At 44.6% G+C, this 71,608-nt stretch overlaps 1 protein-coding gene and 1 pseudogene across 8 annotated transcripts; both read right to left on the minus strand.

The window, feature by feature from the left end:
- Positions 1-8,967: 8,967 nt before the first annotated feature.
- Positions 8,968-10,149, minus strand: LOC308635543 (L-aminoadipate-semialdehyde dehydrogenase-phosphopantetheinyl transferase-like; annotated as a pseudogene). The gene is made up of 3 exons: positions 10,138-10,149; positions 9,736-9,944; positions 8,968-9,586 (listed from the first exon to the last, which is right to left on the minus strand). The product of its transcript is annotated as an L-aminoadipate-semialdehyde dehydrogenase-phosphopantetheinyl transferase-like (transcript).
- A 4,444-nt stretch (positions 10,150-14,593) lies between these two features.
- Positions 14,594-56,185, minus strand: NLRP1 (NLR family pyrin domain containing 1). Of its 7 annotated transcripts, none has more exons than XM_081270189.1 (17): positions 55,987-56,185; positions 55,259-55,562; positions 54,221-54,382; positions 52,464-52,664; positions 47,297-48,914; positions 43,132-43,302; positions 37,344-37,514; positions 34,478-34,648; positions 32,757-32,846; positions 30,002-30,093; positions 29,085-29,247; positions 27,472-27,695; positions 22,169-22,434; positions 21,550-21,675; positions 20,110-20,251; positions 16,881-16,925; positions 14,594-16,463 (listed from the first exon to the last, which is right to left on the minus strand). In XM_081270189.1, the coding sequence occupies exons 2-17, from the start codon at positions 55,539-55,541 to the stop codon at positions 16,171-16,173; spliced, it is 4,218 nt and encodes a 1,405-aa protein (XP_081126315.1). In that variant the 5' UTR covers positions 55,542-55,562; positions 55,987-56,185; the 3' UTR covers positions 14,594-16,170. The 7 variants fall into 7 exon arrangements, with proteins under 7 accessions (XP_081126315.1, XP_081126314.1, XP_081126312.1 ...); XM_081270188.1 differs by having other exon boundaries at positions 34,478-34,621; positions 55,259-55,758; XM_081270186.1 differs by having other exon boundaries at positions 55,259-55,758.
- Positions 56,186-71,608: the final 15,423 nt, after the last annotated feature.

A 71,608-nucleotide genomic window follows, 5' to 3' on the forward strand; every position in this document is an offset into this window, starting at 1 on the left:
GGGAGCCTAAGAGCAGAAAACCCCATTTTGGTGTGCCAGTTTAGGAGTTTACATATGGTTCTGGGCAGAGGTTGGAGCAAAAACTGTTAAACAGGCATGGAGAAGGTGTAAAGGTAAAATTTCTAAGCTGATTCTAAGCTGCAAAAGTCTGAGTTAAAGTGTAAAAGACCGGGCATTGTAAAGTCTCTAAATGGCGAGGCCTGGGCTAAAAAGTAAAAGACAAGGCATTGTTACAACTCCTCTGCTACCCCCGGAACCTGTAATCTCTGTAGCTGTCAGGACAATACCTGAACTGCCCAGTAAATATTTCTTCTGGTCCCCTGGTTGTTCAATAGCTAAGGGCTCCAAGTAGCACAGCATGTAAGCATCTAGGCTCCAAAACCAATCAGTTTAAATGTGTACCCCGCTTAGGAATGACCAATCACCCCTGCCCAGACTGTTCCCGCCAATGAATGGACTAATCATGTATCAGAGTTGTTGTTCAATTTTCCCGCGCCTCATGATGATTTGTTCTGATGCATGCAAAGCCCCCCCCCAAAAAAAAGTGTACTTAAGCTCTGCTTGACCTCTGCTCTGGGCTCTGGGCTGCTCTCCCTTCTTGAGTGAGCACGGAGCCCCAGTGTGCTGGAACGGATCCCTAATAAATCCCCCTTGCCATTGCATGAAGCTAGTCTCGTGTGGTCTCTTTCTCCGACAATTCTCCGGACCCTTACAGAGGTATCAGGGCCATCATTGTTCTTTCCATTCAGTTCACCCCCACCTTCCCTCCAATAACTTCATCTGGGTTCACCCCCACCTTCCATTTTCTACCTCTGAGACAAAGGAGTTGGCTGGAGGTATTCCCACAGGGGAATTTCAAAGCCTTTTACATTTGATTAGGCCTTGATGGCGCTCATTAATATGTCAACCAGTTAGACTCCAGTTGTAGAATGGAGGCTAACTGGTAGACCTATTAACTGCCTGGTCATTTTACCCCCTCATTCACCACCTCTATCTCCCTCCTCAATTTTTTTCCCTTTCTCTCTCTCTCTCTTTTTCTTTTTCCTTTGGCAGCACTGGGAACTGAATCCAGGGCCCTGTGCATGCTAGGCAAGTGCTTTACCACTCCACCACTGAGCAACACCCTTACCCCTACAATTTTATTTTCTTAAAGCACCTCCCAGTATCTGAAATGATCTTATCTATTTGTTTATTTACTATTTCTTATCTCCTTGACATTAAGAATGTACATTGCTAGAGGGCAGATACTTTGGCTTTGCCTGCTCACTGACACCTAGAGCAGCCCTGGGCACAAGGGAGCTAGGTTCATTTGCCTAATGATTGTTCTCTGAATGAGTAACTGTATAGGAACTTCACATCCATTAGTCCTCATAATCAAACAACCCTTTCACTCAAGTACGGAAAATTGAGGTTCAGAGAGGTTTATACCATTCCAGGATCACACAACTAGAGGACAGCAGAGCCAGGATCTGATTCTCAATTCTCTATCTGTTCCTTAAAAATCCCAGTTGTCGCTCTTCAAACTGGGATCCAAAGCAGACGTACATCTCTCTCTCTCTCCCACCCCCAAACACACTTGTTTGCTTCTGGCCTTTCTCCTACTCCTCAACTGGCCCCATTTCCGAGCTGGCTGCCGTGGAAACAGCTGCCAATTTGGGTGGGAGTAGTTTCTGCAGCATCAGACAACAAAAGTTCCAGACAGGCACAGGCGGAGGGAGGGGAAAGGAAGGGGGCTTCTCGGAAGGGGGCGGGGCTGGGTGGCCTGGGGCGGGGGGTGGAGCCGCAGCTGCGGTGCCCCTCCTCGCACCCCACCCTCCTCTTCTTCTCATTTCCCGCGCACAGGGGTGTGTCCCGAGGGCGGTCGGCTGCGCGCTAGGGCAGACCCCATCCCCAAGGCGCGCGCCAGAAAACCACCCTGCGTTCCCGAACTCGTCTACCAAGCCTGCTGCCCTGGTTTCCCCCTGATTTCCTCTTCAGAGGTCGGGGCGAGCCTCCCGTGTCCGCCACAAGACGTCCTCGCCTTCCCTACATAGGCATCTGGGTGGTCGCCCCAGGAGGTCGGGGCTGGATCTGCTCCGAGAGGACGCGGGAGGGCCCAGCGACCTGAAAGCCTCTCTGAACGCTGGCACCACCTGGTCCCCGGCGGTGCCCTCGACCACCATTTGAGTCTTTAAATTAAAACATTCAGGTCTCCGAGACTTCTATACAAAATAGGGCTGGGGATGTGGCTCAGTGGTTGAGTGGGGCAGGCTTGGAGGGATGGGTGGGAATGAAAATAGGTGAGACGCGTCATCTGGTGATTTGGGGAAGCATTCTCTAGTACGTGTCTAGATATCGGTCTCTGGACCTGTTTGTTCCTCGTCTCTTCTTCCAGTGAGTAAAGATAAACTGATGACCGATAAATGCAATCACCGGAATACGGAGAGCATTTTGTACCAGAATATCTTTTCTAACTTTACTGGGAGTCTGTTGCTGAATCCTACTTTGTGCGCTCAATTGTGGTGTCATTTGAGGAGCTATCCCTACCTAGAATTTGTTGGTCCACCTGGAAGATAATGTTCTTCCTTTGGGGAATAGTTGTTTCCGAGCCATGGGGGTTACCTCATCCTCTCTGGCCCCTTGGATGGATGGATGGGCTTAGGATAGTGGGCTTGGGGAGTCTGCAAAGTAGAGACCTCCTTGCCCCTCTCCCTCAGCCCAGGAATCTCTTTTCGCTTTCCGTTATAGCACTGTCTGCAAATCCATGGGTAGGCTCCAGGTCTTCCTGCAGAGCCAGATTTGGGTAGTGGCCCTCCGAAGAGGGTCTCCTGGGGAGAGTGAAGACACCAGCGCTCAGCAGATGTCCGGGCGTCTGTTGGGTTATATTGTTTCGCACCCAGGGACTCTGGCTGACCTGGACTTTGGGAGTTTTGTTTTTTGCTTTATTTTGCCTAAGGCTTTGTTGCTACTGCCGAGCTTGGAAGACACTCCTAAGCCTAAGGAACCGTCCTCTTTGGAGTCCCCCGCCGCACTTGTCCTGAACGAGGAGATTCCCCAGGTGCAGATCTTCCTGGACGCAGGCGCCTAGAACTCGCTTGCTGAGTAGAATGAGACCCTGGGAAGCCGTCTGGGATTAGATGGAGGGCTGTCTTTGGGTACTGTGGTGGCAAGCTTTTACAGGCATGGGAAGGATATTGAAATCTAAGAGACCTATTCAGTACTAAAATAGTTCAGGTGAAAAGTTATGGAATGAATGGCTCAAACATGCTTAAAGGGAGAAAGGCAGGCCCAATGGAAAAAACTAGTAGGTGGGTGGGAGGAATGGGGGGAAGGGATGACTTATACAACTTTTTAAAGTGTATCGCTGCTTGAAAATCCATTCATTGCTTGCCTGCAGCAAACTTGGACTAGCACATGCGCTGTAATAGATGCTAATGGAGCACTATGTATATTCTTGTTTGGCCGAGGAAGTAGTGAGGATGCAATCTTTGGATTTGCTTATGCGGGGGAGGGAGATATTACTAGCCAGTCACTCCATTGTGCTGGGGGAATCCTTAATGAATGCATGTGATGCTGCTCCAGTTAGAGGCCAGAGGCTTTGTGAATGTTGCTGTTTATATCCATATGGTGTAGAAATGGTCCTGTGGGGGAATAAGCAATAAAGCTTTGGTTCCCTGTGCATGGATCAGCTGAGCCCATTTGCACTCCTAAAGGCTAAGCCTTTGAGTAAAGAAAGGAATTCCTTCCCTGGTTGTAGTGGCACCTCCCTCCTCCACTGAAAATCTTAATTAAGCTTCTCCAGAAATCTTCACCATAATTGATCTCAGGACTATCAGCAAAAGGATCTCTGCAAAAGAGTTCAACTGTAGTTAAGCTTCCCATTTCCTGTTGCTCTATCTTAAAATAATTAAATTTGGCCAGGGGCCTGAAAGAGATTAGCACTCCAGGTGCTGAATGCCCTTTTACTAGTTTTTCCACAAACATTTATGGACTTTCTAGTATAGTAACAAAATACACATTAGTTTGTAAAAGATTTAAAGTGGGAAGTGTGTTTGCAAATGCAAAGTGTGATAAGGAAGACAGGTTTTTTAATGAGGCCTCTTGGGCCAGAGGCCTTAGGGCCTGGAGCTTCACAGAGATGTTTACATTTCAAAGATAAGAGAAGATGTTTCTAATTGGGCTCCTTGGTAACTGGCAGGAGGAGGGAAGAAAGGGGAGAAGAAGCTCTCCCTTGTCATTCTGACTGTCCTTGAAGGGTTAATTTGCCTAGAACAGTGAAAGAAAGAGCTGCTTTTGTGTGAACTTCTGAGCCCCTCCCCTTACACACTGGGTATAAAGTTCTGAAACTGCCTGAACTCAGGGTTCAGGGGGATTGCTTGATTGCAGCGAAAACTTTGCCTTCTGAACCTGGTTGCAATCAAATAAGCCTGCTTTCTGTTTCTTTTTCTTTGTTTTCTTTTTTTTTAAATATATTTTTTTAGTTGTCAATAGATCTTTATTTTTTTTTAAATTTATTTATATGTGGTGCTGAGAATCATGTGCCTCACACATGCTAGGCAAGCGCTCTGCCACTGAGCCCCAGCCCCAGCCCTGCTTCCTGTCTGGTGTCCTGAATAGTCTGTCCCTACAACAAGTCATACTGTGACTTTCAAGGAACTGCCTCTTCTCAAGGGGACAAGGTACCTCTTGGACCAAAGGCAACAGGGAAAATCTAGGGCAACGAAGGGGCTGGCCTCTCAGGACCGGTTCTGCTTTTTTTTTAAATTTTTTTAAAGAGAGAGTGAGAGAGGAGAGAGAGAGAGAGAGAGAGAGAGAGAGAGGGAGAATTTTTAATATTTATTTTTTAGTTCTCGGCGGACACAACATCTTTGTTGGTATGTGGTGCTGAGGATCGAACACGGGCTGCACGCATGCCAGGCGAGCGCGCTACCGCTTGAGCCACATCCCCAGCCCCGGTTCTGCTTTTTAATGAATGACCCATCAGTATTTGGGCTCATCCTTTCTTGCGACATTCCTGCTTCTTTTCTCCTAATAATAGGCCTTCTCCTGCCTTCCCTTGTCTTGCCATGAGAGCTTGGCACCTCCCTGTACTGTTCCTCTGTATTGTCTCCTAGTAATCAGTCTGAAGTCTAACATCTTCCATATATTCCTCAATTGAAGTGCCCTGTCTACTCAATATGCTGCTTTGCCATTTCCTCACTTGAGGAATGCAGTTCAGAATAGGGTTGGGGCAGGGGAGTTCATACCCTATAGTACCTGTCGGGCCCCATTTGAACCTTAGATTGACAGGGGATGATAGACACAAATTTAATGTTCTAATAAGTAGTATATATGAAAAATGACAACCCCCCCCCCCAAATAGTGAGACCTGGGAAAAGGGGAGTGAGAAGGAAAGCCATACATTGAGAGCATTGATCCTTTCCCAATTCATTCGTTCCTGGTGATAAAACAAACCCTGGGGAAGAGGTGTCCGTCAAACCCAGAAAGGCAGTCTCTGGGAAGAGGACAAAGCATTAATCCTTCCGTAAACAAATCCTTTTCAGATACCAACCACTGACCCCAGGGCCTCCATCAGGTCCAGTAAGATAAGTCCCAGAGACTGACTGCTGACCCTAGACTCCCTCCCATTTTGCCCAATAAAACAGATCCCAAATTCCTGAGTGCCCAAGCTGACATACTCATTAATTAATTCACCTCTCAGTATAACCTACATAAGCCCAGTCCCTTCCTTTGTTCTGGGGCTCATTTTCCACCAGGAAAGTGGGCCCATTCCTGTAGGTGTAGTCCCGTTCCTGAATAAAGGCTGACATGATCTGTGAAGTTTGCATCCAACCTAGACTCTTTGTTCTAACAATAAGGAGCTGAATATATTGTATTAGTAGGAACACAATAATGATTTTTTTAAAATTTTTAATATTTATTTTTTAGTTCTTGGCGGACACAACATCTTTGTTGGTATGTGGTGCTGAGGATCGAACCCAGGCCGCATGCATGCCAGGCGAGCGTGCGACCGCTTGAGCCACATCCCCAGCCCACAATAATGATTTTTTAAAAAGTATTAATCATTTCATTACCATAGTGACAAGACAAATGGTTTTTCATATCATCATTACACTCATGCTAGAGATAACAATACTTTCTGTTTTACAGATGCTACTTGATCTTTTTTTTTTTAATATTTATTTTTTAGGTGTAGATGAACACAACACAATGCCTTTATTTTTATGTGGTGCTGAGGATCGAACCTGGGTCCTGCCCGTGCTAGGCGAGCGCTTTACGGCTGAGCCACAATCCCAGCCCCTACTTGATCTTTTTTAAACACATTACTTATTATGCTTGGAATAAATGAGCATGCTTAATAAAATTTTAAAAATTATAAAACATTCCAAGATTTTTAATTAACAAAAATACCTACTCTTATACAGTTTACATACCACTTTCAATGTTAGTAATAGAAACAATGAAATTATTTCTTGATATTTAACAATAACAACACTAACTTCCCAAGACATGCACTACAACCATATGATAGATTCTGTCATTGATATGATGGTCTTGGCATCTTAATATATTATGTTTACTTTTTAAATTAAGTCCTGTTTACTAAAATAAAAACAGATGAAGGCTCAGTTGGTAAGAGTGCTTGCCTTACATACACAAGGCCCTGGGTTCAATCCCCAGCATCAACCAATCAAACAAACAGATGAAGACAATGAACAAGATGATCATTTAAAAAAAAAGGAATACAAATAACCAGTAATGTTTTTTATCAAGCCCATTTGTAATGAAAGAAATACAAATTTTAAAAAATAATACAACATTCTTCGGTTATACTGACAAAGATTAAATATGGAGTGCTGCAGTCTGGCTGGGCACAGAATAACCGAGCCGCCACAAAGCCTTGTAGGTTCAAACAGCAGCTCTTTATTCCCGAACTCTCAAGGGCACTCTACACACACTTCCCGGGAACACACTCCCTCCTCCGGGCTCCACTCGCCAAATCTCCCGGAACCCCTTGAGAACTCAACGGGGAACTCCAAAGTAGCGGGTGTCTGAGGCAGCAGGATCCACCCTAATCCCAGCAGGAGCCACCCTAATCCCAGAGCAGGGTCACCTTTCAACCATTCCCTCTAGCAAAATGCCAGGCATCATTCCGACTAAACTGTGGCTCTCAACAATGGAGGAAAAAAATAAAAGATAATACCTACAGTTGACCAGGGAGTGTACAGATAGGCATGGTCACACATACTGTACTAAATGGAAGTGTAAATTGGACAGCTTTTTTTTTAGAACAATATGGTAATACTCACCAAAACTCTAAAAATGTTTAAACCCTTTGGATCAGTCACTGCACTTCTGAAAACTTTAAAAAAAATTTTAACAATTTTTAGTTGTAGTTGTATACAATACCTTTATTTTATTTATTTATTTTCATGTGGTGCTGAGGATCGAACCCAGGGCCCTACATGTGCTACCAAGCACTGTACCACTGAGCCACAACCCCAGCCCCTCTAAAGAGTTTCTTAAAGACATAATTAAGCATGTGCCTCAAAATGTACTGGGAGATTCACTGCACCACTTACAGTAACATAATGCAGACAATCAAAAATGCTTAACAACAGAAAATAAGTTCATTATGGCACATCTTTCTTATGCCAAGCAGTGGGCTTCATCTCAATGCCATAATCCCAAACCTCCTTTAGCTTTTTCCTTTCCAACAGAGTCTACTTCTAACAGAGGCCAAAAGAATGTCAGATGCTAGCTTTCTCTATGACCAAATCTGAGTTGATGGAAAATGAGGGGAAATCGTTTGGAGGCTAAGAGGAGAAAACTTCCACACCCATAAAATGAATGTTACAGGAAAAATGGTCTTTCCGTGACTTGTAGATGCAATTTTAGGAAGATATAAGACTAGAAGTTATAGGATTATGCTGGAGAGTGGGATGAGCCTAAGGCAAAATCAATAAATTGAGACCAAAAATAAAAAAACCTTAGAACCACTAAAAGTTTATATAACAGAGGTATTATGAACAGTTTTAAAAATGTACAAAACAGTATGTTCCCATTAAAAAAAAAAGTTTAACATGGATTCAATGGCCAAAAAAGTCTGGAAAGATAACTGAGAGTTAAAGAGTAATTTATCTCTGAAAGATGGGATCCAAATGTTTCCTTATTCCATATTTGCACTATTTTTTTTCTATAATGAACATGTAAAATTCTGCCAGCCTTTTTCCATCAATTCAATGCAGTTTCTGACTAGAAGAGGTAAATGTATTGTACCAGAAGTCTTTTTTTTTTTTTTTTAAATATTTATTTCCTTTAGTTTTTGGCAGACACAACATCTTTGTTTGTATGTAGTGCTGAGGATCAAACCCGGGCCGCACGCATGCCAGGCGAGCTTGCTACGGCTTGAGCCACACCCCCAGCCCCCAGAAGTCTGTTTTTTTAGTAGTAAAAGTTTTCAGTTTTTAAAAAATTGTTTTGTGAAATAAAATTTGATACCATCAGGCATTGATATTTTTTTCTGTGAATGTGGAAGATTACAATTTTCAGTTCCCTTTATTATGTAGGGAATCTTGTCATGACTTTGTGCCATTTTGGATTGGAATTTCTTCTGTGAAGCAAAAACTCTACCACGCAGCCTGCGCAGTGGTTTCATTAATGAGGTTCTAGGCATAAAGTTAGTTAGAAGAGATCGAAATAAACACACAGACAGTTACCTTATTTCTATTGCTAGGTCCGAGACGGCTCACCTCTCTGGTTCCCACCTCTAGCCGCCCAGCAGGGCAGCGAGGATTACTCAGGGCTAGCAGGAGAGAGAGAGAGAGCGAACACGCCTGGGAGTAGCCCTTTATTGGGGAACAAGAGATTCAGGGGAGAATTCCATCCAATGAAGGTTGAGGGGGGGCTGCACTCCAAGGTCAGGGTCAGTGATTGGGTCCCCGGGGTCAGTGGTCAGGCACACCCCCACACGGATGGGCTCTCTCATCAGGAAAGGGTCGGGAAAGCTTTGACAGAGCCAAAGAGCCTCAGGCCCTTAACGGGAGTCACCCAATCACGTGTCAGAATGGCTTCCCACAAAAAACAGTCCCTAAATAAAGGATTTTTCATGGGAACAGCAGATGATATTAAATAATTAAATCTGGGAATAGTAAACTGCCTCTGGGTTGGTATAAAATCATATTGGGATGAAACATCCTTGTGTCTAGATCCACTGGATTTCCTAAGAACTGCAAAAAAAATGGGGTTCATATATTTTGCTTTCCTCAGATGCCCATTATTTTTCTTCCTCTCCATCCAGGAACAAACGTGTTTCTTTATAAACTTGGCCTATATCCAAGTTTAATGGAGATATATCAAATTCAAGCCGCTGCAATTCAAATCTCAGTCCAACACCAATAGCTTTCATGAAGATTTCCTTCAGCACCCAATTCCTATAAAACACATCTAGCTGAGTCCATTCAGCCTTAAAGCTTCTGATTGTTTCCCATTCTTTGTTGGTAAACTTCCTTTTCATAATATGAAAGAACTCTGGAATTGAACCTCAGCCTGGAAAACTAGTCTTCATTATATCAATTCCAACTTGTAGCTCAGGTTCCCTAGTAAGCTCTGCATAATCCTCTGTTTTTTTTAAATTTTAATATTTATTTTTTAGTTCTCGGCGGACACAACATCTTTGTTGGTATGTGGTGCTGAGGATCGAACCCGGGCTGCACGCATGCCAGGCGAGCGCATTACCGCCTGAACCACATCCCCAGCCCCATAATCCTCTTGATGAGAGGTGTTAAAGTTGAAATTAGGGTAAGTCCTTTGTAAGGACTGGATTTCCTTTTGAAGTTCTTTGCAAGCGGACATGGTGCTTGAGGGATATTCAATTTCTCTGCAGCTAATTTCCTTATCATCAGAACACCAGCCATAGCTGTCTTAGTGTCCAGGGCAAAGACAAACTGGCCGATGTGCTCCTTCTTGGGCCAGAGAATTGCCTTTCACTCAGGGAGGTCAGTTGTTAGTTCTTTTCAGGCCTACGACTGATTGGATGAGGCCTCCCCACACTGTGGAAGGCAATTTGCTTTATTCAAAGTCCTCCAAGTTAAACATTAGTCTCCTCCAAAATCACCTTCACAGAAACATCCAGAGGAATATTTGATCGACACCTACATCTGAAGACATACCCTCGCAAACCCTATGATCACAAGTACTATTCTCATCTTCATCCTTGATTTACAAGGAAACCAAGGCAGAGAGAGATGTTAGATAACTTCCCTAGAGTCCCACAGGAAGTTTACCAACAAAGAATGGGAAACAATCACAACCTAGAGGCAGTTTACTATTCTCAGCTTTAATGATTTAATATCATTAAACAAACAAACAAAAAAAAAATGGTGGAGATGGGACTCAGCCCCTTGCAAACTCTGCTGGACAAATAGCTCAGTTGGACAAATAGCCTGCTGTCATTGAAGACCTGGAAATGCATCCAATGTAGAGATTCCTGGAACTTGTCATTGCCCACTAAGGGGCCAAGAAGATAAATTTGTCAAAAACCATAGGTTTCTACTCCTTTTGTGACCTGAAATATATTGTTTTTAATTTCCTGTGGCACCCACCAAATTCCAAGAAGCTCTAATTTTCTTTAACCAGTGGTATATAGCCAACTGGTAAAACAGCTATTTTCAGAATCTGTATTTTGCCCTACATATAATTGTCTGCTCTCATCTATTTTACCCATCTGACAAAAATGACTTTGATGTGGGAAATGGGTCCATGTTTCCTGTAGGAAATACTTGGGGTGATCCTAGTACTCCTGCCTTGAGGTTAACCACTCCCCTGGAAAACTAATAGAACCCCCAGTCCCTCCAGAGGAACTGTCAGTCTCCACCATTACACCCCTGCTTGCAGAAACATGGACTTTTAGAGGATGTCTTCATTGCAGAGGGCAGTCACTATTTGCTATTTTGTATAACAAAAGGGGATTAAGGGCTGGGACTGTTTTGCGTGCAGCCCGGGTTCCATCCTCAGCACCACATACCAACAAAGATGTTGTGTCCGCCGAGAACTGAAAATAAATATTAAAAATTCTCTCTCTCTCTCTCTCTCTCTCTCTCTCTCTCTCCTCTCTCTCAAAAAAAATTCTCTCTCTCTCTCTCTCTCTCTCTCTCTCTCTCTCTCTCTCTCCCCCCCTCTCTCACTCTCTTTAAAAGAAAAAAAAAGGGGGATTAAATTGGCCAGGGCATCTTTGAAATAGTGTGGATGAAGGAAAGCTTGGCTGTGTGGGTGGTATATGTAATGTTTGTATGTTCTGATGAGTGTGTGTGTCCTCATGTGAGGGGCAGTCAAGTGGCAGAATATAATGGACATGTCCCGATTGCCCCATTCCCCAGCACGCTAAATGGTAGCAGAAATAGCCATGTTTGTAACTGACCTTTTCTCCCTAGCCCTAGCAGACAGGTCATGGAGGAGATGTTAGCAGGGACCATTTCCTGGGAATAACAGAGGAAGGCCGGCTGCAGGATTACAAGGGACAGGTGAGTGTAATTCAATCCAAAGGGTGACACCCACATCTGAAGACACGCCCTCGACTTTCTGAGCCGGGACAATGCCCAAGTCACTACGAAATGTAGTGATCCATCGATCGGTCAGAGCCTCTTGCTTCAAGATGGAAGGCGTGGGTCATTCAGAGTGGCTCCCCACACTAGCCTACCCTGCGAATTTTGGATTTGCCAGCCTCCATAATAATGTGAGCCAATTCCTTAAAATCTCTCTCTCTCTCTCTCTCTCTCTCTCTCTCTCTCTGTACATCATATTGATACTGTTTCTCTGGAGAATCCTGAGAGATACAGGGTTGTCATTAGAATTAGATGAGCTCCTGGACATAACACTTTTCAAACAGGGCAGGGTTGGGGGCCATGCTAAGAGACTTCAGTATTCACACATCTGGTTGAACTTCAAAGATACCTGTGCTCTCTTGCTCTTTGAACATATCCCAAAGCTATTGAAAATGCCCTTCTACCTTCAGCAAGGCAGCAAGAGACACTTGGGTCTCCCTGCAAGTCAGACATTCAGAGGTGGCACAGCAGGAAGTTGGAGGCTGCCTTCAATGACTCTTGGTGTTGCAGTCCCAACAACTGTGGCACCTCCATCTGGGAGCTACAACTTGAAGGACAGCTCCTTGGACAGATCCTGAGCTAGTAGTCTCCACCTGCAGCTTCCTGGTGGTGTGGCTCAGAGCTTCTTCTAGATTATAACTGTGATGTGCAGTGCAAGGCAAAAGAAGCAAATAGTTTGATCTCTCTATGCTTCTGAGAGACTTCTGTGAGGCCTTCAGTCATGTAGAGAAGAAACAAAGTCTAAGATAAATATGGCCTCTTGTCCTTAAGATAGCTGAGGAATCAAATTCAGATGCAGGTTTTGAATCTGCCACATTTAGCAGAAAACATAGAACACTGTGTGGACACAGGAAACTGATCTGGAATCCATCTAAAGCAGCAAGTTCATTATGTATAGCTTTCTTGTCTTTGGAAGTGAACAGAGTCTTGGCTGTAGGGTCCTGAGAGGCCTTAGGGTCTTATACAGTTAGCAGCAGAAAGTAGCCACAGTGATCTGGATCTTAAATAAAAACATCCTTTTCAAAGTATGAGTCTCCTTTTCCATTATGGGGCAAGAGCTGGCATACAAAAATTCGGGGACATTCTCATCCTCTTAGGAGGATCCTGATAGAATCAACCAAATTTATGGAACTTGTTAACAGTGTGGCCTGAGCATGGAGATCAGTGGGTCCAGAAAGTGGCATCTCTCTGGCTCATGCTTGTGAGGCAGCTGGGACTAATGTCACATGTGTGAACCCCTCCCTTTCCGATTTGTTTTATGCACTAACCTTATTAAATTCTCTGTAGGGATAGTTGTGGGTGGTTGAGCTGTGCTGACCTCTCTCACCCATCCAGTGAGCAGGGAAGCCAAGAGATTGTACCTACCCTTTATTGCTGCTGTAGTCCCTCCCAGCCACCCCAACATGGTTTCAATTTGTGCAGTTTGTTACCCAAGGTCAAATGTATCCCAAGAATATTAAGTGGAAAATTCCATAAGTAAACAATTCCTAGTTTTAAATTGTGTGTCATTCTGAGTAGCATGATGCAACCTCTCGCCGTCCTGCTCTGTACAGTCTGGGAAGTGAATCATCCCTGTTTTGTGTGCGCACATGATGCTGCATATGCTGTTGCCTGTTAGTCACTCAGTAGCTGTCTGGGTTATCAGACCAACTGTCATAGTTCTTGGGTTCAAGTAACTCCTTTTCCTTAATGGCTCCAATGTGCAAGAGTAGTGATGCTAAGAATTCAGATATGCCCTAGAGAAGCCACAAAGAGCTTCCTTTAAGAAAAAGGCCAAGTACAATAAGATATTTTGAGAATGAGGGACACATTCATTTAACTATCTACACACACATATATTTTATTTTATTATTGATCATTGTTGTTCCCCCTGCCTGCTTTGTGCTAGGGATTGGACTTAGGAGGCTTAACTACTGAGCAATATCCTTAGTTCTTTTTATTTTTCATTTTGAGACAGGGTCTTGCTAAGTTGTTTAGGGCCTCAGTAAATTATGGAGGCTGGTTTTGAACTTGGGATCCTCCTGACTCAGCCTCCTGAGCCACTAGGATTACAGGTGTGCACCACTGTACCCAGCTATTGTTAATCTCTCATTGTACCTAATTTATAAATTAACTGTATTTATAGGTAGGTATGTATAGGAAAAGTATAATTATAAGCTTCAGTACTATCCACAGATTCAGGCTTCTACTTGGGGGTCTTGGAATGTATGCCCTGCAGAAAAGGGGGGACTACTGTACAAACTATATGCTTGACACTGATCTGAGCACCTACATGTATTATCTCCTGACACTCTTAGAACAACCTCAAGTCAGGGACACCATGGAAGAGATCCCTCTACCCAGAGGGACCCACCCCCCCACTGTGCAGTGGTTGGGAAGGGCACAGGATGGGGCTCAAGTGTGTTGGCAATAAGATCAACTTGTGGTTCTGAATCTTGGGCAGGGGTAATGCGAGTGAAGTCTTGCTCTCATGAGTCAAAGGCAACATTTGTATAAATGTCATAATACCAATGGGTTCAATTCTTTTTTTCCCCCTTGCTTCATGAACTTTATTATTTTTCAAAAATTTTTTTTTAAAGAGAGAGTGAGAGAGGAGAGAGAGGGGAGAGAGAGAGAATTTTTAATATTTATTTTTTAGTTTTCGGCGGACACAACATCTTTGTTTGTATGTGGTGCTGAGGATCGAACCCGGGCCCCACGCATGCGAGGCGAGCGCGCTACCACTTGAGCCACATCCCCAGCCCTATTTTTCAAATTTTTAAATTTGTCCTTTTTAGTTACACATGAGTCTCTCAGTAGAATCTATTTTGACATATCAAATATATGGAGTATACTTCCCATTTTTGTGGTTGCACATGATGTGGAATTTCACTGGTCATGTACTCATATATGAACATAGGAAAGTTGGGTCTGATTCATTCTTCCATTCTACTGTGTTTCCCATTCCCACTACCCCTCCATTCTATTCCCCACCCCAGACCGCCCCACATTCCAATCCAGTGAACCTCTACTCCTTTGATTTTTTTGGGGATTGTCTTATTTCACTTATCATGATAATCTCCCGTTCCATTCATTTACTGGCAAATTCCATAATTTCATTCTTCTTTATGGCTGAGTAATATTCCAGTGGATTCAATTCTAAGATGACCATTCACTGGAGTCATGGGTGGTCTATTAACTTGGAGATGATTAGTAAGGTGGACCCTGGCATCACATGGATAATGTGATGGTCAGGGAAGGAACTAAGGGAGATATCTAGAGAAAGTTCCTTTACCATTTACCTATTAATAAGTTCCCCATGTGCCAGGCAGTATACTAGGCACTGGGAAGGAATTGATGAGCACATTAGACATGGCTCCTTCCCTCAGGAAGCTTACTGTTTAATGGAAGGAGATGAGCAATGAAGCAGCAGGGATGATGCCATGTCTGATGGGCAAGAGGGAAACAGGGTGCTTCAGGAGCACAGGGCAGTGTGGTAGCTAAACCCAGTGGAAGGGCATGGCATCACTTTCTACAGGAGGACATCTCTCAGCTAAAACCTAGACTCCACCCGCCCCCAGGCTGCCTTCTTTATCTTTCCTGGCTCTAGGAATACATCTAGACTTCAGAAACAACATTTGAACCAAGATCAAAGCCAAGTCTAACATGACAATGGGAGGTGCCCACAGTCTTGCCCCCCTTTCTTTATTTTTCTTACTAAGTCACAACAGATAACCTTGACTGCTCTGTTACCTGGCCAGCTGCATGTTTTCCTCTGAAGGATGGAACCCAAGCTGTGGCCTTGGGCCATTCCTAGGTACTGATAAAGTTGTCTAGATTAAACAATGAGAGAGCAATCACGTAGAAACTATCCCTGCTCCTGAATTTCCATGAACTCTATGACCCAACCCTCTTTCATGGATCTGTCTGCATAGAACATGTCCTTTCTTGATATTCATCTAGAGGATGCTGATACCCTCTATAATAAATGCTTTAGATAAGATCACCCTGGCGTTTAGTGCTTTTATTTTTCCCTTTGGAACCCCAACCGGCTCTATCTTGGGATGATTTGGGATGGTCCCTGGCAGCAATTCCCCTGTCATTACTTTAGGTGAAACTCCAGCTCTGAGTTTGGCTGGATAGAATAACTGAGAAACAAATATTTCCCTCTCCTATTCACAGGTCATTCACACTCTCCAAGTACACATGTCCATTTTTCCATTGTCTCAAGTCAGAGGCCAACAGCCCCATGACCTCCCTACTCCTGTGTGCATCTGGATGGGACAAGGAGTGCTCTGGGCTTGGGTGCTGGGGCCCCAAGACCAAGCTCTTCAAGATCTGCAGGAAACTCGCCAGCTTCAGAGGAACATTCCCTGAGATGCTGTTATCCCACCTGGACAGTAGGCTGTGAAAGTTAAAGGAGGTAGTCTGGGGGCCTGTGAGGCATCTCAGGGCAGGAATGTCCATCAGGGGGCATCATCCATCCCTTTATAGCTGGATGGCAACTCAAACGATAACTTATTAATGATGAAGAAACTGAGACCCAAAGAAGGATCAGGCAGAGCCAGGACTCAATTGCGAACTCTCAAGACTTCAGTTGTTGAGCTTGTCAGAGACTCCCTAAGTCTCCCCCCCACTTTTCCCAGAGTTCCACAATCAGATGAGGATGAATCTCCTTCAAGGCTCGGTAGAGCTGGTCTTTGCAGGCCCAGTCCCAGGACCGGCTGAAGCTAAAGAGCTTGCGCATCTGGCCCGGCTTGGTGGTCTCTGCCCGTACCTTCTCATACTGTTCTTCGCTCAGCACCTGTCCATGCAGCTTGTCTAAGACAGGGTCCACAGATGTCACTCGGGCCACCAGCTGTTCCCGATGCCGGTCCACAAAGTGCAGTGAGCCCAAGGCATCTGGGGAGTAAAGGTGAGGCTGGCAATGAGCAAGGAAAGGCTCCTACCATAAGCTCTACTCCTGATCCCACAGTTCTGGCTCTTGTCACTTATCTCATCTGCATCTCTGGCTTCATATTCCCTCTGGAAAGGCATTGGACACCAGCAAGGCACCTCAGCCCTTCCTCATGACAGCATCTAGCCTGGCATTCTGATGGAGTGGGGAGGAAGGATTCATGATGGGTCATTGTGACAGAGGGGGTGCGAGGGCCTCCATGGGCAGGAGCAAGGCAGATGGGGAGGAACTCTGCCCTGGGCATGCACCACTCTTCAATCAGATCCCTGGTGAGGCTTGCAATGAGAAGTTCCCCTCCTTTCTCTTGTCCCTTCCCTCCAAGACAAGACAGTACACCCTAGGACTATACCTGGCTTACTGACCTTTGGTGACTGGAGGGATCGGAGTGGCTGCAGGTCTGAGGTCTCCTGGAGGAAAAGAGAGATGTAGAAGCATTCGTAATGGTTATAAATATGTATGACACACCTTAAGACTCCCACCCACTTCTGTGATTCTTTGATTCTGAGAACAAGCTTCAGACCAATTGGGGTAGAATCTGGAATAAGTCCTGGAGGGCTTTTAGGGATTATTTAGATGAATCCCTTCCTTAGGCAGATAGGGAAACTGACTCAGAGGGGGATAATCGTGGACTAATAAAGAGAGAAATTATCTGAATGAGCAATAGCAATTTCTCCCTCAATATCTCAGACTCAAGGTTTTATCCTGTCTTGGCCGGCATGAATCTATGATGGAGAACTAGCCAAGTCCCTTGCCAGATAGCTTAAACTATTTGACATCTTATTCTGAGCAAAAACACTCTTTGTACTTGTTTGATCTTCCATGCACACAGACCAAATATGTGTGTTCTGAATTAAGATGTCAGAATCAAGAACAAGCAAAAGTTTTGCACATGGGAATAATGAGTGAATTTTAATAGGAAAGTCAGCAGCAGAGGCAGCAGCAAAACAGCAGCAAATGAAGCAGCTTAAATAATTAATTCCATAGAGGGGAAGGGGCAGTTCTCGGCAGTTTTTGTGAATGAGGTCTGAGAGTTTGAGCAGACCCTAAATTCAGGGGACCCAAAGGGTAGGGAAGTGAGCACAAGGACCCAGGCTGTGGTACTGGAGGCACTGGGTCCATTGGTATGCTGTGGTGGGTTTCAGGATATGGTGTTCCTCATACTCAATTTTGACTCAGAAATCTTGGAGTCAATCCTGACTCATGCACAAACTGGAGCATCTATTGAGAAAGGTGACAGGGAGGCCCAGGATTAAAAAACATTGTATAACAAGAATGATAGAGGGAACTGGAGATGTTTAGCTTGCATAAGGATAGACATAAGGAGGCCGTAGATTCAGTCTTCCAGTATCTAAAGACATTTCCCTGGGGAGGGAAGTAGACTTCTGTGAGCTTCAAGGGACGGAATTAAGATAGGAGAAAGAGGTTGGCTTAACATGAGTAAGAAGAAGAATATTGCTACTATTTATTAAGGATCACTGCTTGAGGCATGGGCAGACATCATTTTATTTAGTCTTTCCAACAATCCTACCAGTTGGTCATTTTGATCCTCATTTTACAGATGAGGATCCCCAGACTCAAACAAGTTCAGTAACTTTCCCAAGGTTATCCAGCAAGTAAATGCTGGGGTGGGATTCAAACCAGGTCTGAGGCTGGGGCTGGTTGTTTCTCCCGCTGTGGTTGTACCCAAGCCAAGGCTGAGTCCAGCCCATCCCCTTTCCACCATGCTGTGGAGCCTGTGTGTCAGTCCAGGTGGTGCCATCACCATTGTTTGACAGCTGACAAGGGCTGGTTGTCCCGAAAAGTACTGATTATGGGATTTTGGTTTTGGGGGGTGTTGGTGCTGGGCTAAGAAACTATAAGTTTTCTTTACTCCTGAAAGTTCATTATTTGATTTTCTCTTGTCTATTTTGAAAATACTGACTGATCTTGGTCTATATAATGTTGGTGCAAGGTTGGCAAAAGTGGTTTAATCCATCAATGGCAGAACCGTCTAGTGCTTTCTCTCTCATTTCATATCCAAGCTATCATGAGGAACTCTGTCATAAGCCCAATGGATGTCAAAATCTACTGTTTCAAAAGCAGTGTGGAGCCCAGTGTGGTGGCATATGACTGCAATCCCAGTGACTCCTGAGGCTGAGAAAGGAGGGTTGCAAGTAGAAGGCTAGCCTCAGCAATTTAGGCAGATCCTAACCAACTTAGCAAGACCCTGTCTCAAAATAAAAAATAAAAAAGGACTGGGAATGTGGCTTAGTAGTATATCGCCTCTGGGTTCAATCCCAGTATCAAAATCAAACAAACAAACATAGAAATAAACACTGCCCCCCCAGTGTGGAGATAAAACAGTACACTGGAGAGAAAATGGGGCTTAACTAATCTCCAGGATATAAAAATAACTCAAAAAACCCCTCCAAAACAACCAATCAATAAATGAGCTAAGGAGCTGAAAAGACATTTCTCAGAAGAAGATATACAATTGATCAATAAATATATGAAAAAATGTTTAACATCTCTAGTAATTAGAGAAATAAAAATTAAAACTACTCTAAGATTTCATTTCCCACCAATCAGAATAGCAGTTATCAAGAATACAAACAACAGTAAGAGTTGGTGACGATGTGGGGGAAAGGCACACTCATGCATTGCTGATGGGAATGCAAATTGCTGTAACCAATATGGAAAGCATTATGGAGATTCCTTGGAAAAGAGAAGTTATGTAACAGATGATATAACTGGAATTTAAGTTATGTAACAGGTGATATAACTGGAATTTAAGTCCTTTGGGTATAAACCAAGGAGTGAGATAGCTGGATCCAGCTATCTCACTCCTTGGTTTATACCCAAAGGACTTAAAAACCAGCATACTATAGTAACACAGCCACATCAATGTTTATAGCAGCTCAATTCACAAAAGCTAAACTGTGGAACCAACCTAGATGCCCTTCAGTAGATGAATGGGTTAAGAAACTATGGTGTATATACACAATGGAATATTATTCAGCATTGAAAAAGAATAAAATCATGGCATTTGCAGGTAAATGGATGAAGTTGAAGAATATCGTGCTAAGCAAAGAAAGCCAATCCCCCAAAACCAAGGCTGAATATTCTCTCTGATAAGTGGAAGCTGATACATAATGTGGGGGGGCATGAAAAAAATGGAGGAACTTTAGATAGGGCAAAGGGGAGGGAGAGAAGGGGAGGTGGCATGGGAGCAGTAAAGATGGTGGAATGAGATGGACATCATTACCCTAGGTACATGTGTGACTGCACATACCGTGTGATGCTACATTGTGTACAACCAGAGAATGAAAAGCTGTGCTGCAATTGCATACAATGAATCAAAATGCATTCTGCTGTCATATATACCTAATTAGAATAAATAAATCAATTAATTAAAAAAAAAGAGAAAATGGGTGCTTAAAAGTTATATGGACTTGAGTTTAAATTCCAGTTATATCATCTGTTACATAACTTGAAAAAGCCACATAACTTCTCTGGGCTATTCTCCTTAATGAATTATGAACTCCCCCTTTCCCCAACACACTGATCTTCTTTCCCCCACTTCTGAGCTGTCTAGACTTGTCCTAGTTTTACCTGGTTTCAGCAGGGCCTTCCATACTACAGTTCCACCTTTCTTGTTTTTGATTTGCAGCCTGATCCCTGACCCCAAGTGGCCAATGTAGAACTCAGAGAAGAGCTGAGGTTCTCTGGGGCTCCGATAGCAGAGCTCCAATTCCTGAGGAGACAAAGAGTTGCCATGTGAGAAGCCACTGTTCATCCTGCAAGTGAGGTCTTTCCTTACCTGATACCTTCCTGGCCCCGCCCAACCCCATTAAGGATACTGATTATCTCTTTTACTGCAATCATTGTCGGTGGGGGATCACTCTGAATGACCCACACCTTCCTTCCTGAAGCAAGAGGCTCTGATGGATCACTACATTTCATAGTGACTTGGGCGTTGTCCCAGTTCAGGAAGTTGAGGGTGTGTCTTCGGATGCGGGTGTGTCACCGATGTGGTTGACTTACACTCATCTATTCCTTTGTGATACTACCCCTTTGCCCTGTTTGGGATAGAATGTTCCATGAAACGCCCTTTGTGTGTCTCCTTCTCTTGCTTTGTCCTTCTTTCCTCCCTCCCTCCCTCCCTCCTTCCTTCCTTCCTTCCTTCCTTCCTTCCTTCCTTCCTTCCTTCCTTCCTTCCTTCCTTTTCTTCCTTCAGTACTGGGGATTAAACCCAGGGGCACTCTATCAATGATCTACACCCCCAGCCCTTTTTAAAAACCATTTTATTGTGAACTTGCAATCCTCCTGGATTATAAGCATGTACCACTATGCCTGGATATAACTGCTTACTTTAGATTGCCCTCCTAGAGATAAGATTTATTGAGATGCTCAATCATAGAATTCTCCTGCTTCCTGACAATATCCGATCTAAAGTAAATCTGTTTCCTTAGAAATTTTCTCAAATTATTCAACTGAGGCCCAGATGCTATGTTAGTTTCTTTCTTTCTTTTCTTTTTTTTTTTTAAGTTGTCAATGGACCTTTTATTTTATTTATTTATATGTGGTGCTGAGGATTGAACCCAGTGCCTCACACATGCCAGGCAAGCGCTCTACCACTGAGCCACAACCCCAGCCCATATGGTAGTTTCTTTTCAACATTCTTTTACTGAAATGCCCTATGATTTCCCATGGTGTGTATTCTCCTGCTGTAATAAGTAATAAACCCAGAGTGTTTGATTACAGGTGTGTTCCTGGTGCATTTTGGCTGGAAGGCATTGATACCCTATAGTCCAAATACTTCCCAGTGCCCTCAAGTTGAACCCCATCATCCTCCCCATCCTGAATGTGATCCTTCCTCCCTTAATTTCCTTTCTTTCAATCTTTGAAGCATTCTTACTCACCCTGAATCCCACTTGTTTTCTGCCCAATCTCAATTTACCTAGTCCCTGGGAGAGCCCTGAGACCTGCCCCTATACACTCTCCTAAACATGACTTCTGACTCACTGAAGGGCAAACATCCGGATTGCTCACCTTGGGGATGATTTCCAGCTTCCTTGAAGCAGACACAGTATAGCGGGATCCCAGGTAAAGGGGGGTCACTGGGGGTGGCTTATGTATTCGCACAAATTGGAACTTCTTTTCTTCATCATCTATGGCCTGAGGGATATACAGAAAATTGGGTAAGGGAGATCTGCCCTACAGAATCTGGTCTGAATACGGTGAGAATGGTGTGTGGGTATGTCAGTGGGTTTGTGTTGGGGACCACACCACCTCTGCTTCCCTCTTCTGCAGAGTACTGTCACGTAGATAGCTCCAAGCTTGGCCTCTGCTCTGTTCAGGGTAGAAAAGAGGTCATCGTGAGAGAAGAAGGGAGAATAGAGAAAGGAGACAGTTTGGCTATCCTTTTGACTCTTAGAAACAGGTTGCAAAAGGTCATCTAGAGGTGAGTAGTGGAGCAGTGAACCCAGTTTGGGGGGACTTGAGTGTCAGAAGACTAGTCCACCCTGAGTAGAGGGTAAGATTATTCCCCATCAAGGTTCCTTCAAGAGTCCCATCCTTATTCCCAGTTGAGGATCCCTCTAGGAGTCTCTCTGGCTGCATCTCATGGTCAAGGTCAGCCCACCCCTATCTTTTTGGTTCTTAGCCTCACCTTCTGAATGGAGCAGTCACTAGGGATCAGGTAGAGGTGGAAGGAGGTGATCCCCTTGGGATGGAGTTGATGGTACAGCAATGTGGTGGAGGTGATGGGGATGAAGCACAGGGCGGTGGGGATCATTCTCAGCAAGATTCCCATCGGGGAGAAGCTGGGGTCCTCCAGGACTGCATAGTGTGGCTCCACCCTGCTTGGCTTCTCCAGGAGCATCCCTTCCTCTTTAAAGTGGGCCACACGGAACAGGGAGATGTCCACAGGCCCCTCTGTCAAAGAACGGATTTGAGAGGTGTGGATTCGGTGTCCTCACAAGGTCAGGCTTGGCTGGGGTAGAAGGATATCGGGGTTTTGGCTCAGAGATCATCCTCGGGAAGACCTAAAGCCATGGCCTGAATGTTTGGGTCCTCCCAAATTCACACGTTTAGATCCTAACCCCCAAGGTGACGGCACCAGAAGTATTTGGGAGGTGAGGAGGTCACGACAGTAGAACCTTCATGAATAGAATTAGCGAGACCCCAGGGACCCCTCTATCCTGGGAAGACACAACTAGAAGATGCTATCCAATGAAGAAGAGGGTCCTTGGTAGACACTGAATCTAAGTGCACCTTGATCTTGGACTTCTTAGCCTCCAGATCTGTGAGAAACAAATTTGTTTTTTATACACTATTGAGTGTATGATATTTTACTAGAGCAGCCCAAATGGACCAAGACACCCAGAAAAGGGAAGAGGGAGCGTGTCTGGGCAGTGGGGGGGCGGGAGGTGGCTTCAGTGGCCACGGGCAATACTGTCTCTAGGGTGAGAGTACCACAGGAACCCCAACCGCTGAGCTTCTAAACTCAGACACAGGTCCAGCCCCTGTCCCTGGAGATGGAACGGATACTGAAACTATGGTTTCCTGTGCTGGTGTGGATTCTGTAACTCTGAATGTTGAGTGTTTTTGTTGTTGTTGTTGATGATGATGATGATGATGAGGACCTAGAACCACTCCTAACAGCCTGCGACTCAGAAGACAACAGGCATTTCAAATAAGGTGGAAGTGATCTGTTCCATACAAACAGCTCTTTGCCATTTAATTCCTGACTTGAGTTTAACCTGTAATGAATTAACCCACAACTTAAGTGCGTATTTCAAAGAAGAAATTTACATAATATATCATTCTTCTGTGGAGTGATGCTGGCAGGTTTGACTCCAGGCAGGTAGAGAGCAAAAAGGAGGATGTGGTGGTGGGGAAATGGAGTGACCAAGGGCAGCCTATATTGTTTATCTGTTTGGCTACCATTCAGACTATTATTTGGGGGCCGGGTGTAGAAGTGCCTGCCTGTAATCCCAGGGGCTCAGAAGGCAGAGACAAAGGATCATGAGTTTAAAGCCAGCCTCAGAAATGGCGAGGTGCTAAGCAACTCAGACCCTGTCTCTAAATAAAAATACAAAATAGGGTTTGGGATGTGGCTCTGTGGTTGAGGGTCCCTGAGTTCAATCCCTGGTTACCCCTCCCCCCAAACACACACACACACACACACACACACACACACACACACACACAACCAACAAAAAAACCCTACTATTTTGGGAAGAACCCCTTTCTCTACTGTTGGGTGGGTATTGGCAGGAGATAAACTGAGACTCCCACCCAGGAAGCAGCTACTCCCTGGCAGCTATGACACAAGTATGTGATCAAGACTTAAGTGGGTGATCCTAATCAGGACCTAGAGTCTAGAGGGGTAAATTTCAGATGAAGAGATGGCTGAAAATAATTTTGGCAGTTGCAGTGGGGTCAAGAAACCAAATGGTCCCATGGCAGGAGGATCCCACAGGGACTGTGACTGCAATAGATATTGCTTTATATTTTCTTGGCGTGACCTTGGCTGTGTCCTTGGTTTCTTACCATCATTGGTTCACTGACTTTTCCCACCTCTTAGACTTGTTGCATAACCTTTTGTTAAGAATATGGCTACTCAAGAATATTCTAATATATTCCTTTACTTCCTAAACAAATCAGAATTTGTTTCTTTGATTGATTGTAACCTCTGACCACTTTCCCAGGTAGGGATGTGGAAGCCATAAGAGACAGCTCAAGTGATGAAGGCTGGGCATGGGAGAGACACTGGCTTAGAGATCAAGAGTTCGGGCTCCATCCCTATGTTGTCCAGCAACCACTGCAGTGCAGGTGGCATCTGGGCAGCAAGCCATCCATCTAGCTGGACAAGGTCCTTAGTGTGGCAACAATCAGAACATTACCGAGTGATATTAATTCTGGAAAGGGCCATGAGGACCATTACTTAGGACCATGCACTTATTAATTGCATTTTTGGATGAAAAATAATGTCATAGTGGTGGACCTCTTAAAAAATTCAAGAATTCACCTACGAATTTCAGCAATCAAGCAACACAGTTATTATGATCATTGTTGCCTTTTCTGTTACAGCTGTTCCTTGCAGCAACACTTTTTCCACATAGCTATCCTAGTCCAGGTAGCTTTTTCTCCTGCTTTTTCTCACTCTGGTTTAAATTGTTGCAAGCATCTGTGGATCTTTCTCATAACCACAGCATGAGATCCCTGCCAGTGGATGCCTCTCTCTGTAATTCTCCATCTGCATCTGGTTGCAGTGTTGAGTTTGCTTCCAAGTTTTCACCATGATGAATAGTACTGCAGTGCACACATTTCTACAGAGAGCTTTTCTATTTCCTTTGGGTAATTGACTTGGAATCAATCAGTACCAAAGGATGAGAAAAGGATATGAAAGCATATGGCCTTCCCCTGGTCTCCCAAATTGCTTTTCTAAGGGGTGGTACTGCTTGCTTGGCACTGTCATCAGTGACACTAGGTGAATGGGTTCACCTGGACCTCCACAGTACCAAAATGTCTGTAATCCTGGGAAGGAAGCCCTTTTCCCAAGGTCCCACAGCCAGCCACAACCCTAGTGACAAATTCTGACATTCTGACCATAGTTTGTGGCACTTACAGATGCTCTAATTTTGACTGAATTCTGGAAGGTGCTCTGATTCTCCGGCTTACTTTCTTGCTATGGTATCCTGAGAAGTTTTCTGGAATGCATAATTTTCAGTGCTAAGATCAAGAAGGTCCTGGGCCATCTAAGATGATTTGGTCAATTCTCTTTAATACATATTTTGTCCCTTCCACAGACTGTAGCAGAATTACCTTCTCCCAACTTCCTGACCAACAGTGTATTTGTCTGATAGACTGGAGGGAGAAGATTGTGGTTTGAAGGGGAAGAAGCTTGAGGGATGACTGGGACAAGTATCATTGGCAGGAAGACCAAGGCCTTCATCCTGGAGCTGCCTTTGGCTGGTCTCATTAGACATATTCAGAATAAGCCATCAGAGGTAAGAGTGTTTCTGTGGCAGGGCCTGGGACCCAGGCCTTCTATTTACTTATGGATACTCCATGGAAATAGTTGGGAACTTGGACACATAAACACTGCACTGCTGCAGCTTGTGGTCCAATAAGGAAGATAGACAGTGACTAGATCACTGTCTAAAGGATCCCAAGTGCTCTGTCAGGCGAAGCACCATGGCAGCCTCCTTTTCCCCAGCCTCATGCCCAGCAATTGTCTTGGTCACTGCTGCTCCCATTCTCTAGGTGGATCTTACTTCTTTGGGACCTGCCCTTGGGTCTGTGACCTGATGCCACCCTGGCCTTGTCCTTCTGCTGAGAGTTGTCCACACCTTCCAGGCTCAGGTGAGCTGTTGACTTTTCTGCTCAAAGAGGGACGATGGGATTCATATATAAAGACTGTCCATCAGAGCGGTTAAATGATAAGGACTACCTGAACTTGACTCCTAGCAATGTAGCTCAGAGCAAATTATAAAACATCCCCATACGTCATCTGAAAAGCGCAACCAAGAACGGTCCACCTCCTATTGTGGTTATGAAGATTGAGTGAGTTTGTGTCTTAGGGTAGCAGGGGCTTCCTCATTATCATGGAAATGCAGCTTGACCAACTATATCATCACTCGACTCTTGTGGTTCTTTCTTTAAACAACTTGGCTCAGTCCTCCTGGGAACCCTTAGGGTCTGGGAAGGAAAAAGTAGTAAGATCTTTTGAAGATGCATTTTGCTGAACCTGAGTAGATCAGGGGCTCTCTACTGCTGTACAATCAGAAGGTATTGGTCCCAGAGAGCCAATATGGGTCCCAGCAATCGAGTCTGGGTGAGCTCCTTGGATGGGTGGATAAAAGGAGTGAGTACAGTAAAAATGAGGGAATTCGCCTTGCCAGAGGGCAGGCCATGTGGAGAACAGGGGTCTGTGTGCCCTGTTTATTTCATTTATTTATTTTGTTGGTACAAGGGATGGAACCCAGGGATGCTTTACCACTGAGGCGCATCCCTAGCATTTTTATTTTTTGAGACATGGCTTTGTTAAGTTGCTGAGGGTGGCTTTGAACTCGTAATCCTCCTACCTCAGCCTCCTGAGCTGCTGAGATTACAGGCATGCACTGCCGTGCTTGGCTTCATATCTTAAAGACTACTTATCTCTTGGAGTATGTTACATATACTTTTTCTCTGTTCTATTTCTGATAATTTCAGTAACTGAAGCATTTAAAGGGCTGACTCTGGTACCTGGGGGTTCCTCTGGCTCTCACTTGTGGTAGTAGTTAATGATAGTGACATTTTTTTTTTTTTTTTTTTTTTTTTACCATGAGGCTATAGTATTTGGCACTTTATTTGTAGGAAGTCTTTGGAAGTGACTGAGTTCAGAAGACTTTATAACTACTTCTCCTATTAGGAAGTCCCTCTTCCATGACTCCAGCTCTCCAGTGGAACTGGGCAACTCTGTCTTCTCCCTGCCTACGGATGTTGTAATGGCTTACCATTGTTGATAGGCCCTGGCTACTAAATATTCCCTGGCTACTAAATATTCACTTCGCCTTACTTTGACATAATCCTGTCTTTAAAAATCTCCTTGAAAATCTCAACTGAGCATCTCACGTGTTTCCTGCTGGGACTCTTGAGTGGTATAATCTCTGTAAAGTGGTACAATCTCTGTAAAGAACACTTAACGTTAATATACTAGTTAATATTGTGATTGAGGGTTGATCATTTTCTATTTAGGAAAACTTTTAGGTAAGCTTAGGTAAAAATAATTTTAAGGCGGAGAGACATATACTTCAAAAAAATATATGTCCAGTCAAGAATGGAATGAGGGAAAACCTCAGTCTCTGCGTCTGTAACCTTACTCTCTGCCTTAGTTAGGAAGACACAGCTCCTTTCTCATCATCCATGATTCTATATTCTCAGGCCCATTGTTACCACCCTCCTCCTTAACCTGCCCTCATTTACCTTGGAGGGCCACAAAGTGAGGCAGGTACACAGCGGCCACAGCTCCCTGTTCAGCTTTGATGTCAAACAGAGGCCCTGCCACCATCCAGCTCTGCGGTGGGATAGTGTTGCCCAGGAACTGGTCCCACACACAGAACTCAATCTCAATGGTCACTGCCCTTCTCACCACAAAGGTGAGACTCGTGTTGGACCAACAGTAGGAGCCAGCCATGGGGAAATGAACTCTAGGAAGAAGAGGGAGATGATATTAAATGACACAAACTCCTCAAACACCTACTGGGGCAGGGGCTTCTGTACACAGCGGAGCAGCTATAACCTCAGACTGTAAATAGGAATAATAGCAAGACCCATCTCCTAGGGCTGTGAGTGATGAGTCATCTAATATACGTCAGCATAGAGGCCTGGGAGCCCTTAGCTATTTCTATTACCATGACAACCATGATGAAATGAGCAAGTGTTCTTATTATTAAGGGACCTACCCACCAGTAGTTAATAGCAATCTATATACTGATATTAACCATAACCCTTGGAGCTAAAAACAATGGTTTTTTAGAGATCTTAAGTGACTTTCTCTTGGTTCTCCAGGTGGCACATGGTCGGGTAGACAGATGCCACTTTGTGTAAATGCAAGTTGGGAGTGACACTATCTCCCATCAGCTGAGAGACATATACTTTGACAGTGTTTGGTGAGTGGTGATGTGTTATATTAGAGATCATGATTTTGAATATAGGCATTTATGACTCATGAGACTACAAATGCTTGGAGGGCAGGGTTACCATATTCATCTTAGGGTTCCCCCCTACCAGTAGGTAATTATCATATAGTATAGCTATTAATACAATGGAAGCACATAGATTAAAAGAGAGTTAAGGGACATAACCAAATATAATGAGCAGATCTTGTTTGGATCACCAGCAAGCATGCATTTTAGATAACCAAGCCAATTAGAATACGGTCTGGGTGTTAGATGATATAAACTCATGTCAGCTTTGTTAGATGTCATTATGGCATGGTGGTTATAGAAGAAAAAGTATTTTTATTTTCTGGGTATGTCAAATGAAATACTTAAGGATAAAATAACCCAATGTCTTGAATTTAAAATATTGTAACAGGGGGCTGTGGTTGTAGCTCAGTGGTAGGTAGAGTGCTTGCCTGGCATGTGTGAGGCCCTGGGTTTGATTCTCAGCACCAGATATAAATAAATAAATAAAGGTCCATTAACAACTAATAAGATTGCTTTGCATGCACAAGGCCCTGGGTTCAATCCCCAGCACCACCAAAAAAAAAATAAAAAAATAAAAAAATAAAAAGCAACTAATAAGAATATTAAAAAATAAAATATTGTAACAATAATGAAAAAGGATAAAAGAGAATAATTGAATTTGGCAAAATGGCAGCTGAAATTGGGTAATGGGATGTGGAAGTTCCTTGTACTATTTTTGTGTATGGTTGAAACTTTTCATAATAAAACATCTTTTTTTTTTCCCATAATAAAAAGCACAAAACCAGGATCTTAGTCCTGTCCCTTCCTGCTGATTTGGTAAGGGGAGAGTTCCCAGGGGAAATGGGGAAGAGGAGGCCAGCCTGAGACAGGCAGAGACCCCTCACTCACCGGTACAAGCTCTTCTCTTTGTCTACCATCTCAGTAGCCACAGGCCCTGTGGGGCCCCAGAAGTTATCTTCAGTCCCCAGAGGCTCCATGTGCAAGTCCTCAGCAGAGGAATGAGAAGACAGATGGAAGGGTTCCACTTGTGTTTCTTGTGGGGAGCTTTCCTCTGGAATAGGCAGGACAGTGGTCAGCTGTATGTTCTCTTGTCTGTTCTCCCCAGCGCCCTACAGCAGGCTTTCCTGGGGCTGTCCACTATCTGAGAATATCCCCCCACTGACCCTTGACCCAGCCTCTGTCCATCTCCCCTTTCCCACTGGATCAGATGTGTCACTCTGCTGGGCGCGGTGGGGCACACCTGTAATCCCAGCAGCTCGGGAGGCTGAGATAGGAGGATCACAAGTTCAAAACCAGCCTCAGCAACCATGAGGTGCTAAGCAACTCAGTGAGACCCTGTCTCTAAATAAAATACAAAATTGGGCTGGGAATGTGGCTCAGTGGCTGAGTGCCCCCTAGGTTCAATCTTTGGTACCAAAACAACAGCAACAACAACAACAACAACAACAACAAAAATCCCAGAGGTATCACTGTTTTCAGCATGCCCTAGGTAGACAGATCAAAAGATGGATGGGCAGTGATGGAGAGGTGATTCTTTGAACTCAGGAGCCCAGAATGGGGGACAAGGCCCTGCTTTAGAGTCTGATGCATGCCATAGACATTGGAGAGGGGCAGCAGCAGCCCCCAAATCTGGGAGAGAGGGAAACAGAAATTCGTCCAGGTTCTTGCAAGAATATCTTGCATGAGGCAGGACCCTTCTAGATGGGGAACCCCATCCTACTCCAGAGTTAGGGAGATGGAGACCATCCCATATCTTACAGGTACCCCCTCCATCATGATGCTCCCAGTCCAGTCCCTTCAAATACCTGATTGTGGTCTCTGCCGCTTGAGTGAGGACATGTTCTCACCCATCTGTCCTTCATCCAGGTCCCCAATAGGGATCATCACACTTGGCTTCCTGCCAGAGATGTCCATTCTCCCTCAGATCTTGGGGAAAGCTAGGGTTGTCTACATGACATCCCCACTTGAAATTCAACTTATCTAAATTCAAATCCAGTCCCATACTGCTTCTATAGTCCCTGTCTCAGTGAATGGTCTCCATCCACACAGGCATCCATGCTAGAACTGGGGCATCATCCTGACTCCTTCCTCCCTGCTGTGGTTTGATGTGTCCCCAAAAGATCATGCACAAGAAAGTTAATCCCCTATGCAATGGTATTGGGAGGTGGGAGCTTTTTAAGCATGATGAGGTCAGGAGGGTAGTGGTCTCATCAGTAGATTCATGTCATCATCACAGGGGGTGGATTTGTTGAGGCCGAAGTGGGTTTGTTATAAAAGCAAGTTCAGCCTCATTTTTCTCTCTCACATGTAGTCTCTGGCCCTTCTGCCTTCTGCCATGGATGATGCAGAGAGAAGGGCCTTTCCAGATGCAAGTTTCTCCACCTTGGACTTCCCAGCCTTGAGAACTGTAAGAAACAATCTCTGTTCTTTATAAAGCACCAAGTCTCAGATATCCTGTTATGGCAGCACAAAAGAAAGTAAGACATTTGCCCACAGCTGACCACCTTGATAATACCTCCCAGTAGCTCTCCTTTCTCTTCTCTATACTCTGCCTCCAGCGCCTCCATCCTAGTCCCAGGGCCTTGCATCTGTGGCCTGAACCACTACAGCATCCCACCAAAGGTTTCCCTGCTTTTGCTCTGGGTCTCTCTCCAGCACATTTTCTGCACAGTAGCTGATATTATTAAAATATGAATTTGATATATCATTTTACTGTGAAAGTCCTGTAATGTCTCTTTATTGCTTCTGGGGGAGTGGGCAGGGGAACGAGAAGTTCCTAAAATGGTCCAAAGGGCCTTGCTATGGCCCCTTGTCTCTCTCCAACCCCATCTGGGCCATTTTCTCCCTACTCACTGATCTCTAGACAGGTGGCACTCAGACTCTGTGTGCTTAAAAATGGAATGGAGTGTTTGTTCAAACAGATTCCATTGAGGGAAATTGGCTCCACCCCAGAGATTCCAATTCAGTATGTCTGGAGAGGGGCCTGAATATTTGCGTTCCTGAGAAGTTCCTCTGTGATGGGGAGGCTGCTGCTGCTGGTCTGTGGACAACACTTTGAGTGGTATTGTCCATATACCTGGCCTCCTGCTACTCCTCAAAGGAGCCAAGCTATATTCTGCTTCAGAGCCTCTGTCTGGAATCCTCTCCCTTCTCAGTTCAGCTGACCTTGCCCCATCTTTCAGAACTCCCCTCAGCTCCTTGGACAAGATCAAACAAGCCCATTAGTGTGCTCACACCAACTCCAGGTGCAATTACACAGGCCTGTGGTAGGACTTGTACTTGGACTTGAGATAGAATAGAAGACATAAGAGATAGAAAAGAGTCGAAAGAAAGCAAAAGGGGACTGTCACTTTAATCTGAAAGCCTTGTGCTAAAGTTCCTCACACTTTCACATCCTAGGCCAGGATCCCTCCCAGGCCTGTTACTTCCCAAGCCAATTTTTTTTTTCCCCCTGAGGCCTGTCACTCCCAAATTTCTGAGAAGTCTCCAAATCTTTATTCACAATCTTAGTGTTACTGGAAATTCACTCAGGAAAATGTGCCATGTACTTTTAGAACAGATGGAGCAAAGGGAGATGTGATATTTTAAGTAACCTGTAACATAGGGAACGTTCCAAACATTATCTATTGATCAGATAATGCAGACAATGTCAAAGATCCTGAGAACAGCCAGACTACCATAAAAAATGTCATCTCCCCATACCTTCCCAAGTCCATCCCTTACAAAGTTTGCTTTTTTTTTTTTTAAAAAAAAAAAGAACACAAGATCCCCAAAGTGCTTTCTCACTTAAGATAACCCACATTCTGTCTTGAATATGTACTCCTTGCTTTCGTGAACAAATCTCTTCTTGTGCCTCTCTGACACATTAAAATTCTTTTTTTCTGATGTATGTCAAGGACCTCAGTATTCTGAGTTGAGGTCCAGGACCTCCTGTCCAGGACCTCCCTCACCCCTTCCAGTGACAGACTGATCTCCTGGGGGTTGGACTGTGTCTTGCTTACTTTTGTGTCCTCAGATCCCCAAATAGTGCCTTATGTTCTTCTGATGAATGGATGACTCTGTGGCTTAAGCCTAGGAACCCTTTTCTTTCCATTAATGGTGAGGCACACAGCCCCCAGGAACTTGAGGACAGAAGGATTTCACAGTAGGTGCTGAAATGTGCCAAACTAAGAGAACATGGGGGCTACAGAGCATTCCCTGGGGGTGGAGGATGGACTCTCTTGCTCTGAGGTGCTCGCTCAAATCCAGGGGATGGGTACAGTGTGGGTGGGTGGTGGGGTGGTGGTGGGGAGGGAGTGGGTGGGGGTGGGGATGGTGTTGGTGATAGGGGAGATGTGATGGTGGTCTTTCCTCCAAAGGTTTCTTGGTGTCTTTGTCTTTGTCTCCCCCTTATGGTCATTGTTTTCACTGATCCAAATCTCCAGTCCCGGTGGCCATTCCTTATCTGTTTGTCTTTCCCACCATCCCAAGACCCTTTGTCCACCTCTTAGTTCTGGACTAGGGGCAAGGGCTCAGCCCTGGGCCTGGGTGGGTCAGAGGGAGACCTGGTCCACCCCTTACCATCTGCTGGAGATGAGCAGCCTGGGTATCTCTTCTTCCAGGGCCTTCAGCTCTTCCCTCACCTGGTCACTCAAAGGGGTATAGTCCAGCCTGCAAGCACAGGGGCGGGGTCTGGTTCTCCTGGGATTCTCATGTGATCCTAAGTTCCTCAAGGACCCAGCTCCTGGGTTCCACCACCTGCTAAAGGAATCTGCCACAGGTTCCCTGGAAATCAGGCTCTGAGTTGGAGGTAGAGTGAGGAGGTTTATTAGGGAGTGTTCTTGGGCCAACACCAGGACAAGGGGAGGGAGGGCAGCAGAACTGGGCAGGGGTGGAAACTGCTGTGATATAGTCTAAATGGCAGCCTTGGCTAACTCACGGGGGTTTCTGAAGCCGGGATGAAATGATACTTTGGAACTGGGATGAGGGACTGGGAGTTTATACTCCAACATGGGTCAGTCATTGGATGCAGGCTATCCCAGGAAGGGGATGTCCTTGGGTGAGGTGGCGCTCATTGGCACAGGACATCCCTGTGGCCAGCTGCCATCCGCATCTCCAGTGGTGGAGGGATACGTCTTCATTCCTGAAGAGACTCTGGGCTACATTTCACAGTGTCCACCACAGAATAGCTATTCAGAGTGACCACCTAGGGCCTAGTCTGGGGTTTCCTTCCCAGAGGCTGGAAGAACAGAGTCCTGGGGTTTCTGTTGTATTTGAGGTAGTTATTCTCTTCTCTGGGCCCCTGTGTCCTCAATCTACAACCTGGGATTGGTCACTCCTGCTTTGGTCATCGTGAGGCAGGGTGAAAAGAGCCTACATCTGCAAAAGACTGTGCATTGTCACCGTTACTGCTGTTGAGCTGTTCTTTGGGGGAAGAAGATGGAGCTCTTGAAGTGAAGCTTGTCCCTGTTTACCATGCCCTGGGCTCCAAGAAGGAGGATGCAGAAGCCATCTCAGAATTTCAGGGAGCAAGATCTGAATCCAGATCTACCCACAGCATCAGCTCTGGAGAGACTTCTGAAAGAGCTCTGTGGGGGAACCAAGGCACTAGCACCCAGGGTAGAGTTCCCCTGGTTGTAAATGGCCAGTTTTAACCACGGGAGAACCTGAATATAAGTTCTTCATTCCCATTATCTTGCCCAACTACTCCTTTAGGTTTGGGAGTCAAGGCAGAAGGCCTGGCTGAAGAGAGCCTGAAGGTACAGGCTTTCTGGACCCCTCCTGAGAGCCAGATAGAACCAGACACTCAATGACACTCTCTTTCCCATTGGAGTGTACGCTTTGGGAGGACAGGGCCCATTTCTGTTTGCTCATTATTGTATCCCTAGGGCCTGGGCAGTGCCTGACACATGGGAAGCCTGCCAGGCATTGGTGTATAAGTAAATAATGGATGAAGTACTACCCTGGAATGAGGTGAACATGGGAGAGTCCCTTAGAACATGCAGTCTCCCCAATAATTATCATGTGATCATGTTCAATTCTCTTCCTGGTACCATCTTTGTTTTTATATGCAGTTCATTATAACCCAAAAGGTGGGCATGATATTTCCATTACATAGATGAAGAAACCAAGTTTTAGGCGAGATAATGATTTGTCCAACTCACACAGTATGAGTGGCACAGATGACAAGGGGCCCAGGCCACCTGGGCTATGCATTTATCCATTTTCCTTCCCTTGTCCCATCTCTTAGCACCCCACCTCTACCCCTGTCCCTGACCTGAAAGGACCCACAGGGCTCTTACCACAGGAGTGTGAGTTGGCAGGCTGGATGCTTGAGCCCCTTGTAGAGCAGCCTCACTCCATGGTCGCCCAGGTCATTCTGTTGCAGGTCTAGCTCCAACAGTCTGGGGCTGACGCTGAGTGCAGAGGCCAGGTCCTGGCAGCAGCTGGAAGTGAGGCCACAGCTGACCAGTCTGCCGGAGAGATGCACACGGACCACTGGTCATTGTCCTGAGGACTCATTCCTTTGGGTAACTGGGGTCTGGTCTCTTTTTCTAATTATTGTGGCCCTTTGGTGTTCCCAAGTGATGTTAAAGGAACATAAAGACCTTCCTGACTTGTGCTAATCTGGGAGGTTTTAATTTTCCTTTCAGGAAAACTAATCATTAAATTATTAAATTTAATTTGCAACCCAGGAGCCATTCAGGATGCAGGCCACCTCCCTTTTATGCTCCTGTGGGAGTCACATGAAATCTGCCCATGCACTGTATCCACCTTGTATGAACAATTTACTCAACCTCCCATTGGTGTGTCTGGGTTTAGTTGTTAACCACATTGGCTTGGCCAAATACTCAAAGTCAGTGGACACAGGATGCTCTGGTGGGTTTCAATATTAAGGGGATCTACAGTCTAGGAGAAAAACTACTGAGTTTCTAATATATGAACAGAAGTTGAGGTGGATATGATAGGTTCTATTGGAATTGAGGGCCTTTCCTGTGTTCTCCAGTACATATGGGTAAATATTGGGTACATATGCTGGCCCAAGCCAGAGCCATGTCTGACATGCTGCATGCTGCTCTGAGCAGTGCTAAGCTCTAATGCCTTGTCTTATCTGTTGGATAACTCTGTATCTCTTATAGTCGAGCTGCAGGTCAAATGGAACGGACATAGAGATCCATTGGTCTGCTGCTTGAAGAAGGGCTCATATTCCATGATGTCTGGGAAAACCTGATTCTTACTGATCATGGCCATCTTCTCCATAGGGAGAGGATGGGATGGCTCATCTGGGAGAAGCAAGGATGGAGTGGAAGGATGGTTTTACTCTGTTTTTCCAAATAAAGTCCTCTTTCCCCCTTGTAGAAGTGGGGTAGCTATAGACATTCACTGAGAAGGGGCTGGTGCTAGGTGCTTGGGATTGAGGCTTATGTCTCCTATTTAATTTTGGTAAAAAATACCCATCCCCAGCTATTTGATACCAGGGATTGAACCCAGGGGTGCATAATTGCTGAGCCACATTCCCAGACCTTTTTCATTTTTTATTTAGAGACAAGGTCTCACTATGTTGATTAGGGTCTTGCTAAGTTGTTGAGGCTGGCTTTGAACTTGTGATCCTCCTGCTTCAGCCTCCTGAGTCGCTGGGATTACAGGTGTGTGCCACTGTGCCCAGCTTCAACAATGTTCCCCTTAATTAGTACATCCTTTGTAGAAGGCAAAATTAGCAGTACATATAGTCTTTACCCAGAAATTCTCAGAGTTTAGTCTACAGATAATACACTGTGTCTCAGGATACATAGAGGAGGATATTAATCGCAGCTCTGTTTATGGTGATAAAGATTAGCGATAACCCAGATGCCTAAGGAAGTGATTAAAAAACTAATGGTGAATTCGGGTAGTGAAATTCTGTGCTGCCATTAAAAAGAATGAAGCAACTGTATGTATTGATGTGGGACCATCTCTAAGATCTGCTTTTAATGATGAGTCAAGGTTCAGAAGAGCATTTGGGACCTTTTCTACAGGAAGAGGCTGTGCATGTGCAATATGTATATATAGGCTTTCTTTAGGTAATTGCTGTCTAGAGCTCCTCTGCTCTTGGTGTCTTAGTTCAACTTCTGCCGCCCTCGGCTTCCACAACTTGATCTGCTCTGCTCACAGCAGAACACTCAGGACTTATTTGCAAACCAACCTGGTAGCATGTCACTTAGTCCTTAAAGGGTCTTGGTGAAGAGGGGGTGCTTGGAAAGTGGACCACCAGGCTTTGATGTCAGACCCGGATTCAAAACCCAGTGCTACTGCTTCCCACTTATGCAGCCTTATAAAAATAATTTAACCTTTGACCCATTTTGTCTTTTGTAGATGTAGAAAGGATAAAATATTACCCTAGCCTTCTAGGGATGGGTGATCCCTGGTGTTAGAAGGAGACCCCAGTGGTTCCCCTTTCCATCCTCCCATCCCATCTACCTCTTTGCTCAGGATTATTGAGTAGCAGAACAGGCAACGGCACCGTGAAGCAGAAGATTTGACCTTGGGAAGGTCAAATGCAAGTAGGACCAGAGATGTGAACAAACATCTCTTGGGGCTCAGGCAGAAGCCAAAAGGAGACCTGATGGCAACTGTGAGACCTGAGTGCATGTGTGTGTGTGATTTTGTGCATGGGCGGGGGGCTCCAGAGAGACTAGGGAGACATGAGCAATCCACTCTTGTGCTATTACCATCATCCTCTGTAGTAGATTGTGAACTGGCCACATAAGTTCTCTCCTGGTGCCCACCTTGCACCTGTGCCCCATGGTAGTGTCCTTCCATCAAGAACTAGAGTCTATTTTTTCCTCCCCTAGAATCTGGGCTTGGATATCAGGAGATTTTCTTTTACCAATGGGACAATAGCAAAGGTGACTAAGATAGGTGTTTGAGAAGGGCTTGTATACTGGGACTTGGCTTCTCTTGTTGCATGTGGAGCCCTGAGGTCACCCTCCGCCCCACCTCAGCCCAGGTGTAGGTGAGCATCCTCCTGAGCCTCCACAGAACATTGAGTTTCTGCAAGCTCCTCCGCATCCCACAAAGCAGGCCCCCCCTTTCTCTGCCATTTTTCTTAATCTGCCACATGGTCAGCTTCTTTCTCCACTGTCCATGTCCACCCTCACCAGGCAATATCTCTCAAAGAGGAAAACTTACCGCAATCGCTGTAGCTTGCAATACCTCTGACTCAACCTCTGGAAAAGATGCTGGGCTCCAGCATCTGTTAGCAAGTTGAAGTTCAGCTCCAGTTCAGTCAGGGTCTCGCTGGTGCTCAGCCCTATGGCAAGGTCTTTGCAGCTTTCAGCGGTGAGACCACAGCTGGCCAACCTGTAGGAGACACACACATCCATGACCTCAAGTTTATCATCTTGTGGTTCAATGTATAACCACAAACAACCATGGAGCACCTACTGGGGCCACACTTGTGGTCCAGGTGGAGGTTGATAAGACCTCTTATCTCAGGTCCCCAGAAATGCACCTGCTATGGTGGGGATGGACTTAGAAACAAATAGCAATAGGTCAGTTTTTGATCAAAACTCTACAGTGCTTTTATTCAGAGTAAAATTCAAGGTTCTTATCCTGGTCACCAGGATCCATCCTGATGATCTGGATCTTTGTCATCTCTGTCCCCATCTCTTTTAGCTCCATTGTTACTAAACTTCTCCCTGTTTCTTAAATACACCAGAGCCTTTGCACCTGCTCCTTCTTCTGCCTGGAGCAATCTGGAACAAACCAGTACCTCATGATTCATTCCTTTACAAACTTCAGGTCTTTGCTCAATGGTAAGTCACCTTGATGAAGTCTTGCTCACTACTCTGCCTATTCAAGATTATACATGCACCCCCAGACTCCCCACAACTTTATTCTGCTTTGCTTTTTCTACAGCCTTTATCACACACAATGCATTTTACTTGCTATTTGACTTTGTGTTCCTTCCTCTTCATAATATAAAATCCATGTGCTTTGTCCATTTTTGTTATTAGCCACACTCCCACCCCTGGGTTAGTGCATTTCTTAAGGCTGTAGATGAATGCTCAGAATAGCATAAAAAAAGGGGTAAGTCAAGGTCACTGAAGGCAGAGGAATGAGTGATTGAGAAAAGAAGGAGGAATGGGTGGCTCCCTAAGGTGAGGGTGGTTGTGGGGGGCACTCCTGGATGGCAGGGTGGATGTGAAATCACAGTACATTTGTTGTTTAATCTCGTTGGCATACAGATTAAATTTGAGGATACCAAGATAGTGGTAAGTCTCGACTGTCATTATAAGATGTTTGGACTTTATTCAGTGGGCACTGATGAGCCTGTGAAAGTTCTTAAGGACATTTGTGATTTTTGTATTACTTTGGAAAGATCCCTGACAGCCAGTGGAGGGTGATAGGTGGGGCAATGCAAGAAGCAGGTGGTATGGTGGGAGAATGAACACCTGGGTCAGAGTCATGGCTATGGGGAGATGTTTCTGGGAGACTAGATGACACTCAGTGACTCTTTAGATTTTGGGACCAGGGTTGGATATGGAGTTGAAGCTACTGCCACTTACTGAGAAAGCAGATGAGAGAGGAGACAGGGTCAGCTTCTCAGGTCCACAACTAAGTGTATTTGCCACATAGTGCCAAGTGCTTAGGAGGGCCCATGATTGGGGTTTAATTCTTGGTGGCTGCCATCTTGGATTTTTAAATATGCTTATCTTTGAATTTATGTTTTGGAAGCAAAGCTTGATGGAATAACAGAATCTTGGCTTATATATGCTCTTATCTCAAGTCAGTTCTCTCCTTCCCTGAGCTAGAAGAGTTCTTGGCTTCCTACTTCCTTGCCTCCTGGTGTCACAGGGTATCAGCTAGCCTTTTCCTCAACCCAGTGACCACTGTTGTCCACTGTCTCCAGTGTGGGACTGGATCAGGAATGGGGAGGATAAGGGTGGTGCACTTAGAACCATGGCTCATTTGGTAATTTGGTGAGAACAAGACTCACCCGCTAATGATCTGGATACTGCATGCATCCTGGTAATACCCTGGTGGTGGTGGTGGGGTTCTCCCATCTGCCATGGATTGGGTAGTAGAACCATGGGCACATACATGCTCTCTGGCTTGAGTTTTGCGCCCACTCTAGGACAAGGTGCATGGGTCTGGTGACTGCTGGGAGGGGAAACCTGGCATTTGGTGGGCTGTGTGCACATAAGTTGTGGGTGGGATCTCAAGGAGCCACTTTTGTGGCCCTCTTCATCTGCAGGGATTCTCCTTCTTCAAATCTCAACCTCTCCCCAGACCACCAAGGACATCAGGCCTCAGGCTTCATTGAAGAGGCTGAGGTTATCTGGCTAGGGGTGAAAGAGTAGACTGTATAAGGGCTCTGGAGCCAGAGAGACATTGGTTTAGGTCTCACTTTGTCAGTCACCAGTAGAAGACTATGGGCAGATTTTATTCTCTTTGAGTTTCACTTACTTACCTATAACATGGATTTGCTAACTCTACTGTGCAAGGTGGTTGTAAAGATCTGAGAAGATAGTGTGTGCTGTGTGTTTAGGACAGTGCCTGGCAGTGTTTAAAGGATGCTGCTGTGGGACCTGAAACCCTCAGTGTCCCTCAACCTCTCTTCCTCAGCTGCCATGTTTCCACACAGTCTGTCTCTGTCCCTTTGTTCCAGAGAAGCCCAAGGCTCCTCCTTCAGGTGTCTTTGATCCTATGTCCTTCTGCTCTCCTTCTGGCTTTGCTCTTTCTAGATCTCTGAGTTCTCCATCCTCTTCTCTTACAACTCCTCCTATGTTTATGTAATATGATCTTATGTAATGCACTTTACATGAAAGTGCATTAAAGAAAAATCCCAGAATTCTTGATTCTAGCCCATTCAATGTATTTCAAGAAAAATCCAAAAGTGACATAAATGACATAAATCCTATATTTAGAAGAACCAAAAAAGGCTGTGTGCAGTGGCACACACCTGTAATTTCAGTGGCTCAGGAAGCTGAGGCAGGAGGATCATGAGTTCAAAGCTAGCCTCAGCAACTTAGTGAGTCCTTAAGCAACCCAGTGAGACACTTTTTATTTAATGAAAATATAAAAAGAGCTGGGGTTGTGACTCAATGGTTAAACACCTCTGGGTTCAATCCCTCGTTCCAAAAAGCAAACAAAAACCCTCAAAAAATTCCGCCAGAAGGCTTGTAGAGTTGATAAACAAATTTAGCAAAGCAGCAGATACAAGATCAACATACATAAATATATTGCTTTCCTGAACTTCGATAATGAATCAGCTGAAAAAAATTAGGAAAACTATATCCCATTCCCAATAATCTTAGAAAATACCTGGGAATAAATCTAACCAAGAAGGTCAAAGACCTCTATAATGAAAACTACAGAATATGAAGAAAGAAGCTGAAGAGTACCTTAGAATATGAAAAGAACTCCCATGTTCTTCTTGGATGGGCAGAATTAATATTATCAAAATTGTCATACTAAAAGACTAATACTTTTGTCAACAAAAGCATTATCAGATTCAATGCAAATCCTATTAAGATACCAATGACATTCTTTACAAAACTAGAAAAAAAATTCATCTGGAAGAATAGCTAAAGCAGTTAGACCCAGAATAGCTAAAGCAATTCTGAGCAAGGATAGTGATGCTGGAGGCATCACAATATTGAACCTCAAATTATACCAGAGAGCTATAGTAACCAAAACAGCATGGTATTGGTGCCAAAAAAGACATGAAGACCAACGGAATAGAGTAGAAAACACACAGAGAGAAATCCATATACATATAGTCATCTGACACTCGACAAAGGTGTGGAAAACATATGTTGGAGAAAAGATAGCCTTTTAATAAATGATGCTGGGAAAACTGGATATCCATATGTAGAAGAATGAAACTTGATCCCTATCTCTCATGTTTCACAAAAGCCAACTCAAAGTGAACTCAAAGGCTGAGGAATTAGACAAGAAACTGCAACTGGTAGAAAAAAAATGTAGGCTTAACACTCCAACGTATTGGCACAGGCATTGACTTCCGTAACATAACTTCTAAAGTGCAAGAAAGAAAACCAAGAATCAAGTGGGATGGCATCAAATTAACCAGCTTCTGCATAGCAGAGGAAACAAGAGGGTGCAGAGAGAACCTCCAAGAATGGGAGAAGATCTTTGCTACCTGCTCCTCAGCTAGGGGATTAATATCCAGAATATATGAAGAACTCAAAAACCTTTATACTAAACAACAACACCAACCCCAACAACCACCATAAAAACCCCCACCAAATCATTCAGTTAATAAATGGGCTAAAGAACTAAATAGATAACTTTTTAAAAGAAGAAACACAAATGGCCAACAAATATATGAAAAAAATGTACAACATCTCTAGAAATCAGGGAAATGCAAATAAAAAGTGCATTGATATTTCATCTCACTCCAGTCAGAATGGCAATTATCAAGAATACAGATAATAATAAATGTTGGCTAAGATGTATGTGTGGGGGGAAGGTACACTTATGTATTGTTGGTTGGACTGAGTATTAGTATAAATACTCTGGAAAGCAGTATAGATTTCTCAAAAAAAAAAAAAAAACAAAACTGCAAATGAAACCACAATATGACTCAGCTATCCCATCCCTTGGTATATATCCAAAAGATCTAAAGTCAGCATATTATAGGGATGTAGCCACATCAGTGTTTATGACAGTGCAATTCATAATAGTCAAGCTATGGAACCAGCCTAGGTGCCCATCAAGAGATGAATGGATAAAGAAAATATGGTACATATACATAATGGAGTTTTACTCAGCCATAAAGAAGAACGAAATTATGTCATTTGCTGGTGAATGGATGGAACTGGAGAACATCATGCTAAGCGAAACAAGCCAGACCCAGAAAGTTAAGGGTCGAATGTTTTCTCTCATTCGTGGCAGTTAGATTAAAGTAAGGGGGAATAAAGGAGGGGAGAATGCCATGAAAATAGGAAGAGAAATTTGTGAGGTAGAGGACAGGGATTGATGAGGAGGGAAGAGGGACAGGAAAAGGGAGGAGTGGTGGAATGAATCTGACCAAACATTCCTAAATACATATATGAATATACCCTAGTGAACTTCACCTTTATGTATATCTATAATGCACTTATTTAAAATAGACCATAAATAGCTGGGCATGGTGGTGCATGCCTATAATCTCAGGGGCTTGGGAGGCTGAAGCAGGAGGATCACAAGTTCAAAGCTAGCCTCAACAACTTAGCAAGGCCCTAAGCAACTCAGTGAGACCCTGTCTCTAAATAGAATACAAAATAGGGCTGGGGATGTGGCTCAGCGGTTGAGCGCCCCTGAGTTCAATCTCTGGTACTCCCCCAAACAGATTATAAATAGATAGAATAAAGATCAATAGTATAGAGGAAAGGGAGGAGGGGGAGGAAGGAAAGAAGTCAAAGAGAAAGGTAAATGAGAAACACTGGGGACTGATTTGGAGCAAATTACATTCCATGCTTATATAATGATGTCAAAATGAACCCCAAGAGTGACATAAGCCAGAATAGAAGAACACTGCATGACCTCACTTGTTGGTTAAAAAGAAAAAAAAAGTAGAATGGAGGTTCCATGGAGAGGTGGGAGAGGGATACTATTCCCTCTGCCTGGGATATTTTCCCCCCGGTTTCACTTAGTCAAATCCTCTGTGTTTTTTTAGATTTTCTTCCAGTTACTTCCTCAAGGAAGTTTTCTCCACTAGAGCCTTTATCTGGGCCTGTTGTCACTTGTTTGTTAGCTGTGGTCCTTAACACCAGTCTCTCACAAACTGCGGGAAAAGATTTTGTGTGCATGCGTTTACCATAGTAGCACAGGCATTCGCCACAGTGCACGGTCAGAGGGGATTAATGGGTATGTGATAAATACAAAGACTAGTCTTTCATCCCAAGACTCAGCCTTTGCCTCCCATCTCGCACCCCTTACTGCTTCATTGGACACCCCAGGCCAGACTTACCTCAAGGTCTCCAGGTAGCACAGAGGTTGTCTCAGGGTCTTACGAAGATTCTGCACTGCAGAGTGACTTAGCGAATTTCCACTAAGGTCCAGCTCCCTCAGGCCTCCACTGACCTTGAGAGTAGAGAAGAGAACCTGCCAGCTGTTGTCGGTGATGGGGACCCATCTGGACCTGAGGGAGACAGAGAGGAACAGGAGAGATGTGACCCAGATGTGCAGAGTCTGTGTGCACAGCACTGCACAACAGGGAGGGGTTCTGTCCTCCTGAGCACCAGGCCTCAATGGGGAGTGCCATTGCCAGGACTGACCCACGTTTCCACCTGCTCCTGCCAACCTGGTTAGGTGCCCTCCTCTGTGTGGTACCTCATTCTACAACCCTTACCAATAGTATACCGATGTGCTCATCCTCTCCTCTGTTTCTGTCTGAGCCTGGGAGTTCCCTGAATGCAGGGGCAGATAGTTGGTATCTCTTTTTATCTGTAGTACTCAGCATAGCCCCTGGCATAGAGGAGGAGCTTGGAAATTTGGACAGCCTTCCTCCCATCAATGAAGACATACCTGTCTTTGGCACAGAATTTTGGAGTCCCAGTGGCTAGAAAGGAGATGGGAACAGAGTCCAGGAGAGACGGTTTGAGGATGATTTTGTGATGGGATGTTGGATATGATTAGATATACTACTCTTCATGTTGGTTTTCGTGGGCCCCTGTACTTTCTAAGGACAGCAAGACCTTAGTGAATGTCCACAGGAAAGAGATGGCAAAGGGAATGTCCTAGGAGAGAATATTTGCAACCCAGATGGGAGAGGATGATGAGTTTCACATGAGTGTTAGAGTAGACTCTGCCTTATATGACTTCCACCCATGTACTTTCTCCATTTTCACCCAATACTTTAATGATCTCACTTGCTTCTGGGGTGTTTTGGTTGGATATGAGGTGTCCCTCCAAAACTCCTGTTAATGCAGGAATATTCAGAGGTGAAATGATTGAATTGTGAGAGCTGTAGTCTTATCAGTCCATTCTAGTTTGAATGAATGGGGTGGTAACCATAGGCAGGTGGGGCATGACTGCAGGAGGTAGGTCACTGGGGTTGTGCCCTGGAAAGGTCCACCTTCCCTGTGGCCTCTTTCCCCTCCCTCTCTTTGCTTCCTGACCTTGTCTTGAGTTCAGAAGCTTTCCTCCACTTCACCTTAAGCCCCAGAGCTTGCTTGGTTTTGTAGAGCTTGAATAACACATCTTTAAATTTTTGCTTCACCTTAAGCCCAGAGGAATGGAGTTGGCCATCTATGGACTGAGACCTCTGAAATCAAATAAACTTTTCCTCCTCTAATTTGTACTTGTTGGGTATTTGGGTCACAGAGATGCAAAAGCTTACTGAAGCACAGGGCTTCAACTGCTCAAGCTCGATTCCATGTTTCAGAGTGACATTTCTGTTTTCTTGCCAGATGTCTCTATCACCACACTCCAGTAACTCTTCCACCCACTACAGTCCAGTCTTAACTCATCTTTCCCCTAAAGCCTCCAGAGCAGTACAGAGGTGTGGAGCAGAGGCTCTGGAACCAGCTGCCTGCTTGCAAGTCCACCTCCCTGTGCCTCATTCAGTCTCCTTAGCTGCAAAATTAGGACAGCAATAGCACTTGATGGTGCACAGGGTTTGTGATGATTATAAGATACTGCAGAATCTCTCCCAAATCCTAGCGCAGTTTTAAACATTAATGACTTCAAAAATATAAATGCTATGCATGCATCAAAAAAAAAAAAAAAAAGATTCTCCAGGTGGCCAGTGTTGACTGAAACAAAAATTTAAACATGTGTTATTCAAGCTCTACAAAACTAAATAAATATAAAATAAATCAAATAATTAAAGTTCCAAAGGATGGATTTTGTTGATTCATACATAGCATTTTATACTACCTGAAGGGCAAAATTCAAAACTGATTCTTCAAAATGCTTGATGCTTGATTATAAGACAAATAGATACCTGAGGCCTCTCATCCTGCCTTGATGTATTTGGTGGTGCTGGGGATTGAACCCAGGGCCTTGTACATGCAAGGCAAGCACTCTACTGACCAAGCTATATTCCTAGCCCCTTTTCCTGGAATTTTTTTGTTGGTGGACTCTAGTCTCCTGGCTGTTCTCCCTGCCTGGCCTGGCTGACTTGGAGCCTCTCAAATCTCCCTCTCCACTTGTATACCTCCCACTTTCCCATGGGATGCTGCTACCATTCATTCCAAACTCTCTTTCTCTGGCCTTGGTGTCCCTGGTTCCTCTTGTCCCCCATCTGGTCTCTGCCTCTGTGCCTCTCCAGGATGCACATCAGGCCACTGCCACTTGCAACACCTGTGTCCGTATCCTTTAAGGCCAACATCATGTTTACAACCAAGAATAACTAGAAACAATCCCACGAATAGGGGAATGGTCAAATCAGAGAGGGATGACCCCATGGTCATTCAAAATGCTGTTGTATCAGACTTAATAACACAAGAAGATAGTCTTGACCTTTTAGGAAAATAAAGCTGACTGATATAAAATGCATAGCATGGTTCAAATGAGTAGAAGACATAACTGAATTATTATTATTATTATTATTATTATTATTATTTTCTGGTGTCAGGGATTATACTCAGGGGCCCTTAACCACTGAGCCACACCCAGCCCTATTCATTTCTTTATTTTGAGAGAGGGTCTCAATGGGTTGTTTACAGCCTTGCTAAGTTGCAGAGGCTGGCTTTGGACCTGCAATCCTCTTGCCTCAGTCTTTTGAGCCTTGGGGATTACAGGTGAGAGCCACCATGCCCGGCAATAACTCAATTCTTAATAATGGTCATCTCTGAGTGACGGAATTACAATTGATATTAATATACATCTTTTTGCTTATCTACATATATTAATCTTTCTACAGTGAACATGGGTTTTATTATGAGAAAAAGCTTTAAAAATCTGAAAAGAGGGCTGGGGATGTGGCTCAAGCGGTAGCGCGCTCGTCTGGCATGCGTGCGGCCCGGGTTCGATCCTCAGCACCACATACCAACAAAGATGTTGTGTCCGCTGAGAACTAAAAAAAAATAAATATTAAAAATTCTCTCTCTCTCTCACTCTCCTCTCTCACTCTCTCTCTCACTCTCCTCTCTCACTCTCTCTTTAAAAAAAAATCTGAAAAGAGAAGACTCAAATAAATAAAACATTTTCTTTTCTCTGGGCCTTTCTCCTTTTCTGGTTCACTTGTGTGCTCATTCCCTTCTTTGGGCTCCCCATAATACCTTTTTCATACCTCTATTATCGCAGGCCGTCAAATTCTATTGTAATTTTTTGATGGATGACTGTTTTCTCTCCCAGTTCCTTAGGGCAGGGATTGTTTTTTCGATTTGTAATTTGTAGGGCATGACACAAAATCAGTGTTAAACTAATATTTTTGGAATGAACCATCTAAGGGGGGAAGATAGACTCATACTGATACTGAACGATCAATATTGCAACACAGGCAGGGGAAGTTCCCAGGGTTGCTGGGGTTGGATGGCCACTCAGACAGCTACTGTTTTATGCTTAGAGAGTGTGTTTCAGGTTGAGTGTCCAGGGCAATAGTGGCACCATTGATGCAAATAAGGAAATCAGTTTTGCAGGGAAAAATTGGGTCTCCACTTCATAGACATGTGTTCTGAAGAGATGGGGGGACGATCTCACGGCCAATGTCATTGTCATGAGAAGGGAGAGGGAGGTGTGCTTAAAGCAGTTGAAAGAGGAATTTATCATTTCTTGGAGACTCAGCATATCAAGAGAGAGAGAGGAGCAGAGGCAGATGGATTGCTTGATCCTTGGAGAGGATAGAGGTTTTTTGGTACTGAGGGATTAAACTCAGGGTGCTTTACCACTGAGCCACATCGCTAGCCCTTTTTATTTATATTTACTTTGAGACAGAGCCTCACTAAGGTGCTGAGGCTGGCTTTGAACCTGCTATCCTCCTGCCTCAACCTCCTGAGCCACTGGGATTACAGGCATGCACCACTGTGCCCAGTCATGCAGAGGATCTTAAGAAGGTAGAGAATGGTGGTTGGATGGGGCAGTTAGAAATCATGGTGACATCATACTTTGGCCCCTGGGGCTGAGCGTGAGTGTCTCCAGTGCTCAGGAAGTGGGTGGGAGCTGATGAGAGGAGAGGTCAGGATACTCACAGAACAACTCCAGGGGGTCTCCATCCTTGTCCCTTCTGTGGGCCCTCATTCAGCTGAAGCCTCTTCACATGACTGCAGAATTTCATGCAGAAAATGAACACCAGAAGCTCCATGTCTGTCTGGACATACATCCTTGTTCTTTGGAAACAGTCCATGGCCTGCATTAGGAATTCCTCATCCTGAGTCTCATACAAACAATGGAGAAACTCCAGAGAGTGTGGCTGTCCTGGTGGGGATTTGGCCTCCACCCATTGCAGCAGCTCCCATTTCCTTTCCGGATACAACTGGAAGGTGAAGGGTTCCTCCGTTACTCTTGACCAGTGATCACTTAAGAGGCCGAACAGGAAGCGCACGGTTGGTGCCCCAAAGAGGTTGTTCCTTCCATACACATCTAGCAGCTCTTCCATACCTCCAAGGCCATCAGGACTTTGGCTTCTTTCCTCATTATCCCTCAAGGCATAGGACATTGCTGCAAAGAACTCCTGGAAACAGAGATGAATGAAGCTATAGGTCAGGGAGTCAGGGCCCTTGCGGAGAACACCCCTCTTCAAGAAAATGGTGACGATGGCTTCATTTAACTCGTGCTTCCTGAGGTCACCTGCACTGAACACAGTCTTTCTTTGCCAGAGGCCTTCAGCAGCCAAAGAACAGAAGTCCTTGAGCTGTGTCCCTAGGTGTGGAGCTGGAAAGGCCTGGAAAAGGTAGTGCATACACAGGCTTGTGATGGTCTGAATGGTGGGTGGGAGTTCTTTCCCCAACTCCATGTTCTCCTTCAGGTAAGTGCAGACCATCCAGGACACCAAGGGCAAGAGACACAATGTCAAGAGCTCAGGGTTTGATTCCAGCATATTAAAGGCTCTGTTTGCTTGGCTTTCATCTGTGAAATATTTGTAGAAATATTCTTTCCTGCCAGACTCCGAGAAGCCCAGGACTTCTACCCAACGTGGTTGCTTCAAAGAAGGAATGAGTTTCTGCAGATCTGTGGTCCGAGATGTGACCAGCAAGGAGGCCTCAGGGAGTATGGCTTTCCCCAGCAAACCACCCAGGAGTGCATGCACTGGCTGTGACTGGCTCCAGTGCACACAGAGCTCAGGACTCTGATTCTCCAAGACCCATTTTGGCTCATCGATACCATCCAGGATGAAGAGCAATTGCTCCGGCTGAGACAGGATCTGCCTGATGGGTGCTGTAGGGGCTTTCCCATCTTCTGAGATGAGCTCAGCCAGACTCACCAACTTGCATTGGGCCAGCTCTCTGCAGCTGAAGTAGAAGACGTGCTGGAAGCGGTCTCTGTACAGCTGGCCTTCTTCCCAGGCTCCCTTCACCTGCCTGGCCAGTGTTGACTTTCCAATTCCAGGAGCCCCATGCAGTATGACAATATGAGGTTCTTTCTGGAAACCTGGGCCTGGGCCAAATAATTCACAGATCTCAATCAAATGTCCTTGCTCCTCCACTACATCATGATGCCAGCTTTTCCTGGCCAGGGGATCCTGGCCTCTGGGATGAGGCTTTTGTAGAAGTAGCAGCTGTGTGAATTTTTGGTGCATATTGTCATTTTTCCAGGATTGTGCGTGGCGGAGCTTTTCTCTTCTCTGGTTTTGATATCTTTCTCTGATTCCTAAATAAGGGAGGAAAAGATGGGAACTAATGGTACAGAACAGAGTTGATAATTTATTCATTTAACAACTGAATGGACTTAGGTACCTACTCTGAGCCACATAGCACATTAACTGCAGATAATGGTGGGTTCTGGCAGGTGACGTAGAAGGAACAAGGGCTTTGGAGTAGAAGATTTGAGTTCAAATCTTTACCAGATCATACTCTCTGATATATTTTTTTTTCATTCAAATATTTATCCAGGGCTTTCCAAATGCCAGGCACTACTCTAGGGGCTGGGAATAAAGAGTGAACCGACAGACACAACTGTCTGCCCTCATTAAGCCTAGGACTTGGGCCATGAGCTGCACTGAGCCTCATTTTTCTCATCTGTAAGTTGGGCATTTTGATATCTCCTTGTAGGAGGAGTGGAAATCTTAGATAACGGAGCAGATGCTGTTGCTCCTGAATGGCATCTTTTCAACACCCACCTTTGCAGGACCTGCCAATCATATCCTTCAATAAGCACCTGTGATTGTCTGAGGGCTCTCTCATGGCCCACAGTGGGATGTGCCAGAAAGACTGCAAAGCTAATGCTCTAGAGAAAGCATTAGCTGACAACAGATGGGGTCCTCTGTACTCAGGACAGGCAACTCTGAGGAATGTTCTACATTGTCTCCCAGACATCCTCAACAGCATTGAACCTCAGTTGCTGCTTTGGTTTGGATGTCATTTATTTCCCCCCAAACTCATTGAAATTTGGCTGCTGATGTAGTGGTGTTGGAGGTGGGGCTTAATGGGAGGCATTTAGGTCATGGGGGAGCAGCTTTCATGAAGAGATTCATTCACTTCTTGAGGAAATGAGTTAGCTGTGGAGGGAATTGGACTCCCTTTCCTCTCTTCTGCAGCCTCCTGCTTGTTCTTCTGCCCCCTATCCCTCTCGCCACACATGGAGCAGCACAAGATCCTCAACAGAAACTAAGCGATGCGGCCATCTGATTTGGGACTCTTGGCATCCAGAACTGGCAGGAGATAAGTAAACCCCATCTCTTTATAAAGTACGTGGTCTCAGTTACTTTGTTGTAGCAACAGAAAATGAACTAAGACAGATGCTCACAGGGGTAGCCTGCTCCATGGTACACCTTTGCAGGGATTCTTCCTCCCCAGACTCACTTCCTTCTTCACTCCCAGTGCCTCTGGGGAATCACCTCCCCAATAAACTACCTGCACACACAACTCATCTCAGGACCTGCTTCTAAGGGAACCAACCTGTGAAAGATGGAAAGATGCCTAGTGAACAGTGAGAAGCTGAGCTCATCATGTAAGAGATCGTTCCCCACAGAGGGTCTTCAGGCTCCAAATTAAGTCAGATTCTGAATGGAGCAGTTGTTATAATCTCGCCCCACATTTCTCTTCCTAACATTTTGAATGTCTCTTGCTTTTCCCCCTAGATGAATTTTAAAGATGATCCAGATGATTCATCTGGGATGGTGAAGACCAGTTTACCCCAGGACACCTGGTGGGCTATATCTGGAGGTCAAGGTTACTACCTGTCCTACCTTTCAGGCAGGATGAAGAAAATCTGGGGAGAGTTTGGAGTGTGGAGTCAATTCATATTGTTATTCTTTGTGAGACTGCAGCTTCAGGGTCCAACTCACCTCTGAAATCACAATCTATGGGTCTGCCTTTATTGTCTCTTGTGAGACCATTTCTAGCAATGTGAATACCTTCTAGGAACAATAGGTCACTGCCAATCGTTATCTGGGGCCACCGCCCACTCTGCTCAGGCTGTGCCTCTTGAGATGCCAAGAGAGGACTTAACTCTTCTGATGTCACTTTTTCCAAAACCTCCTAGTTTTCATAGATCTGTGACCATGGACTGTCCTCTTGAATCAAGTCACACTTAAAAAAAATATTTTCTTTCTTGAATTAAGTAATACTTAAAAAAATACTCTACCTTGAATGAGTTTCATTTTAATGTTACGCCCCTGACCAGGTAGGTGTTGGTCAGCTCCATCCAAATCCACAAAAACCAGGAAAGCTGGCTGGATTTGGCCTGTTTTTGCCAGTCCCAGCCAGCCACCTGTTTTTGTACAAATTGCAAGCTGAGAATGACTGTTATGTTTTCAAATGGTTGAAAAAAAATCAAAAGATGAATATCATTTCATGTTGTGACAATTATGTGATATTCAAAATTTAGTGTCCATAAATATAGTGTCATTGGAACACAATCATGACAGTTTTCTGGTGTATCGTTTATGGTTGCCTTAAGGCTGTGATGGCCGGTTTGAGTAGCTGCGGCAAAGACCCACAGTTTAAAATATTGTTTATCATTTCCTTTACACAGGCAGATTTTTTTTGCCTTTGTTCTTGATCAATCAGAAAGCCTGCTGTGTGATTTTTGTACTTGTTATGAAACTGTTCAACTTCCACCCTTGAAGAATTTCTTTAGAATTTAGAATCAGGGAAAACTTGAGGAAATGGGTTAGCTGTGGAAGGAATTTGACTCTGGTTCCCTTGAGTGGGTCTTTTTCTCTTCTTAGTGATAATAGCTATTATGTAACCCATTATATTGCTCTTTTTGCCCTGCTTGCCAGGATGCTCAGAACCAATGGAACCTTTAATTATAGCAACTAATTTGCCTTCATGGTTTTTATATTTGCTTTTTAAAATTTTTTTATCATTATTGCATTGTAGTAATATTGCATTGGTATGTTTCTGTACGATGCCTCGACTCCTTCCTATTTTTCTGCCTTTCCTCATTTCCTGTCTCCCTTCTTTCTTCCTTCTTTTCTTTTTTTGAATGGGAAGTGGTGTGACTAATTAAATCAGTTGACACACATTGAGCCTAGGCCACATTTTCGGCCCATGAGTTCTGTAAATTAACTCCCATTTGTGTGTAGAAGGATTCCTTTTCACTCAACATCTCTCAGATACAAAGGGAGCATCCTCTAGCATGGGTTAAGACCAAAACACCAGAAGCCAGTGTGGCTGTGGCTTTGAAATGACTGTCCTCATTGCCTACACAGCAGAGGGAGTAGGACATAGGGGTTAAAGGTGTGGACTGTGGTGTTGGGGAGAAGGAAGGCTGAATTCCAGCTTTGCCCCTCATTGTGAGACTTTACTTTTTTCAGCCTCAGTTTTCTCATTTGCAAGATGGGACCATAACAGTGGTTGTGAAATTTAAATAGAATGTGCAATTGAAGCACTGGCATAGGGTCTGACGTGGAGTGGGGGTGTCTAGCGAGCACTTGCAGGCACGTGACTTTCTCTAAACCACTTTCAGCAGGGGATTGGTGAGAAGCTCTGTGGACATCAGATCCAGCTTACCTGACCCCAGGCCAGTGGAGTATGTTTCTTGTGCTGGAGAATGAACCCACATCCTCATTTTTAGCGGCTTCCTAGAAGCAGTGCCTTGGTCTAGTGGTGACTGCAGTGTCAGGGGTCCTAGGGAGTGGATTCAGAGGTTCTCCAGGTCCTCTGCTCAGCCTGTTAACCTGGCCCCCAGGGACCTGATTTTGTGCATGCCTTTGTACCCCCGCCATGCCCCAGAAGCTCGGCAAGGCCTCACCTCCGTAATAGTTTCCAGATGTTTCAGCCAGAAGCCTCTCAGTCTCTGGAGCTCCCTGATGCCTTGGTTCTGCATTGGTTTGAGGTGGAGGTTCCCAGCCCCCCAGCACTGTGGATGTGGGGGCATTGGGTGACTCTTGGCTTGGAGACTCCTGGTCTGTAGAGCTTGAAGGAGCTCGGTGGAGGAACAAGGGAGGATTTCCTGGATGGGGGGATGGGGGATGACAGAAGAGAAATGATTAGCTACTGAAAATGCACTTTGACTCTCACAATGATCTTGCGGACTAGTTGTTAAGATCTTATTGTTTAAGCCACATCAAGGTAGATGGAGAGTTTTATTTTCTTACGGCTGTTCTGAAACATTTTGGTGGGAATATAGTGTGTTTAAGGTTGCAAGATTTTGATGAACCACTTGAGAGGCCAAACTCCCTATTTCAAGTAACCATAGTTACTCTGCAGCTTCCTGGGCAGGGTGCATCCTCTTTACTGCAGTGCACAGTTTTGCCAGACACTGAGAACTCAGGCCATGCAAGTTGGAGGTAGAGTTGAATTGTTCAAAGTGATAGAGAGCGGAAGAGCAGTCTGGTACTGATTTGGGCATGGGAAAGAGAAGAGTGCTCTTGGGAGGCATAAATAGTGGGGGATCTTTGTTAGGTGAGACATGTGAGCAGTCTAGCCCCTCTTATCATATCAAAGTAGAGTGTTTGCTCAGATTTTGTGCAAGTAGATATGTGTATGCGTGCATGTGTGTGTGTGTGTATGTGTGTGTGTGTGTGTGTGTGTGTGTGTGTGTGTGTGTGTAGCTTAATTCTACCCTGTGGAGTTGGAGGTGGTACAAGGAGCTAAAATTAAGTAGTATGAAGTCTCAGATGAGGGTGGAAAGACTTGTTCCACATCACACCATAAGTGGGTGAAGTCAGAATGAAAACTGAGGGCAATGGAGTTGGAGCCTGTAGCCACCCAAGCCAGGACTTGGGAGCAGAGGATTGAGAGTGGGCACAGAGGAAGGGGAAGGAAATTGGAGCAAACCCAGGACTTCCACAAAGCAGTGGCAGGGTGGAGAAGGAAATAACTTCCCCAGGCATGGATTGCTCTGGATTCTAGCCCTGGCTCTGCCCCTAAGTGCTTGTGAGCTTGAACAGGCGGGCTGTTCTCTCTAGCTCTTCTGCACTGTCAAGAGGTGGCCATTTTGATTGTTGGGATAGGAGAGGAAGAGGCAAGGGTGTAGCTGAGGTTTGAACCCTGGTGACCAAAACGGTAGAGAATAAAATAAGAGAAGTTAGGAAAGGGAACTGGCTGGGGATGAGGAATGAGCCCAGCCTCATGCTCAGATTTTGTGCAAGTAGATATGTGTGTGCGTGCGTGCGTGCGTGTGTGTGTGTGTGTGTGTGTGTGTTTTCATCTGGAGAACAGAAGCCTCTTTTGAACTTCTGGGCTACCCTGACCCTGTGGATCTTCGGTGCCCACCAAGATTATGGGATGAGCTCTGCATGGTCAAGGACCATGCCACACAGGACTGATGCACATGGGTCCCAGTTTCCCCATCTGTCAAATGGAAAGGGGAGCAGTCTCAGCACTGAGAGGTCCTTGAAGGACCATTACCTCCAGCCGTATGGCTCTCACCATCCCTATCCTGGCTCTTTCATCTTTTCTCTATAGTATGCCCCCCAGGTCCCCATGAAGGTCCATGTGTACCTGTGGGGACCCACTGGCTGACTCACCACCCCACCCCAGTCCCAGGCAGGGCTCTTAACTCACCTTTCTGGATGTGGCTAGGTGTTACAGGAAAAATTCTCTTTGATTCCCGGGTGGACCCGGTGCAAGGAAAATTCCAGAACTTCAGCACTTCTGTGGAGGTGGGCCAGCTGGGGGACTCCATGGCGGGTGTATTTGGGGAGCCGATGATTAAGGAAGAGTTGCCTATGGGAAGGAGACAGAGAGGTTGAGGGCTTGTCCGAGGGGCAGGAACAGAGCCTGGGGTTCTTCATATTAATCAGGTCCCATTTCTTAACCAAGTGAGGTCGGGAGAAACCCATGAGCCAACTGAGGCCCTCACAACCTCCCCCGACAGGCTCATCCAGAGAATGATATCCTCACAGACACCAGTGGGCAAAAAGTCCTGATCTGGGGCTCAGGGAATTTGCCTACCTTTCCTGGTTCTGATGTTGCTTCTTTGGGTAAGTTAACATTCCCCTCTGAGCGTCAGCTCTCCCACGTGAGGCTACCAGCACCTGCCTCCCCGGGTTGCCAATAGTGATAATAGCAGCAGCAGCAGCATCAATAGCAAGAGCTTGCATTTATGGACCATTTACTGTATATGGACTCTGCTAACAGTTTCACATGGATTATCTCTTTTAACTCCCACACAGGCTCTTACTCTCTCATGGAGAAACAGAAGCAGAGTAGTAAAGTGACTTGTCCAGGGTGGCAGTGCTGTGACAGGAGCCTGCCTCTGCCTACCTCCCAGTCATGTTCATAACTACAATGCTCTGTAAGGGCTTCTTGGAGAGCCGGGCTTGAAACCCATGCCCACTCCTCTCTGTACCCTTCTGAGTGCCACTCTACCCCCCATCAGCCCTCCAGGCACTGTGAGGATCACATGGGGGATAGAAATGCACTGGAACAGAAGAGGGTATAGGGCAAGGGGTCTAGCAAGAGCCCCCCCCCACAGCAAGCCTTCTAGCTCTAGCCTAGTCTGCATGCTCCTTTGGACAGTCCCAAGTCACCCACCCAGAGGTGGCTTGGTAGGAGGGTGGTAGTGCCAGTGGGACTGGGGTAGGGTCTTTTTCTACTCACTTGAAGTCAAGGTCGTCTTTGCCTGGGCCTGGGCACACAGCAGACTCAGGCCCATCTGTTCCCAGGTATGGAAGGCCAGGTCCCAGGCTCGCTGCTCCCCATACTGAGCCACCAGTTGTGAGGCCACCTCCGTGCCACTTGCCTTCTCTGGTTGAGCTGGTGTCACATCAGAAGAACACCCAAAGAGTGTTTTGTTGGATAGCCGAAGCTGGAATTCCTTCAGCTCATCTTTCGGCAGTAGCTCCAGGTAATGAGCCAGCTGGTCCTGGGTCCCTCTGGCCATCTCTGCCCCAGGCAGGAGAGCCTTGGGGATATTCATGGGGGGGAGCAGTGGGTAAGTGAGTGGGTGGTGAAGGGCATCAGGCAGGTAGAGAAGAGTGATCTTCCTTTGCCTTGGCCAGTGCACATCTCTCAATGCACGACTCTCATGGGGATCATGTCTCTTAGCCTGGCAAACTCCGATTCAGCATTTGGGACTCAGTTTTGTAAACTGAGGGCATCTGCCAATATAGATGATATCGGGAGGAGAGAGGGGAGAGGAGTGGTAGGAGAGCCACAGGAGGGAGGAGACCCAAGGGGACTGGAAGATACTGGAAGAAGTCAGAGTCCATGGAGGTGCCGGGGCAGGGCCCAGGGCTGGTCAGGAAAGGTGATGGGGAGGAGGAAAGGGAGGAGGGAGGGGTGGAAGGATGGAGGGGTGGGGAGATGAGGGTGTGACTGACACTTACTATTCTGGGTTCCTCAGATTCTTCCTTCTCCTGGGATCTGGACTCCTGGAATCAACCCTTGAGACACAGCACTGAGAGGAGGTGAGGTAGAGGGGGGTGAGAGGCCATGCAAGTGGTGGGCTCAGAGCCCAAGATTCAGTTCAGACCCATTTGCAGTTCTCTCCAGAATGCTCCTGGTTGGGACATCTCTTGGTTGAGAACAACCCAGAGCTGGCCACAGCAGGAAGGACAGTCACCCAGAGGAAACCTCTGAGGGGTGTGGTCAGGGGAGGGGAGGGGCCTGGACAGGCCTATCTACATCCAGGACAGACACATGCTGTGTGTAGCACATTGCACCCTGTCACCCATCACCTGAGCCTGCCTACAGGGCCAGGGTGCAGACTCTCCAGGCAGGGGCTGGGGGTCTGTGCCCTGGTACTCAGGGTAGGTGCCAGGGCAGCTTCTTAGAGTTGTCCAGGAAGCATCTTTCCAGCCTCTCATGGTTTGGGGGCTTCCTGAGCCCCACTTGCTCATCCTGACATCTATCTATCTATCTATCTATCTATCTATCTATCTATCTATCTATCTCTATATTATCTGGGGATAGATAGATTCCAGATCGAGGGGGCTATGCAGGCTGCCCAGCTCTCAGCTAGCAAACATCTCCACCCGAAAGCAGAACAGTCCGTGCCTTATCGTCTCGAAGCCAGGCACTGGGGGAATCAGAGACAGATGTTCTTCCTCTTTTGTCAAAGTGGCAGAGTTTGGGGACTCTAGGTTGGAGAATGACATTGCCCAACTCATTTGCTATTGTGAAATAAATAACAGCAGGAGTTTCAGAAGATGCCTTGACTTGCCCTGAGCTGGAGGAGCCCAGGCTTCAGGAGCTTCAGTCCATGGCTTGCTTGGCCACTGGCTCCCTAAGCGGCTCATTCATGTCTTTGAGCCTCAGTCTGTTTTTTTTTTTTTTTTTAAATTAAGTGGACATCATAAGTTTGCCAAGAGCCTCCAGTTCAGCAGGCATTCTTCAAACATCCTGGATCTGAGCCCTCAATCAGATCACTTCTTTTTTCCCCCTGCAGCCTGCCTGGATCACATGCTCTTTGTTTCAGTAAATGACTGCTGGGGCCCCAAACATTGGGTCTTCTTCGACTCCTGTCTCTCAAACCTCACATCCAATCTAGTAACTTGTGCTGACATCATTTAGAGAGATCTTTTTGCCCCTGCATATTGAGACTGCTGGTCCAGCCAGCATCTCTTTTATCAGGATTGCTTCTCTAGCTTCCAAATTCTTCTCTGTGGTGCTGATGATGCCCTTTTGCTGTCTACTTAGCCCAGCAGCCAGAATTATCCATCTAAAATATGAATTAATTCAGTTATCTCCATCTCACTATGAGTAAGAGCCAAAGTCCTCCCAGTGGCTCACAAGATGCTCTAATCCAGCCCTGTGGTCTCTCTGGATGATATCCGAATCCCTTTCCCTCTCTCATTCTGCTGGGGATCCTCTTGGCCTCCTTCCTAGTCTTTGAACACACCAAAAACATTCTCACCCCTGGGCCTTTGCACTGGCTGTTCATTCTTTTGGAATGACTTCCCCCAGCTATCCAGACTCTTGCTACCTGTACTATAAAGCACCATTCCTTCCCTCTAATACCCTTTACCCTGCTTTATTTTCCATTGACACCACCTGACATTATAGACTTTGTGTCATCCTCACCTGCAAATAGAATGTTAACTTTTGGAAGACAGGATTTCACTTGTTTTATGGACTCTTATATTCCCTACGCCTAAATCATTGCCTGGCTCACAATATCACAATAAATGCTTATGGATCCTGAATGTCTTTTTGGCTTCTTTCCTTTTTCATCCTTCTAAGCAGCTATTTACTCTGGCCACTAGATGGCACTCAAGTACTTTCTGTAGGTTGAAACTGATCAATTAGAGGATCATCAATTAGAGGATCTCTGGTTCTCTCCAACTGAGTGCTTTTTTTTTTTTTAATTGCAAAATTATCTTCTTGTAGACCCAATTTAAAAGCAAAGTATTTTACAAGGTTTCTAGCTACATAAACAAAAAAAAAATAGATGTTATCTGTTCTCTATCACTTGTAATTATAATGCCCCAGAGTCATCTGCATTCATTTTTTTTTTTAGCTATTCTTTTTGACATTTGCCTTCACAGTTCCAAATAAACATTTCTACTATTAGCTCTTTATCATTAGCTTTAGGTATCAGCTTTTGACTTCCTGCTATACAACATGAGGATTTAACTCTTTTCTGCTCATTTTCATCCAAATACAATCTTTCCCCTGCTCCATCCCCCATCTTCCCAATAAAGTCCCCCCTGCACCCCCAGGTGGCACATATAAATGGAATCATATAATTAAAAACAAAAACCTCTATTGGGGCCTGGATTTTTAAAGTCCTCTCTGTTTCTGGTGCTTTGGGTCTTTGCTTCCTTTCATTGCAGGCCTTTTAGGAGCACATAAAAAAACCAATTTTATTCAAGTCATGTTATTTTCTATTAAAAAAGGACCGATGAGGATCCTCCACATGTCCCCTACTCGACCAGAGTAAACTAATGCTTTCTTTGTAGATTTAAATTATCATGACTTCAAGCCAAATCTCTGCAACTCTTGGATGTAGGTCTCCTTAAAATTTGTTTCCTCTCAGCTGTTTCCCAAAGTGTCCTTGGCATTACCTGATGGGGATTCTGGAGTCAGTCCTCAGTATGCTCTCTGACCTCCTGGTCTTACTGCCTTGCTGTTGTCCCCAGGATTTCAGATGCCATCTCTGGCTCCCTGAGATTGATGGGCCTTGTTGTTCTTTCTGGTCCACCAAATCTGGGGGTCACTGTTATTTTTTTGCTCACCCCGAAAATGTGGGACAGGATCCCCTCGATTCTCCCTGACACAGCGGAAACCATGATATAAAGATAATGACTTTGAGGGGCTGGGGTTGTGGCTCAGTGGTGGAGCACTTGCCTAGCACACCTGAGGCACTGGGTTCGATCCTCAGCACCACATAAAAATAAATAAAAATATTGTGTCCATCTACAACTAAAAAATATTACAAAAGATAACAACCTTGAACAGACCCTCTCTTGTTTTGTTAAAAATATTTTTTAGTTGTAGATGGACACAATACCTTTATTTATTTATCTTTATAATGGTGCTGAGGATCAAACCCAGTGCCTCGCCCATGCTAGGGGAGTGCTCTACCACTGAGCCACAACCCCAGCCCTGAACAGACCCTCTTAGAGGATCAGGGATAAAGGGAAATGAAGAGAGCAGAAGGTGACTTACAGTGGCAGCTGCTGATAGTGTTCGTGGAGTTCACAGGTCCAAGACCATTCTTGGGGCCTCTTTTCCAGCCTGCAGTCTCTGGCTCTGTCGGACCTTCTTTTGATATGGCTATGTCATTCTTCAGCCCCATGATTCTCCAGTCACCTCCATGCCTGGGAGGCTGGGTCCATCTGGCTTCAGGTCCCAGGAAGAGATCAAGTTTTCCCCATGTCTACAATCATTCCAACGCAGTGAAGCTTTGACCTTCTCTCGTGATGAGTGACATGGAACTATATCTAACCCTTTAGGTGTGTGGTCAGCACTATGGACCCAACAGGACAATAGCTGACAATTCGTCTTCTACAACTTGGTATATTTCAGGCTTAGCTAAAACTGTGCACAGAACACTGGTACTTGTCATTCTTGGTTAAAAAAGTACAATCTAGTCCATCTAGTCTCCCTCATTCCCTGTGCCTCCTCTTCCTCCTTTTTTTCCCCTTGATACTGGGGATTGAACCCAGGGGTGCTCTACCACTGGCCAATCCCCAGTCCTCTTTAGTTTTTAATTTGAGACAGGGCTTTGCTAATTTGCAGAGGCTACCCTCGAGCTTGCACTCCTCCTGCCTCAATTTCCCGGGCTGCTGGGACTGCAGGTATTTGCCACTGTGCCTGCTCCTCTTCTTCCTTCTAATCTTTCTTCCAGTACAAAGTGAAGGAAATATCAGGAATTGGTGTCTCTCCCCTAACCACGGTTTGCTTTAATCTGTGTGAAATCGGACAATATCAGCAAAAAAAAAAAAAAAAAAACAAAAAAAACAAAAAAAACAAAAAAAACACAAAAAAACAAAACAAAACAAACAAACAAAAAACAGATTCTGTAAAGAATATTGATATTTATTTGGAAAGAGCAGAACAGTTCATGAGAATATCAAGATATTGCAGTGGGAATATGCATGATATAGTAAACTATGGGTGGATTCAAAGAGGATGAGGCAGCATGGCACACCCCTGTCATCCCACTTACTTGGGAGACTGAGGAAGGAGGATTATAAGTTTGAGGTCAGCCTGGGCAACTTAGTGAGTCTCTGTCTCAAAAAAAAAAAATACCCCAAAGACCCCAAACGTAAAAAGGGCTCAGGATATAGCTCAGAGGTAGAGTGTCTCTGGGTTTAATCCCCAGTACCTAAGGGGGCGGGGAAGGCCAGTTTTCAAAAAGGGAAGTTTTCAAAGACAAAAATAGGGAGGATTACATCAGATATTTTGAAACAATAATTCTTGACCACGATGATTAATAATGGGAGTGGTGTCAGTCTGAGGTTGAACAGACAGTTAAGAAGTTGTGGGGCAGATGTCCCTGAAGAAGTACTTTTTATATAAGGTTCTGGTGTGGCATTTGGTGATAGTAATGATTAGGCAGTCATGTATTGGAATCCTTCTTTCATAACATCCCTGCTTTATTTACTTTTTTAAAAAAATTAAGATTGACACGAGTGCTCCATTTTGATCATGACAGCATTCACATTCCTTCACAACAAGAATATACACATTCATATCCCCATTTTCCAAGAACACATAATGTCCAAGGGACACAGTCAATTTACATCACTTACAGTAAACACATCCTCCCACTCTGAATATTCTCATTTGACTTTCTTAATTGCATTTAAGTCTCAGTCAAGAACAATGATGGGTTCCTGAGCATGTCCCATAAAAATCACCCACCACCGGGGTCCTCCTATGCTCCAGGTGAGGCAGACCAAAATCTCCACTCCAGAAATCATGCATAATGTTTTAGGAATTCTTTTTACCTTGAAAACACTTCAAATGTACAGGAAAATGGCAAGAGTTGTGCAGTGAGCTTCCATATAACCTTTATCTAGATTCCCCCATTGTTACATTATGACATTTGCTTTCTAACTCTGTACACCATTGTTCAATTTATTTTTGGCTGGTTATGTGAGAATAAGTTGTAGATGTCATGTCTTTTCACTTATAAGGACTTTGGTAAGGATCTACTAAGGATAGTTTTTTCTTATATAACCACAATATGATTCTGGAAATTCAACATTAATCTGATACTACTATCCAAATACACTTAATTTTTGAAGAGAAGTTTTCCCCTTATTTTTTAAATCAATTATTAGGATAACAAAATATAATACAAAAAAAAGGTAAAGTAAAAAGTTAAAATTTTCGAGTTCCATCATCATTCCAACCACTTCCCAGGGCGTAACCAGTGATATATGGATGTTACATGAATATTTCAATGTTACATTAAAAAATTACACTTTTTCATGAATGTAGTTACTTCTCTATGTACCACATATGTAGAACCTGATTTTTTTTTAAAGCAGAGAATTATTTTTTTGAGATGGGGTCTAACTATGTTGCTGAGCCTGTCATTTTGATTTATTTCTGGTTTTTAATTTTAGTTACTTTCTCCATTGAGTCACTGTTCTTTTAATGTAGTTCCTCTCCTTGCTGGTTTTCATTTCCTCTTCACGAAATATCTTATTGAATATTTTTTTTAGTGCAGGCTTTCGAGTTGTGAATTCTTTTAACTTTTGTTTATCATGGAATGTTTTTATCTAATCATCTATCTGAAGCTTAATTTTGCTGGGTATAGTATTCTTGACTGGCATCCATTTTCTTTTAGAGCTTGGTATATGTTATTCTAAGACCTCCTATCTTTTGAGGGATCAGCTGAGATCTGGATTGGTTTTCCCCTACATTTTATTGTTTTTCTCTGGCAGCCTTTAAAATTCTATTATTATTTTGTATTAGGCATTTTCATGACAATGTGCCTTGGTGTGGGTCTGCTGTAATTTTGTATATTTGGGGTCCTGTAAGCCTGCTGTATTTGATTTTCTATTTCATTCTTTAGGTCTGGGAAATTTTCTAATATTATTTCATTGAGAAGTTTGTGCAGTCCTTTGGTTTGTATCTCTGAGTCTTCAACTATTCTGATAAACCTTTTCAGGTTATCCCATATTTCTTGAAAGTTCTATTCATGGTCTCTTAACATATTTTCTCCACAATCAACTTTGTCTTCAAGATTATATATTTTTTTCTTCGTTGCCGGAAGCTCTGTCTTCCAAGTGGTCTAGTCTGTTGTGATGTTTTCAATTGAATTTTTAATTTGGTTTATTGATTCCTTCATTTTGAGGATTTCTGCTTTTTTTTTTTTTTTACCAGAATCTCTATCTCTTTAATGAAGTGATCTTTCACTTCCTGTATTTTCTCTCTGATTTCACTCCTTATGCCATCCTTTACTTTGCAGATCAGTTTAACTATCTACATTCTAAACTTCTTCTCTGACATTTCTTCCACTGTGGTGTCAATGGATTCTATTCTTGGAGTATCTTGGTTTGTTTGGGGCTATTTGTTTCCTTGCCTTTTCATGTTGCTTATGTGTCTATCCATCTAATAGTGTGGATCTGAGGCAGTAGAATTTCTACCCTGTGAACTTATAGTGTCCCTGAAGGTTTCTAGTACCTCACTGTTTAGGGAGAGACAAATAATAACAACAACCAATGCAAACAATATACAGCATTAAACCAAATAGTTCCTATTCCAATGTCTACAATGCTAATTATCACAATAAACAGAAATGATATGATCAGTTATTGCCTACAAGAAAAATAGCAAGTTTGCAAAAGGTTTTCTAATTTCAAATGCTGTACAGGGAGAGAACAGAGTAGTATAGGATTTGATGATTATGAGGGAAAGGAGAGAAGATAGAAGTAAAAAATTAAAGAAAGAATGAAAGAGAGAACAATAGAGGTTGTTTTTTAGTGGAAAAAAGAAAGAGAATCAAGAGAAACAGGTAAGAGAAAAAATATATAAAGTAAAAATTAAAAATAAAAATAAAAGAATAAAAAGCAAAACTAAAATATACTAATCAAATATCCTAGTCCTCAAAAACCTGATCTATGAAAAATAACTGGCTTCAAAGCTGCTGGAAATGAGAAAAAAATCCAAATATGAGTATGTATAAATGTCCATGAACATTAAAATCACAATTAAACAGAGGAAACAAACAAACAAACAACAATAACAAAAAACCAAAAAAAAAAAATTTCAATGAAAAGTTAAAAGAATTCTTTCCATTGGAGTTCAAAAGATTTTCAGCTTCCCTTCTCAGCAGTTTTAGGTTGGGTCATCTGCAGCATGATGCTCCAGCCTATGGACTGCTGAAGTGAGAGAATTCCTTGAGGCAAGGTGGGCTCTTCACTGAATGCCAATTGTACTGAAGATTTTAAATCCATGCACCTCCAGAGCCCGATAATTGCCAGTTCACACTGGAAGACTGTACCTCAGGGATATCCCCATGGCTTCCACTCCTGTGGTGGAGGAGCCAATTCTTAGTCCTCTATGTCACCTGCAGACCCCACGTTTCCTGATCTTGGGTTCAGTCTTGAAACTCAATTTCTCCCACCCCTGCCCTTCCAAATTCCCAGACAGATATGTCTCTTTGGCTATCGACTGGATTGGAGGAGGAGGAGTAGAGCTAGGTGGATTTCTGAGACCAGTTGTCTCCTGTGTAAAACTCTCTCCATGCGTGATTTTCTGCTGGTCACTTAAGCACACTCTGTGTTGTTCAGTGTGTGTTGACTGGGCTTGTGTTTTGGGCCAAACTTGGGTTTGCCAGGAATTGGCTCCCTTAGCTGCTAGCCCCCCATGCCACTGCTGCAAAACGGCTCCTCCCTTTGTCCTCTGCACGCTGCCTGGAGAGATGATGGCTTCTTTCCAGTCCAAGAATATTATGCGGTGTGCCTTTTAGTTTAATCTGAAAATGTCCTTGATCTCTAAATGCTCCATACCTAGATATGCTTCAGGCCTCCTAAAAGTGCAGATTCCTAGCTGGGCACAGTGGCGCACACCTGTAATCCCAGAGGCTTGGGAGACTGAGACAGGAGGATCCTAAGTTCAAAGCCAGCCTCAGCAAAAAGTGAGGCGTTAAGCAACTCAGCGAGACCCTGTTTCTAAATAAAAAATACAAAATAGGGCTGGGGATGTGGCTCAGGTCAAGTGCTCCTGAGTTCAATCTCTGGTGCAAAAAAAAAAAAAAAAGTGCGGGTTCCTTTAATTCCCTTTTCCTCCACTTTGCTCACAAAGGGACCCTTTTGACTGGTGCTTCTGGTCTGGCCATGTCAGTGGCTGTGCTGCTGGGGATTTCTTCCTTATTTTATTATATCCAACCTCCCGAGTCCCTGATCTGCTTTGAATGTCCAGTTTTAAGTTCCAGTGAAGTTCCCCCCACCTTTTTTGTTTACCCACCTGGCTGAGAAGCTTCCTGTCTGCTTTCTTGGTTTCATGCCTCAGAGCAGAGCCAGGAAAGTGACTCCCTCTATTCCGCCATCTTGAAAACCCCCCCGAGGCTGGCTTAGAACTGGAGATTCCCCTTACCCCAGCCTCCCAAGTGTCTGGGATGACAGGTATGAGCCTCTGTATCCAGCAGGACCTAACTTTTCATGAATTGATTTTGTTTTTATCTTAAAATAGTTTGCAGACCCTTTTGTGTTAGTACATATTGATCTAAACCATTCTTTTCCCTTTCCCCTGTTTTTGTAGTCATATAATAATTTGGATGTATAATTTAGAAAATCAATTTGATGAAAATCTAGCTTGATTTTATTTGCATTTCTCTGCTACAAATCATGCTTCATTGACCAACTTTGAGGACTTTTTTTGGGGGGTGTGTGTGAGTGGAATCCAAGGCTTCATGCATGCTAAGCCATTGCTCTGTACCACTGAGCTACATCCCCAGCCCTATGACCAACTTTGTACACACATACATCTTTTCACATATGTGTGAGTACCTCTAAGGGATAGATTCCAAGAGAAGAAATTTCTGGGTGAAGGGACCATACATGTAAAAATTTTTGTTTGGAAATGTGCTTTTCTGGGGGAACATACTTTTCTTGGGAACATTTGCTTTTCTCTTTCAAACACTATGTCAACAGACTGGAGATGTATATGCATAACTCTTTGGTTCGTCTTCTGGGAAGTTTTTTTTTAATGTCAAATATATCATCCTTCTCTTAAGAACATACATGAAAAGCTGGTTTGTGGGCTGGGGATGTGGCTCAAGCGGTAGCGTGCTTGCCTGGCGTGCGTGCGGCCCGGGTTCGATCCTCAGCACCACATACCAACAAAGATGTTGTGTCCGCCGAGAACTAAGAAGAAATAAATAAATATTAAAAAAAAATTCTCTCTCTGTCCCCCTCTCTCTCACTCTCTCTTAAAAAAAAAAAAAAAGCTGGTTTGTAAGTCCAATGTCTCGGGAGGCTGAGGCAGGAGAATCGCAAGTTCAAAGTCACCTTCAGCAACTAAGGAGGTCCTAAGCAACTTAGAGAGACCCTGTCTCAAAAAAATACATATTTACATGTATGTGTGTGTGTGTGTGTGTGTGTGTGTATGTGTATATATATATATATATTTTTTTTTTTCTTTCAATCTCAGAGAACGTGATTCCTATACCATCTACACTTTTGGTTTCCTCTTCTCCCTATTCTCATTTTCATTTTGTTTCATATGCATACTAACTTAATGCATTTTAAACTTTTCCTGTATCTTTACATAATGTAACTTTTGCACCAAGTGCTTCCAGAAAAACTTTCATTCAACCATTTTTTTTTTTTGTATGAGTGCAAAAATGGTTGAATGGAGGTTTTGGATGACAGCCCTGAAGCAGGGAGGGAACAGACAGACAGCTGTCTGTTGAGAGGGCTCTGTTCCCTGCAAACCCTCTGTAGAGCTGGTTCACCTTGCTTTCCCAACACTTTCCTAAGACTGGGATCTTAGATGCAGATGAGAACCAGATCTACAAGACTCCAAAGTCTGTCCTGCACATCATGTTGCCTTTGCTGTGTGGAAAGTTATGCTGGTATATCCACCTACAACAGATTCATGGCCCTGTCACTCCCAAGGCTGCTTCTGAAAGACAGTTGGGATGTGAACCTCAGGCTTACTGTGGTCCTCACACTTGGGGAAGCCTGACCTCTTGGGGCAAACCTGCATGTGTTGCATTAAGAGGACTGTCTCTCATCCCCTCCACTTCAGACTTTTGAACTAAGTACAGAGGTTGAATGATGACCTCTGAGTGTATCCAGATTCACTGATGTCAGTCAAAGCAAAGGGGCTTTCATTGTAGCAGGAGGGACTGGGTAACACTGCTGCAGGGTAGGACTCTGCTCAGGGAGAGGTGCTAACTACAGAAATGAGTTATCGGAGATGAGCATGGAATCCCCTTCAAGTGCCCTTGAAAGAATAAGCCAGATCTTCAACTGTCGGAGGCTTAGGGTGGATGATTAATAAGGCTCCTGTGCCAGCCCTGCTAAACTTCCTTAGAAAACTACAAATCCACAATGCCAGCTGGTCATTAAACTCCATTACTCCAGGCTCTCTTTTCTCTACAAAATTTGGCTTAGGCCACCAGGTGGTGATGGTTCAATAGAAATAAGCCACAAGTGAAAGCATTAAAAACAGGCTAGAAAGCTCTGAAACCAAGAAAGGATTTTTTTTTTCTTGTGAATACAGTGGCCCCGATGAGTGGGCTGGTCGAGGAAAATTTGGAGGCTCTAGGGGAAACTCTGAATAACAAAGACAGAGGAAGAAGCAGATGCCACATGTGGTGGCCTCCTTGGCCTCTCAGGGATCTCCCAGGCTCCCTTGTGTTCACTCTTAGTCAGATTCAGAGGCCAGGGCACTGCTGCCCAATGGATCATGGGCAGATGAAATATGCCACCTGGAATGATTAGATCAAGGCCCACTAATCTGCAGGAATGAATCAGTAGGATAGGAGCTAGTCTTCATGGAGCTGTCCAGGGTTCTTACCAGGACCTGGCTTCCTTTGTGGATTGGTCTTTTGCTTTCTTGCCTTTTTTTTTTTTTTTCCAGGGCTTTGTCACAAAACCTATTCCTAATATATATTTACTGAATTGCTTCCTCACTTGACAGTTTTATTGTGCCCTTGGGACCCACCAATTAGTCTGCTAAATCAGGTCCAAATGGGTGCATCTCAGCACAGAACCAAATGAATTAAATGCCTCATTCTTCCTCCATATCTGTGGCATTTAAAAAAATATTTATTTTTTTTAGTTATAGGTGGACACAATATCTTTATTTTCATGTGGTGCTGAGGCTCGAACCCAGTGCCTCACACATGGTAGGCGAGCACTCTGCCTCTGAGCCACAACCCCAGCCCCTCTGTGGCATTTTTGATTCTCAATTTCTGTCCCTCTCATGTCACTGCCGTGAAGGGTGCATGGTGGGAAAGTAGCAAGGGATGGTGCTGGAGGAGTGAGCTGTGGCCAGATTGTGAAACGTTAAGGTGAGAATTCAGTGCAGGGCAGGTGCCTTGTCCATCTCGGAGTGCTCATAGTGTCCTGCACAAATTCCAGGCACAAAGTAAGCACTCAGTAAAAGATGTGTAATGTCTAATAGTGCAGAACTGTGTAAAGGTTATGGAAATGTGGGCTGGCTCTAGGCTCAGTCCCCTGGAATGGCTCAGTTAAAAACTCTCAGAGGAGAAGAGGGTGAATGATCCCTATTCCCATTTATTTCTTCCTGGTATTAATTTACATCTGGATTGACTAAAAGAACCAGTCCTTTGTTCTTCTGTGTTGCTTCTCACTATCTTAGACTCATGTGTAATACAAGGATAAGATAGGAATGAGGAAGGTAAGAATCAGGAGCCACAGATGGAGCTAGGGGAGCGAATCCAAGACTGGGGGACTACAGTTTGACAAACAGGCTGTAGGGAAAGTAGGTATCTATTATGCAGCTCAGAAACCAGTAGGTGAAAAAATAAAATTTCAGAAGTGTCCATATAGATGAACCAGAGGTAGATACAGGGAGTGATTTGGAGAAAATATTCAATCTTGCTCTGGTATGGAGCAAGATGTCTCTGAGATGTCTCCATTTCTATATTTGCCCTCTTCTCCATCCCCCTGATCACCATCCTTTCTTCCTGGGTCACTGTGATAATCACCTCTCAAATTCGTCTCTCCATGTCTGATCTGTTCACTTTCAATCCATCCTTTACAAAGGCAGCTAGAGAGATTCTTCTGGAATCCAAACTTAATCACGTCACACCCCTCCATAAACCCCTTCAATGATTCCACACTTTTGGGTGGCACTCAAGATTCTTCAGCCTTGGCCCACATTTCAGCCTTACCTATATCTCCCTCTCCATGTGTTCTCTACTCCAGCTTCAACTTCACACTGTCCTTGGAACCACAATGTCCTGTCACCCACTTGGTGCCTTTGCTGATACTCTTTACTCTATCTGGGATGCCTTCCTTGTTTTTGATGAACTTCTCATCTAAGATCACGTTCAAATGTCACCTTGTGCTGGAAACCTCTCACGTCCCCAGGCACAGTTCCTTCTTTGCCTTCACGTAAACTATTTATTTTCCTATTTTTTCTGTGTTAGTCAGCTTTCTGTCACTGTGACGAAATACCTGAGTAAATCAATTTAAAGGAGGAAAGATTTATTTTGGTTCACGGTTTCAGTCTATGGTCACATTGCTGAGGCCTGTGTTGACGCACAACATCATGATGGGGAGCATGTGGCAGAACAGAGAACAGAGGTGCTCACTTCATGGTGGCCAGGAAAGAGAGAGAGAGAGAGAGAGAGAGAGAGAGAGAGAGAGAGCGCGCACTCGCACAGGGGAGAGGGGATGGGGCCGGTGAGGACACACCCCCAGTGACCTGCTTCCTCCAATTAAGCCCAACTTCCTAAAATTTCCATCAACTCCCAACAGTGCCACTACCCAGGGACCAAACCTTGAACACCTGAGGCTTTGGGAGCATTCCAGATGCAAACTCTAAGGATATGTTAGAGGTCTTGGTACTCCTCTGTCTCCCTGTGGGGCACACGTGGACTCCTTGAGAATAAGACTTACATTTGCTTTGCTTCCTCTCAGAGTTCCCTTTCCCCTCACCTCACAGCAGAGTTCCTGGAACTTATCTGGCGCATGATGAGTATTTTGAGATTTGTGAAATCAGTTAAGCCTAATGGGCAGACCCAGGAGGCTTCCCTATGGGGGTGGACCTTTTAATCTAAAAGGGTGGAAGGTGAGACAGAACACAGCCAAAATCTCTAAAACACCAAGGTGAGCAGAGGTCTGCACAAACTTCTGTCATCAGTCTCCTGGTCTCTGGGCTGGTCATTTCGCCTTGCTTGTAGACCCATCTATTGACCGCTCCCCTCCCTGACACTCTTTTTAAGCTTTATTTTACTTATTCAGTTTTACATGGTGCTGAGGGTGGAACCCAGTGCCTCACATATGCTGGGCAAGAGCTCTACCCCTGAGCCATAACTACAACCCCTTGTCTTTATCTTAAAAGCTGTGTTCAGGCCATTGGCCGCTGGTTTCTGTCTAGGTTTGGCTGGAGATTAGAGTGTGGAAAGAAGAGAGAAGCCAGGACAGGTCCCCTCTTCTCTCTGCTTTGGGCAGGGAGAACGTTTTCTGGTCTGGCTGTATCTACATAGCTGTTCCAAGTCCCCTCTGGACATCTCTTCCTTCCATGGTCTCATCTCTTGCTGTAGCTCAGACTGGATGGCCCTGCCTTTTGGGTTTTGGTAATTCCATCATCCCCCGTGTCCTGGTGTAGAGAAGGGGCACTGGTTTCCCGCTGCTCTTAATTCTGATTGCTTCACAATATCTGGTTTGGTGTCTTAGTCTTTCCAGCCTCGTGTGGCCCATTTTCTCTATTTGATTCCCTGTGATTGAAATACTGGAGTGGTTTCAGTTTTTCTAATTGGACCCTGACCATTATATATATTTTTAAAAGTATTATTATTATTTGTGGTGCTAGGGATTGAACTGAGGGCCTTGTGCTGGCTAGACAAGTACTCTAATATTGAGCTGTGTCCCCAGCCTTTTGAATTTTATTCTGATACAGATCTTGATGAGTTGCCCAGGCTGGCCTCAAATTTGTGACTCTCTTGCCCCAGCTTCCTGAATAGCTGGGTTTACAGGTGTGTGCCATCATACCCAATTATTTTCATTTAAAATGGATGCATAGAGGGGAGGGGAGGGGGGATAGTAGGGGATAGGAAAGGTAGCAGAATACAACAATTACTAATAGGGCATTATGTAAAATTGTGGATGTGTAACCGACGTGATTCTGCAGTCTGCATTTGGGGTAAAATTGGGGGTTCATAACCCACTTCAATCTAATGTATGAAATATGATATGTCAAGAGCTTTGTAATGTTGTGAACAACCAATAAAAAAAAAAAGAACCTGCCCTGGGAAAAAAAATAAAATGGATGCATAGTCATTTTACATATTTTTGGGGTATTACAGTCTTCTTGCTTAGATATGCTGAAGGTTCAGTCCTGGGCTCCTGGACTAACGTCTGCCCATGGTTTCACCCACATGAGTACCTTGCTTTGATCATAGTGTCCCCGCAAGGCAGCCATTGGAGGCCCTTATGAGAGTCAATGTAGTTTCCTGCTGTTGAATGCCTTTCAATTCCCACTGGGTGATGTTGGTGGTCTGGCTCCTTGGTTCAACCAATCATTCCATGCCCTTTGGTTCTTATGAAGGAGGATCTTGAATCTTGGAAGAACAATTTGGGAGGCTTGGTGCAAGAGCACAACCTACTTCTAGGATGCTAATGATGTTTTGTGCCCTGACACTTGGAAGAGAAATGTTTGAAACCCATTCAGAGAGTGGTAACCTTCAACAATTCATTAAGCCAAGAGTCGGTGCCAATAGGAAACATAAAACCCTTCCTGAGAGGCCTGGCTGAACTCAACAATTGATCTGTATACGACTATTAAGGTGAATGAGCCTGTCATGTGGTCATTACTGCTATGGAGCAGTGATAAAATACTTTGGGGAAACTGGAATCAGACCTGTGCTGGGTGAACCAAGGCTGATCACCTGGTGGTTTCCAGGATCCCTTGCAGGAGGCAGGAGGGTGAAGAGACTCCACAGTCTCTGGTGGAGGGGTTGGGATGCAGGGAGCAGGGCTGGAGAGGAGGTGGATGCGCCACTCTGAGGAAGTGGCTGGGACCAGGTGCAAGCTTTCCCTGGAGCAGAGAAATGAAAATATTTAAAGCTTCAGTTTGACAAGTAAATATGACTCTCATTGAGCAAAGAGAGAGGAGGCAAGAAAGAGCTAAGAGAGAGTGGGGGAAAGAGATCTGGGACCAGAAAAAGGGAGGACATTTCAACAGAGGTCATGGAGGAGCTAGGATGGCAGAAAAGATAGGAATCCATCTTGAGGGGCCCCAATCCCCATTCTGCAAGCAGGATCTTTTGGCTCCAGGGATCAGCACTTCTGCATGCCTGGTGCCTGGCAATGCAGAGGTGGTAAAGTCACAGTTCTCTTTGGGAAC

The sequence above is a fragment of the Spermophilus citellus genome (genome assembly GCF_964194105.1).
Source record: "Spermophilus citellus genome assembly, chromosome: 17".
Taxonomy (NCBI): Eukaryota; Metazoa; Chordata; class Mammalia; order Rodentia; family Sciuridae; genus Spermophilus; species Spermophilus citellus.

Coding starts and splice junctions, on each gene's coding strand:
- NLRP1 (XM_081270186.1), bottom strand. CDS start 55,577: ATGAATATCCCCAAGGCTCTCCTGCCTGGGGCAGAGATGGCCAGAGGG. Junction 43,303..47,296: donor AGACCCCCTGGAGTTGTTCT/GTGAGTATCCTG, acceptor TGTCTCCCTCAG/GTCCAGATGGGTCCCCATCA. Junction 34,649..37,343: donor TGCAAGCTACAGCGATTGCG/GTAAGTTTTCCT, acceptor TCTCTCCGGCAG/ACTGGTCAGCTGTGGCCTCA.